At 50.3% G+C, this 69,950-nt stretch overlaps 3 protein-coding genes across 3 annotated transcripts in view; 1 reads left to right on the top strand and 2 right to left on the bottom strand.

The window, feature by feature from the left end:
• Positions 1–13,794: 13,794 nt before the first annotated feature.
• Positions 13,795–33,741, top strand: RAC1 (Rac family small GTPase 1). The gene is made up of 6 exons (XM_052635821.1): positions 13,795–13,910; positions 22,994–23,065; positions 26,163–26,280; positions 31,006–31,068; positions 31,752–31,911; positions 32,107–33,741. The coding sequence occupies exons 1-6, from the start codon at positions 13,876–13,878 to the stop codon at positions 32,235–32,237; spliced, it is 579 nt and encodes a 192-aa protein (XP_052491781.1). The 5' UTR covers positions 13,795–13,875; the 3' UTR covers positions 32,238–33,741.
• Positions 33,742–34,190: 449 nt separating this feature from the next.
• On the bottom strand, positions 34,191–57,843 carry DAGLB (diacylglycerol lipase beta). Its single transcript, XM_052635807.1, has 15 exons — positions 57,718–57,843; positions 55,676–55,827; positions 50,230–50,401; positions 48,842–49,100; positions 48,045–48,167; positions 46,564–46,691; positions 45,227–45,353; positions 44,072–44,155; positions 43,551–43,628; positions 40,445–40,525; positions 40,232–40,359; positions 37,717–37,785; positions 37,560–37,632; positions 36,924–37,165; positions 34,191–36,811 (listed from the first exon to the last, which is right to left on the bottom strand). The coding sequence occupies exons 1-15, from the start codon at positions 57,810–57,812 to the stop codon at positions 36,613–36,615; spliced, it is 2,010 nt and encodes a 669-aa protein (XP_052491767.1). The 5' UTR covers positions 57,813–57,843; the 3' UTR covers positions 34,191–36,612.
• A 5,024-nt stretch (positions 57,844–62,867) lies between these two features.
• The window catches only part of KDELR2 (KDEL endoplasmic reticulum protein retention receptor 2), a 14,132-nt gene continuing 7,049 nt past the window's right edge, over positions 62,868–69,950 (bottom strand). The window contains exons 2-5 of the mRNA XM_052635820.1: positions 68,535–68,635; positions 65,609–65,767; positions 64,404–64,656; positions 62,868–63,060 (exon numbers count right to left, since the gene is read on the bottom strand). Coding sequence (XP_052491780.1) covers positions 63,026–63,060; positions 64,404–64,656; positions 65,609–65,767; positions 68,535–68,635 — 548 coding nt within the window. The 3' untranslated portion in view covers positions 62,868–63,025. The remainder of the gene's footprint in view (positions 63,061–64,403; positions 64,657–65,608; positions 65,768–68,534; positions 68,636–69,950) is intronic.

The raw sequence follows: 69,950 nt of genomic DNA, 5'->3' as shown, positions 1-69,950 counted from the left end.
TGGGTTCCAAAAGCAAGCTTGCAGGAGGTCCCAGGCTGACCCACTTCTCGGGGAGGGCTCATTTATCAGTGGGAGCTGCGTCCCTGTCACTCTGTAGGAAGGGCCTTCGGGATAGATCTTTGGTGGCCAATTTGGAAAATATTATCTGCCACAACCGTGGAAACCCAATTGACACCTGTCCTTTTAGTTTTTAATTATTTTTTTTTCAAGGAATACAACTTTATTTGGAAAGGTAGGTGTCCTAGAAGATGGCAGACTAGTGCCCCAGCGTATCATCTTATCTGGGTCTGAATGCCAGTTTCTTTTATAGACAGAAGAGTAGGAGGTGAGGAAAGTGAAAGTGACATTGCTCAGTCCTGTCCGACTCTTTGCGACCCCATGGACTGTAGTCTACCAGGCTCCTCTATCCATGGGATTTTCCAGGCAAGTGTACTGGAGTGGGCTGCCATTTCTTTCTCCATAATTATTATTTTTTTAAGCCTTGTCACATGGCAAATGTGATCTTACTTTCCCAACCAGGCATCGAACCTGCACCGCTTCATTGGAAGCATGGAGTTTTAACCACTGGACCTCCAGGGAAGTCCGAACACCTGTCCTATTTTTTTTTTTTTTAAGTTTTAAAAACCATTTATTGTATTTGTTTGTTTTTGGCTGTCCTGGGTCTTCCTTGCTGCAAACTTCTCTAGTCTCCGACTGCAGGCTTGTCTTTGTGGTGGCTTCTCCTGTTTCGGAGCACAGGCTCTAGGGTATGCAGCTCCCCAGCTCTAGGGCACAGGCGCAGTAGTGGTGGTACACGGGCTTAGATGTCCTGGGGCATGTGGGATCTTCCTCTATCAGGGCTCGAACACGGTTTCCTGTATTGGCAGGCAAATTCTTTACCAGTGAGCCACTAGGGCCTTGCTATTCTGGAAGCTCCTTGAGGGCAGGAACCATATCTTTGAAAAGCTGGCTTAAAACTCAACATTCAAAAAACGAAGATCATGGCATCCAGTCCCATCACTTCATGGCAAATAAATGGGGAAACAATGGAAACAGTGACAGACTTTCTTCTCTTGGACTCCAAAATCACTGCAGATGGTGACTGCAGCCATGAAATTAAATGAGGCTTGCTGCTTGGAAGAAAAGCTATGGCAACCTATCTTTAAAATTTTATAATGAAAGAGTAAATACATAAAGTAGCTTTGTGTAGAGACTAGGGCAGCAGGCCCAGGCATCAGAGGACTTTGGTTCACAGCACCCTTTGCCAGAGATCTAATCCTGCATGTAAGTAAAATAAGCAGGGTGACAATATGCAGCCGTGACGTACTCCTTTCCCCATATGGAACCAGTCTGTTGTTCCACGTCCAGTTCTAACTGTTGCTTCTTGATCTGCATACAGATTTCTAAGGAGGCAGGTAAGGTGGTCTGGTATTCCCATCTCTTTAAGAATTTTCCAGTTTATTGTGATCCACACAGTCAAAGGCTTTGGCGCAGTCAATGAAGCAGATGTTTTTCTGAAATTCTCTGGCTTTTTCTATGATCCAATGGATGTTGGCAATTTGATCCGTTTCCTCTACCTTTTCTAAATCCAGTTTGAACATCTGGAAATTCTTGGTTCATGTACTGTTGAAGCCTAGCTTGGGAATTTTGAGCATTACTTTGCTAGCATGTGAGATGAGTGCAATTGTGCAGCAGTTTGAACACTCTTTGGCATTGCCTTTCTTTGGGATTGGAATGAAAACTGACCTTTTCCAGTCCTGTGGCCACTGCTGAGTTTTCCAAACTTGCTGACATATTGAGTGAAGCACTTTCACAGCATCATCTTTTAGGATTTGAAATAGCTCAACTGGAATTCCATCCCCTCCACTAGCTTTGTTCATAGTGATGCTTCCTAAGGCCCCCTTGACTTTGAACTCCAGCATGTCTGGCTGTAGGTGAGTGATCACACCATCATGGTTATCTGGGTCATGAAGATCTCTTTTGTACAGTTCTTCTGTGTATTCTTGCCACCTCTTCTTAATATCTTCTGCTTTTGTTAGGTCCAGACCATTTCTGTCCTTTATGGTGGCCATCTTTGCATGAAATGTTCCCTTGGTGTATCATATTTTCTTGAGATCGCTAGTCTTTTCTATTCTATTTTTTCCTCTACTTCTTTGCATTGATCACTGCAGAAGGCTTTCTTATCTCTCCTTGCTATTCTTTGGAACTCTGCGTTCAAATGGGTATATCTTTCCTTTTCACCTTTGCCTTTCGCTTCTCTTCTTTTCACAGCTATTTGTAAGGCCTCCTCAGACAGCCATTTTGCCTTTTTGCATTTCTTCTTCTTGGGGATGGTCTTGGTCACCGCCTCCTGTACAATGTCATGAGCCTCTGTCCATAGTTCTTCAGGCACTCTGTCTACCAGATCTAATCCCTTGAATCTATTTGTCATTTCCACTATATAATCATAAGGGATTTGACTTAGGTCATACCTGAATGGTCTGGTGATTTTCCCTACTTTCTTCAATTTAAGTCTGAATGTTGCAATAAGGAGTTCATGTTCTGAGCCATAGTCAGCTCCCGGTCTTGTTTTTGCTGACTGTATAGAGCTTTTCCTTCTTCGGCTGCAAAGAATATAATCAATTTGATTTTGATATGAACCATCTGGTGATGTCCATCTGTAGAGTCATTTCTTGTGTTATTGGAAGAGGGTGTTTGCTATGACCAGTGCGTTCTCTTGACACAACTCTGTTAGCCTTTGCCCTGCTTCATTCCATACTCCAGGGCCAATCTTGCCAGTTACTCCAGGTATCTCTTGACTTCCTACTTTTGCATTCCAGGCCCCTATGATGAAAAGGACATCTTTGTTTGGTGCTAGTTCTAGAAGGTCTTGCAAGTCTTCATAGAACCATTCAGCTTCAGCTTCTTCGACGTTAGTGGTTGGAGCACAGACTTAGATTACCGTTATGGTGAATGGTTTGCCTTGGAAACAGAGGTCATTCTGTCATTTTTGAGATTGCACCCAAGTACTGCATTTCAGACTTTTTGTTGACTGTGAGGGCTATTCCATTTCTTCTAAGGGATTCTTGCCCACAGTAGTAGATATAAATGGTCATCTGTAGTAGTAGATAAAATGGTCATAATAGTTTTTCTTATTATTAACTATAAATTTTTATTATTCACTATGATAATAACACGGGAATCCCTGATGGCTCAGTGATAAACAATCTGCCTGCAATGCAAGAGACTTGGGTTGAATCCCTGGGTGGGGAAGATCCCCTGGAGAAGGAAATGGCAACCAACCCACTCCAATATCCTTGCCTGGAGAATCCCATGGACAGAGGAGCCTATTGGGCTATAGTCTGTTGGGGTGGGGGGGAGGTGGCGGTCACAAAGAATCGAACATGACTTAGCGACTAAATTACCACCATGATAATAATACATGTCCCTCCATACTCCTTGGAAGAGGAAATGGCAACCCACTCCAGTATCCTTTCCTGGAGAATCCCGTGGACAGAGGAGCCTGGAGGGCTACAATCCATGGGGTTACACAGAGTCGGACATGACTTAGCATGCATGCCAGGGGGTTATCCTCATTGGATGAGTGACAAGTGTATCTGCCCATCTCCGTACTCATAGCAGTCAATGTTAATTTTATTAGTATATGTAGTCAACTTAACTAGACCATAAAGTGCCCAGGTATTTGGTTAAACATTATTCTGGGTGTGTCTGTGAGGAGGTTTCTGGGTGAGATTAACGTTTGAACGAGTAGATTGAGCAAAGCAGAATCCACTGGAGTAGAGAAGGCGTGGCAAGGGAGAATTTGCTGACTGTTCAAGCTGAGACATTGGTCTCCTACACCCAGACTGCACCAATGCTGCTGGTCCTCAGGCCTTTGGACTTGAACTGGAACTACCAGGTCTCCCGGGTTTCCAGCTGACGGCAGATCTGGGCACTTCTGAACCTCCATAGTTGCACAAGTCAATTTCTCATAATAAATCTCAGCCTCCTTCTCTCTCTACTCTCTCTCTGTCTGTCTCTCCATACTTCTCCTATTGATTCTCTTTCTCTGAAGAACCCTAAGACAATAAACACTTCTGCATTTGTATTCATAGCATCTATCGACATATTGGAAATTATATATAAAAACCAACACAAGAGGGACTCCCCTGACAGTCCAGTGATTAAGACTTCCCCTTCCAATGCAGGGGGTGCGGGTGCCATCCTTGGTCAGGGAGCCTGGCTTCCACCTGCCCCTCTGCCAAAAAAACAGAACAGAAACAATATTGTAACAAATTCAATAAAGGTTTTTTAAATGATCAGTAAAGAATCTGCCTGCAATGTGGGAGACCCAGGTTCAATCTCTGGGTCAGGAAGATCCCCTGGAGAAGGGAATGGCTACCCACTCCAGTATTCTTGCCTGGAGAATTCCATGGATGGAGGGGCCTGACAGGCTACAGTTCATGACTAGTCAGACTTTTTAGGGTGAAGTCCAATTTGTGGTGATAACTTGTTCAGTTCAGTTCAATTCAGAAGCTCAGTCGTGTCCAACTCTTTGTGACCCCATGAACTGCAGCACGCCAGGCTTCCCTGTCCATCACCAGCTCCCACTGCTTGCTCAAACTCCATCAGAACTGACTCAGGGATGCCAAGCGAGCTTCTAGTGCCTCGATCAGGGGGAGAGACAGTGAGATCCAGTCCTTCTGACATCCATCACCTTCTCCACTTGGACCAGATTGGGTCTCAGTGGCATCTCAAGGATCATTTCCAATGCTATTTTGTTTTAGTTCCGGAGCTTCTGAGGCAGGCCATTCTCTACCACCTCGCTTCTCCTTTGCTGCTGAAACCGGAGAATGGAGTTTTCTCTCTTCCAATCCTGCAGGAGGGTCAGATTGAGGCCAGTATATGAAAATCCCCTGCTGTTGTGGGAGAAGCTGTGAATGCACCGATAGGGTTCTTTTGGAAGGAAATGGGAGAGGAGACATGTTCTTTTTATTCATCAGTTTGTTGTAAGAGGGAATGAGAAGGGCTAGAGGTGAACACCCAGATGGAAGGGATGTGTAGGGCAAAGGTGCATGGGAAGGGGCCCGGAGCTTCCGTGTCCTCTCTGGGTGCACCACCCTCCCTCCCAGCACCTCCACGTGCTCACTAACCTCTCAGTTTCTTATAAATCTCACCAAACCTAGCCCATGGCCTGGCAATTCCACTCTCAGGTACTCACCCATGATATGTGAAAATGCACATCTCTAAAGACTTTTACAAGATGTTCTTAGCAGCTCTGGGACTTCCCTGGCAGTCTAGTGGTTAAGATTCTGTGCTGCCAATGCAGGGGGTGAGCTTTTGATCTCTGGTTGGGGACCTAAGACCCCACATGCTGCGTGTGTTAGTGTTAGTCGCCCAGTCATGTCCAACTCTTTGTGAACCCATGGACTGCAGCCCGCTGGGTTCCTCTGTCCATGAGATTTCTCAGGCAAGAACACTGGAGTGGGTAGCCAAGCCCTTCTCCAGGAGATCTTCCCAACCCAAGGACTGATCCCTGGTCTCCTATATTGCAGGCGGATTCTTTACCATCTGAGCCACCAGGGAACTGGGCTGTGCAGCCAAAAAGATTAAAAATAAATAAAGGAACACATTTCTGATGTACACAGAAACATGAATGAATTTCAAAAGCTGGTGCTGAGGGGAAGAATTCAAACGCAAAAGAGTACATACAGTATGATTCCTTTCAGATGACTTTTTTTAGAGCAGGCCAAAAGATCTCATTTCCCCTTTGAAAAAGATCTCAGTAGAGGTTGCCTTGGGGATTTTGGCCATTGATGACTGGGTTGAGGCATAAAGAGACTGCCTGGGGTGATGGGACTGTTTTATACATGGAGGGTAAACAAAATTTGTGAATTTCATTATATGTAATTTTTACTTAAAGAAAAGCAAACTATTGAGGATTTTCCTGGAGGGCCAGTGGTTAAGACTCCATGATTCCAATGTAGGGGGCCTGGGTTTGATCCCTTAGTCCAGAAACTAAGATCCCACATGCCACGGGGCATGGCCCCTCCCCCCAAAAAATAAAAAAACAAACTATAAACAAATGTAATTAATGATACACATGCTGAATTCCTTAAGGGTGAAATTTCTGTAACTTCTTTTGAAATGCCTAACATTAGATGAGTTGTTGAATAGATAAAAGACCAGATAGGTGATAAAGCAAGCTTAATAAAATGCTATCTGTAGAATGTAGTCAGATACATAGGTGTTCATTGTATATTCGTTTCAACTTTTCTCTGTGTTTGAAAATTTTTACAATAAAATATGGGAGGGAAAAAGAGAAAACCAGAAGCATGGGCAAGAATGCCCTTCTTGGATCAAGAAGGAGGTGCTTCTATTGTTTCATCGTTACTGACCGGTATCGCCCCCTTGCCCTGTCATCAGAGTTGCTGGTCAACACAGGCACTGTTTGTCCTTTCCTGTCCCCAGCTGTTCACCCCGGGGGAAGTGGCCAGGAATAGGACTGTGTGCGGTTTCTACTCACCAAGTTTCCTCGCTTCAAAGTGGGCTGATCATACTCAGCCATAAAAAGGAACAAAATGGGGTCATTTGTAGAGAGATGGTTGGACCTAGACTTTGTCATACTGAGTGGAGAAAGTCAGAAAGAGAAAAACAAATATTATATATTAATGCGTATATGTGACTCTAGAAAAATGGTATAGAGGGACCTTATCTGCAAATCAGAGACAGAGCCACAGACACGGAGAACAAAGGAATAAATGTATGGATGCGAAGGAGGGAAGGCGAGTGGTGGGATGAACTGGGAGATTGGGATTGACGTATATGTATTATTGATACTGTGTATAAAATAGCTTCCCTGGTGGCTCAGAAGGTAAAGAATCTGCAAGAAGGTAAAGAGTCTGTAGTGCGAGAGACTTGGGTTTGATCCCTGGGTCAGGAAGATCCACTGAAGAAGGGAATGGCAACCTGCTCCAGTATTCTTGCCTGGAGAATTCCATGGATAGAGGAGCCTGGTGAGCCACAGTCCATGGGGTTGCAAAGAGTCTAACACTTGACTTTATAAAACAGATAACTAATGAGAACCTACTGTATCGCATAGGGAGCTCTCCTCACTGTTCTGTGGTAACCTGACTGGGAAGGAAATCCAAAAAAACAGGAGATACATGTGTACGTAAAGCTGATTCCCTTTGCTGTACAGTAACAGCGAACCTAACATGGCAGAGCAACCATGCTGGTGTGTCCAACTCTTTGCGACCCCTCGGACTGAAGCCCACCAGACTCCTCTGTCCATGAGATTTTTCCAGGCAAGAATACTGGAGTGGGTTAACATTTCCTTCTCCAGGAGGATCTTCCCCACCCAGGGATTGAACCTGGGTCTCCTGCATTGCAGGCAAATTCTTTACCAACTGAGCCACCAGGGAAGGAGCAGCAACTATACTGTGATAAAAATTAATTTAAAAAACAAACACAAGAAACATCCCTAAGTGGGCTAATCATACAAAAGTCACTAAGCTCAGGAGTTAGGGGAGGTTGGGGCAGGGGTGAGGGGAGGGAGGTGAGAGTGGAGGGGGGCAGGGGGAGGGTCGTCCTCCCCCCTGCTGTCTCAGATCCCCCATTTCAGCCTCTCTCAGCTCCTGTATTTCCTCTACTGAAGGAACACATGTGCCAGTAACTTGCTGGGATAGGATAAGTGGGAGAGAAAACTTTCTTTGAAAACTTACTTGTCTGAAAATATTCCTATTTTACCAGCCCACCAGATCGATAGTTTGGCAATGAGCAGAATGTTTGGTGGAAAATCATTTTCTTCAGAATCTCGAAGGCGTGGCTCCGCCAGTGTAACTGTTGGGAAACCTGAAGTATTGTATTTCCTGTTTCCATTTGACTTGCGTTTTTCTGTTTGGAAGCTTCTAGGACCTTATCTGTGCTCTTTGTTCTGAAGTTTCTCAACCGCGTGCTCCGGGGTGGGGTGATGTTAATTCCCCTGGGCTGGCGCTTGCCCTCTGTAAAATTCCTGTCCCTTAGATCTGGGAAATTTCCTTCAGGTTTTTTCATGGACGTTTTCCTTCTCTGCCTGTTCTCTGCTCTTTCTTTTCTATTTTAGGATATTACTAGCGTGACTGGAGCGCTGGGCTTGTTCTCTAATATTCTCACCATTTCCTGCTTTCTCTCTCACCATGTGTTTTGGGTCTTCTGAGAGATTCACCTCAACTTGCTGTTCTAATCTTTGCTGTTTAGTTTCTTTTCTGCTAGTTTGCTTTTAATTTCTGAGAGGTTTTTGTTTTAATCATCTGAACGTTCCTTTTTCTTTATTATTATTATTTTGGCCATGCCGTGAAGCTTGTGGGGATGTTAGTTCTCTGACCAGGGAGGGATTGAATCCGTGCCCGTGCAAGCGAAAGCTCAGAACCCTATTAGGGAATTCCCTGAACATTCCTTTTTTTTTTTAAAGCACTCCCTTCTTATTCATGGATAAATTGTATTCTCTTAAGATATTGATAATTTTTTTAAAAAGTTTCCTTCTCCCTGGTCTGTTTTTGCCTTCTCCAAATTTACTTAAAAAAAAAATTAATTTCTTTTTTTATTGAAGGATAATTGCTTTACAGAATTTTGTTGTTTTCTGTCAAACCTCACCCTGAATCAGCCATAGTTATACATATATATCCCCTCCCTTTTGAAACTCCCTCCCCATTCCACCCCTAAAAAAGATGTACAACTTGAAAGTTGTGAGTTAAGTTTTATTTGGGGTGAAATGAGGACTGCAGCCCGGGAGGCAGCATCTCAGATAGCTCTGAGAGCCTGCTCCAAAGTGGCAGTGGGAGAAAGGCAATATATAAGGTTTTGGTGACCGGGGAGTTCAATATTATGAAGCACTCAACTTACAAAAGGCTTTTTGTCAGTCATGAGGGTCTGATGTCACCATGAAGGGATTTAGTGCTTCTCTGGATACGAGGAGATCAAGGACTGAGATCATAAAATCTGTTCCTAAAAACATCCAACCATCTAAAGACCTGTCCCATCAGATTCCCTGGAGCACAGGGTGCCTCCCTCCACCCTGAACTCCCTCTGGGGGTGCTAAAGGTCACCAGCTGCAGCAGCGCGGGGTTCAATCTCAGTAGAAAGTGAAGTCGCTCAGTCGTGTCCGACTCTTTGCGACCCCATGGACTGTAGCCTACCACTCTCCTCCGTCCATGGGATTTTCCAGGCAAGGGTACTGGAGTGGGGTGCCATTTCCTTCTCCAGAGGATCTTCCCGACGCAGGGATCGAACCCAGGTCTCCCACATTGTAGGCAGCCGCTTTACCATCTGAGCCACCAGGGAAGGTGCAATCTCAGTAGAGGCAGAGGGCAAATGCCTTGTCGTTCAGTCATTGGCAATGCTCTTGGGAAGCGGCAGTTTGTAGTTGACACTTCCATTCTGGAAGTTCCATAGCTGTCTGTTGCTTATCGACTTGCGAAGCTAGGAGTTAGTGGGAAGCTCTGCAGGAGTGGGAGGCTTCCTGGAGACCCTCTCCCGTGTTGACACCTATTTGGTCTTTCTTCCCAGGCTGGACAGGTTCCCCAGAGAAGAGCCCCCACCCTCCACCCTCCTACTCTGAAGTAACCTGCCAGCAGGAGCTGTAAAGAAAGGAGTTTGGAGGGCCAGGATTCAGTCTTGGCTCCTAAATCCTTTGGGTCTTGTGTTCCCAGGCATTATGCCTGGAGTTACTCCCCTTCCCCAATATCCCCTGCTTTATGCTCTCTAGAGAGGAACCTCCAGTCCTTCGTAGAGGAAGGCAGCCACCCAGCCTGGTGCACAACCAGAAGCCATTCGGAATGGCCAGGCCTGCTTCTCTGCTCTCATTCCCATCACCCCCAGCCCCAGAGGCGCCTGGGGCTACCAGTTCTCCCAACCCTTCGTCTTCTGCTCTGTTGAAAGCTTTTCCCACTGCTGGTCTAGCTGGGAAACCAGTCTGTCCTCTCCTTCCAGCTTGCGTCTTCTCCATACTTTCTGTTCTAGAATTACATGTCTGTTTGTTTTTAAATCCCTTCTCTAAAATTCTAGTGGGATTTTGGGTAGAAGGGACATCAGATACTTGCAACTAACCGTGTTCAACCTTCATGTGCCTATTAAACATCTTCCCCAGTGGACGGTAGGTTCCCTGATGGCGGGGATTCATTCCGCTCATTTCACACTTTCAACATCTGGACAGTGACCCAGGCCAGAATAAATGATGGACCTTGAATGAAGGACCTAATTTGGTATATGACTGCATACATAACGGGCACCTGAGAAATAACTATGTCGCACATTCAGAAAAACACATGTTCTAATAGATGCCCATTTAATTTTTAAAAAAGTATAGTTGATGTACAATGTTGTGTTAGTTTCATGAGTATGGCAAAGTGATTCTGATATATAAATATATAAAAATATATATTTACATATATGTCTTTTTTTTTTTTTTTTCAGATTTTGGTTTCTTTTTGCGTTTTGGCCACATCTTGTAGTATGCAGGATCTTACTTCTCAAACCAGGGATCCAACCCGCATCCCCTGCAGTGAAAGTACGGAGTCTTACCCACTGGATCACCACAGCAGGCCCATATTTCTTTTATTTAACTTTAACTTTTTGGGACCATCGGTTGCCATGTGGAACACTACAAATGGATACTTAAGGCCAAAGTTGGAGAACTTTTAAACTGGTTTAAACTAACTCAGTTTTCATTTAAAGCTGATTTTCATGTGTGTCTTGTACCTTATTTTCGTTATTTTATATATATTCTTATTTTATAGTCATGGTCAAACTTGTCTTATACAATGGATTTTCACTTTATCAGTCTAAAATTATCTCAACGTGGTTGTGTCACGTTTGCTTAAAAACTCATGTCTTATCGGAATAAAGTCCATGCTCTGCCTGTAATCCAGCCCACAATTACTTCCAGGATTCTCGACCTGGAGCAGCATAGATGCCTCTGTATTAGGACTGGAGATGGCCCTAAGCCTCTGATTTTGTGGGTTTAATTCTTTCAGTGGAAAACTCTTCTTATTCCATCAAGACCTATTCTATCCAGACCCATCTTTCAACTCTCATCTCTCTGAGGAATGTCTTTTTGTTATCGTGACAGCATGGCTATGGTTTTTTTGCCTTCTGATAAGCACCATACCTGTACCCTACTTCTGTAACCAAGCTATCCCAGAAGAGACCCACATCCATGCCCTCTACCTGCGTTTTATCTGTACAGAAACTTTAAAAAATAATTTTTTTAAAAAGAATAAGTTTAATCAGAGAAGTGAGAAAATGCAGAAAGAAAACAGTCAAGTAAGACAAAATGATACTTCAGCCTTTAAAAAAAGCCAAGGACCTTTAGCTCTTCCTCAAGGACTATAGATAACATTCTGAGCCATGTCCTTTGATCTGTTTGGCAGATACTGAAATCCCCACCAGATGGAAGAAGTTAAGTACATGCTGCCCACAAGCACGCAGACCCCAGACCAGTTGGAACCAGAAGGTTGATGATGCTGACTCTCCATGACGTCATCACCAACCAATCAGAAGAATGTCCATGAGCTGGTCGCCCTGCTCTTTGAACACTATGACTCCTCACTACCCGCTCCAGGGTGGCTCCCTTTGGCTTGCAAAGCAGTAAAAGCTGCACTTTCCCACTTCACCCAAAACGGGGGCCACGTTTCTATTTGGCAGTGGTGATCAGGGGCCATGTTTCTATTTGGCAGTGGTGATCAGGGGCCATGTTTCTATTTGGCAGTGGTGATCAGGGGCCAGGTTTCGGCCACATTCCGAATGCTGAGCACAAAGGGCCTGAAATCCTGTCTAATGTGTCCCTGGTTCATTTCTTATCGGTCCATTATGCAACAACAGCACTGAAATATTTGTTCAGTTCAGTTATTCACCTGAGGCTCCACCCTGTGACTTGCTCCTAGTCTAAAGATAAGAAGGTAATTACACTTAGTTGTTGAAGTTTGTCACAGATTCCCTGGATATTTCTATCAGCAAAGGGGCCACAGTCACTCAGTTGTCCTGGAAACCTCAACCCCTCTTCAAGAGGGAGCTTAATGAACAACGAAGAGATGCCCTTTGCTTGGGGAACATGTTTATTTTGATATAGCGCAAAACAAAAATGCTTCAAAAAAACTTGTATTGAAAAGGTCTGATGTCAGAAAAATTGTTGTAATACTGAACAACAGAATGAATTACAGTGAGAGAAGACCTACAAGATGGACATATCCTTGGAAGTAACTCCCTTGGAAGATCCATTATCAGAGGGTAAGAGGAGTGTGAACTGGTTATCATCTTGCAAGAGGACAAGGCAGCAACACATGTCAAAGCTTTAAAAAACATTCACCTGCGTCTTCCGGGGTGGCTATGACTCTGTACTCCCAATGCAGGGGGCCTGGGTTCGATCCCTGGTAGGGGAACTGGATCCCACAAGCCACAACTGTGACTCTGCAAGCTGCAACTAAGACTCAGCCCATCCAAATAAATAAATAAATAATTTTAAAAGATTAAAAAAAAAATTCACCTCTATTAGCCCAGTAATTCCATTTTTTCGGGAATGCTGTCTAAAGAAACGAAACAATAGAAAGTCTTGTATAAATGCCTTCATTGCACCATTCATTATCAATAGGGACAACAGGACTGTCCCATAGCAGACAAATTAGATAAATTAAGGCACAGGAAGGCGGAGGATTCTACTGAGAAGGAAACAACAACCCACTCCAGTATTCTTGCCTGGGAAATCCCATGGACTGAGGAGGCTGGTGGACTACTATCCATGGGGTCGAAAAAGTCAGGCATGATTTAGGGACTGAAGCAAATAGCCACAGGCACATGTGCATAAAGGAATGAAAAGTAAGCAGCCGTGAAAAATGTTCTAACAATGATTCAGTATGACTTTCCAATTCTGCTCAAAACATAATACCAAAATATTCGCACTTTAACAGTCTGCTAACAGGTCATTATCTCCAGAACTTGGTGCAAAGCCGTAGGAAATAGTAAACGCTCAAGGCATGAAAAGTAATTATTAGAAAATGTATATGCAAGGGAGGAAAGTTCAACATATTTTTGGCTTAATGAATTTAGTTATCTTTGACTAATGGCACGCTCCCAAATTTTCTAGGACCTTGTCATCACCTAAGTTACAGGGATCACATAATAAACGGATTTGATTCCCTGATGGCTCAGGTAATAAAGAATCTGCCTGCAATGCAGGAGCCCCGGGTTCGAGCCCCGGGTCGGGAAGATCCCCTGGAGAAGGGAATGGCTGCCCACTGCAGTATTCTTGCCTGGAGAATCCCATGGAAAGAGGAGCCTGGAAGGCTACTATCCATGGAGTCGCAAACAATCAGACACTGCTGAGCGACTAACACTTTCACCGGCCCTCAGACGGCCTCCCCAGGAGATGGTCAGGGGCCGGGGGAACCGGCCCGGGGGAGGCAGCGCCCTCCTGGGGCTAGAACCCGGGCAGGTGGCGCGGGGCGGGGCCAGGACCGCCACCCGAGCGCACAAAGATGGCGGCAGGCCCACCCCTGCGAGCCCCGCGGCCGGCGGCCGGGGCCGAGCGTCGCCGGACGTTCCCGAGCGTGCCCCGAAGCCCAGAGGAGCCCGGGAGCCGCGCGGGCGGCAGCGGCCCCGCCCCGGAGCCTGGGAGCGGCGGCGCCGGCGCGGGGGAGGGGAGGCCGGATGTGAGTGGAGCGGCCATTTCCTGTTTCTCTGCAGTTTTCCCCAGCTTTGGGTGGTGGCTGCCGCTGGGCTCCGGCGTTCCGTCGGCGGAGGGCGAGGCGGCGTGGACAGCGGCCCCGGCACCCCGCGCCCTGCCGCCCGCAGCCGCGCGCCCGCCCGCCCGCCTCTCCCCGAGCTCGCCGCCTTTCTCCGCAGCGCCCGGCCGCCGCCGCCGCCGCGGCCCAGCGAGCGGCCCAGATGCAGGCCATCAAGTGTGTGGTGGTGGGAGACGGGTGAGTGCGCGCGCCGGGCCGGGGGCGGGCGGGCGCCGCGGGTTCGCCGGGGGCCCGGCCGGGCCTCTCCCGGGCGCGGGGCGCCACCCTCCTCGGGACCCGGCGGCGCGGGCCTGGTTCCGGCTCGCTCGCGCTCTCTTTTCGGTGGGGGAGGGAGGGAATCGGCGATCGGCGGCGGGAGGGAAAGTGAACTCCACCCTCCCGCTTTCTCCCGGGCCGCTGACCGCCCGGCAGAACTCGCCCCGCGCCGCCACCCACCCTCATTTGCCTGAAGATTGGGTGGGTTCAGGGAGTTGCCTTTCTTTAAAAAAGAAAAGAAAAAACAGAATCCTCCCTTGGCTTTCCCATTAACCTCTCGAGCTGCATTGAGACCTTCCGTAGGTCCCGGCGGCCTCTGGTCGGTGGTATTGGAGGAGTCTGTGCACGCACGGGCTGGTGTGGGGACCCTCCACTGATTTACCAGGGGGTGCCTTCCGCTGATACTTAGACACTTTTCTGACTATTTAAAAAGTGACTGTTGCTATTAAGGTGGAGAAACTTTTAGGATTTCTAGCTGGGAGGAACTGGGTGTGATTAAGGCTGTTCCTTTCTCTGAACGTGATGGGATCATTAAAAAAAAAAAAAAATTGGTCTCTGCTTCATGCATTAGGTATGGGATGTCGTAGAACAGGCTCCCTGAGCCGGGCTGCCCTGTGACTCAAGGCATTTCTTTTCATTACTGTCTGTGGTGGATCCAGGCCCTCGAGGGAGACAAGACTTGTCTTATGCAGTGTTTTTTTCTCCCCTTGGAACAAGAATCTCAGTGTGATCCCAGAAAAACTGCGTCTCAGCATTGCTCGCGTAGAGGAGCGTTAACAAGGAGGCTCCAAGAGTTACGACCAGTTGCAACAAAGTCAGAATGCAACTGGCACCTATTTGGAGTCTTGTAAAGTTGGAGAGTCGTGGAATCCCTGTTCCCCAAACTTATCATTAGGGTCGATGGTGCTTTTACGCCTCTGGATGAATTTACGAGATCTCGGTTTCTGTTTCTTGAGAGCGTTGTAAATTAGACATTTGAACTTGTTTCTGTATCTAATTCAGATCCCTGAACACAATCAGACAACTGATTTTTTTTTTAAAAGATGCCCTCTGTATGGTTTGTCAGGCTCACAAATGTGAAAGATTATTAACACTTCATGCTTCTGTCAAGATAATCAGAAATTGTAAGTTTCTACGTAGAAATATGTATGGTGCTTGTTCTTTTTTTAACCCATTGAAAGAAAGCTTTAATTTTGCGGGGGTGGGGGTGGGGAGGATGTTCAGTTAATGGGTTTAAGGGTGAAATCACTAAATGCATTTAAGTGAAGTTTGGGTCCTTCTGCTCCTGAAGTGTAACATATGTCATTGTCTCAGGAACATTGTAAATGAACTGGATTTCCTTTAAAAGTTAAAAAATGCACGATCAGTAATTCATGCCGGTTTTTTAAAAAGTCAAATCGCTGATAGTCCATTATCTAACCCTAGAATATAATCTTTGAAAGATTTAAAAATACAAGAACTACAAACACAGGATATAGTCAGCTTACTGAATCACAGGTACAGATTGTGGGTCTCTGCTGTTTGCATCGGCCTGTTTATCTGGTCAGATACCTGTTGAATGCCTCCTGTGGGGTCACATCCCCACCTCACCACTTGGGGGGAAGCCCTGAGCAGATCACACATCCCCTAAGAGCGGTGCCTCGGGGAAATGTGAGGATTCAACAAGGTACTGGATCGTAAGTCAGTGCCTCACAGGTGCCTGGCCCCTCCCCAGTGCTCAGTGAGTGCCAGATGTCAGTATTTCTTGATTATTATTGCTGTTTTTATTACTCAGGTACTGCTATGCTCTGGGAAGAGAGTGTTAGGCATAAAACAGTGGCCTTGAGTTTTCTGTCAGTTTTTAAAAATTGCTTATTTTTGTTTGTGCTGGGTCTTCTGCTGCACTGAGGGCTATTCTCTAGTTTTGGGGGGAGCGCTCTCCAGTCGGGGTGCTCGGGCTTCAGTAGCGGCTCCTCGACTCCAGAGCGCAGGCTCAGTGGTTGTGGCGCCTGGGCTTAGCCTCTGCGCAGCATGCGGGATCTTCCCGGACCAGGGATCAAACCCTGTCCTCTGTGTCCGCAGGTGGATTCTTTACCACTGAGCTGCCAGGGAAACCCCTCTGCCAGTTTTTCAATACTGTGTTTGAACATTGATGTTGACATTAGAAGTGAAATGTACCTTCATGAAAAAAACAAACAAACAAACCTTGAGCTGTGTTATCAATACTTTAAATTATTGGTGAACACAGAGCAAATAATTGCTTCAGTGAACAATCTAGATAATACTTTTTCCACCAAAATTTTTTTTTCTGCCTTTGTCTGAATAAAATATATTCCTTGTAGGAATATTTTGTTTAAAAACTGTTAAAAGCTGTAAAGTGCAGATCTAAATTTTGTGAGGGAAGAAGTTGTTTAATGTTGTGGAATTTCAGGCAATTGGGGCAGTTTAAACAGGGAAGGCCAACTTGTTGAGGTTCCACAAATTGCAAGCTTCCTTATTTTAAAAATATTCTTGGGAATTATGGTTAAAGGCTGTGTCCTAACTGTATTATAATTATCACCAATTAGCCTATATTCTTCTAATGGATTATTTTCTGTACAGCAATTCAGCTGGTATTGAGTATAAAATGTGAGATAAGTTTTGATACTTTTTAATTCTGTTAATTGTTCCATGAAGCCTGAGTCTGTCCTTCTGAACACAGGTTTTGTGACTAATTTAGGGGAACCTCTGTCCCTCAATTTTCACTCAGCTTTACTTGGGTGAGAGAGCATCTCATATTCAAATATTTATGAATTTTTAATTGTGGGTTTTTTTGACTGTTTGATTTGGGGTTGGGGGTGAGTGACTTGACCCCTCCCCCCCGTTTTATTCCAGATGGCGCTAGAGGTCTATCCAGCCCAGTGTCTAATTTAGACATTGCTGTCCAGGAATTTTTTTAGTTGAGCTTGAGAAATGCCTTCCATGATGTCATCTTGATAGGAATGTGCACTCCTGGCTCCTGCCCACTTCATTGAACAGCAGCTGTGGCAGATCCAAGAGTTTGTTTCAGCTCTTCGTGAATTGCCTTTGTGTATTTTTATCCCAAATCTACGTTTAGTATTTGATCTTGGTTGGTATAATTATATTGTATTATAATCTTTCTTTTTAATTTCAGGTGATAATGCCAGCTAAATGTTTGGGGTTAGGTTCAGTGGAAGAGTGTCAGGAGTCTGTTTTGAGAAACCTTAAAGCCACTGTTTATATTGCCTTTTGCATTAGTCAGCTGTGTCTGTGTACTTTCTCACCTCTGCATCGACAGGAAGCGCTAACGAATAATTGTAGTCTCCTACAAAGGGGGTGCTTTACCAGGAATCCTGCTCCCAGGGCAGGTAGCACATATCACCAGATGGGACTGTTTCCTCCAACTTCTTAATATGAAAAAGGTCAAACATGGAAAAGTTGAAAGAATAATGCGTTGAACACTCACATACCCACTGCTTAGATTCTGTAACCGACAGTTTGCTCTATTCACTGTATCTCATGGGAAGTTGTTCCCATTTGGGGGCAATAGTTTAAGAGGATTTGATAACAGAAGTTGATTTGGGAAGAATGGGGGTAATCCGCAGATATGAATTCCTGATTTTGAACTCTGCATCCTTAGCCGACACATGTAATCAGCTACCCCAGGGTTAGGCTGGATGGTTCTAGGACATTCTCTAGTAATGGCCGCTTCGGATTCAAGCTCTGTGAGAGGTGACATCTTCAGCCTTGAGTGTTCTAGTAACTTCAGTGTTCAGCATCTGAACGTTTTGGAGTCTCCGTGGTGATAACGACTGGCTTTCTGTTAGTTGGTTGGGATGTCTCCTGTTGGTGGAAGGACGTCAGGGGCATTGCAGCTAGGGTTTTGTGTTTTGGTAGCACTAAATTGTTAAATTCATACAACTTCTGAGCTTACTCTTTGGGTAATGATACATTTAGGATTAGTGTTAAGAGTCCCCAAACCCCATTTCTCAGCATAAATAGAGGACTTTCATTCAAGGTCTTCTACTAATGCAATAAGTATTCAGTTCAGTTCAGTTCAGTTCAGTTCAGGTCAGTCGCTCAGTCGTGTCCGACTCTTTTCGACCCCATGAATCGCAGCACGCCAGGCCTCCCTGTCCGTCACCAACTCCCGGAGTTCACTCAGACTCAAGTCCATCGAGTCTGTGATGCCATCCAGCCATCTCATTCTCTGTCGTCCCCTTCTCCTCCTGCCCCCAATCACTCCCAGCATCAGAGTCTTTTCCATTGAGTCAACTCTTCGCATGAGGTGGCCAAAGTACTGGAGCTTCAGCTTTAGCATCATTTCATGATCCATCCTGTTCTGTTAATTTGTTCTTAAGATCCTAGGTATTCTTAGAGGTCGGGGGATTAGAAGGTGGTGAGAAGGAACAAACTTCCTGTTATAAATAAGTGCTAGGGATGAAATGTAGCAAATGATAATTAACACTGCTGTACCTTAATAGATGAAAGTTCTTGAGAGAATAAATCCTAAGAGTTTCCATCAAAAGGAAAAAATTTTCTATTTCTTTTATGCTGGGTCATTAAGAGATGATGGATGTTCACTAAACCTACTGTGGTAGTCATTTCCTGATGTATAGAAATTGAACACCTTAAACTTACGTAGTGCTGTGTGTCAGTTATGCCTCAATAAAACTGGGGGAAAAGATCTAGGTACTTTCAGGCAGCAATACAGGTTCCTTATTTAGGTTTACAGTAGTCACTGGAGAAATCTGGTTTTTCTGTCCTACGGAGAGACCAGTGGGTGTTTTGTTTTTTTTTTAAATGCGATGCAGAATCTTCTTGTTTTTGAGTTTCTTTTTGTTTTGTTTTGTTTTGTTTTGTTTGGCTGTTCCAGGCAGCATGTGAGGATCTTAGTTCCCGGATCAGGGATGGAACTTGTGCCACCCGGCAGTGGAAGCCAAGTCCTAACCACTGGGCCACCAGGGATAGTCCATCCCTATTTTAATGGGAGGAAATTGCCAGTGTTTCCAGATTTGTTGATTTCACATGCTTAAATGTGCTCAGTTCCCGTTAGATTAAAATGTTGTGGTGACTTGCTGTCACTTAGAACCTGGAGATAAGTATGTTCTATCTACTTTGTCAACTTTTTAGCCAGTAGAAGAGCTAGTAGCAGTTGTGATTATTTATCACAAATGAGTAAACTACTTAAATTTGAGAAGAGCGCTCATGTGAACATTCTCCTGGCAGACTCATGCTCCCGTTCTGGAGTCACAGCATTTTCTAAAGATTAAAAAGAAAAAAAAGGGGGGGAGGGGACTAAAAAGTGAGTGAACTGAGTGGTTATATGTATAAAATTGGAAGTTCCTAAGTAAATAGTAGCTTCCAGAAATCCCACAGCAGTGTCCAGTCAAAGGCTAACCAGGTGCTGCTCCCATTCTTCCTGCGGAAGAAGTGGGACTCTTATCTAGAGCCGCCGTTGACTGTGGCCTGTAGCTTGTAGCATTTATTTGTGGAGTGTGTTTAACAGGATTGAATAAACACTAATGGGAGGTAAATAACCCTTTTCTTTCTCTTTTTGTCTGTTTTTAAAATTAAGTAAACATTTAAATCAAAAATTTGACATGTACTTATTTAAAAGTCAGAACTTGATACTTTACTAATTTTCTTAGAGAATGCACGTTTATATCTAAAGGATGATTGGTAATAAAATCTCCAGTTACTATCAGGTGATACCAGTACCTTGGGGTCCTTTACTGTTGAGCCTTTCGAAAGATGAAGCTTCAGCTGAAGATCAAGTTTCAGGAAAAGGAATTTTGGCGTATTTAAAACAATTGGTGTTTGTAGTGATGGCTTTGTTCCTCATACATAACAGAGCCTTAGGAGGGATCTAGAAGTGAAACTGAATGCTTTTAATGCAGCATTTAAAACCTTCGGAGTTGCTTCCCTTTGACATTAAGAGGTGGTGACTATTAACATTTTTACACAACAGCACTTGCAGTTTTGAAAAGATACTCACTCTTCATAGCCTTAAAGTGCGCTCTCTTCCTCAGCTACCACTGCAGCCCCTGGCCGAGCTGTGTTTATCCTGCCTCCCGTCCTGGTAGCTCTCTGAACAGCCCGCTCCTCTGCACCCTAAAACCCCCGCCGTGGTCCAGGCCACAGCATCGGTTCCTGGAACACAGCGGCAGCTGCTTCCTTGTTTTCTGCCCCCAGTCTCAGCTTCTTGAGTCCTCTTCCCACACTGCCCAGAGAGGCTTCTTCTGAAAATGCAAATCTAATGATTTCTTGGCAACTAAAAATCTGTCACTTCCCAAGTAGGATCAAGTTCCAGGTCTCGAGAAGAAATGACAGCCTCCTCAGATTTCCCTCTGCTACTTCCCCCTTCGTTCTTCATCCTTCAGCTTTACTGGACTTCCTGCAGTCCGGGCCTCCCCACATGCTGTTGCTTTTACCTAGAATGTTCCTCCCTTCGTGCCCCACTCATCAGCCTGAGTGATTGTTGCAGCCTCCTCTGCCCCCAAGACAAGGTTGGATCCCTGCGCTGTACATTTCCAGAACATCTTTAACAACACTTATCACATCTAAAATGTTATGTAAGGAACACGTGTTTCATTTTTTAGCTTACTAAAACTGCCTAAGTCCCATGAGATCCTGTTCATGACACTATCTTTAGCACCTAGTATACTTCCTGGCATACCATGCGGTTGGTTTGTGTAGCTGAAATTGAATCAGTGCTCACAGTAGTTTTGGGCTGAGGTCGGTAGTTTTGCATCCATCTTACAGCTGAGGAAAGTGAAGTCGTGAAGTCGCTCAGTAGTGTCCGACTCTTTGCGACCCCATGGACTGTAGCCTACCACTCTCCTCCGTCCATGGGATTTTCCAGGCAAGGGTACTGGAGTGGGCTGCCATTTCCTTCTCCAGAGGATCTTCCCGACCCAGGGATCGAACCCAGGTTTCCCACATTGTAGGCAGACGCTTTACCATCTGAGCCACCAGCTGAGGAAACCAAGGCATAAGGAAGCTGAAACTTAAAAAATTCAGCCAGTAAGTGGTAGAGTTGCCTGTGGGTCACACATCCGGGCAGTGACTGTGAATCTCAGACTCCTACTCATTGGAGTTCTTTTTTATTTTTTTAACACTCTAAGCTTTTAACAAAATGTATGGCCAGTGAGTCATTTCTGTTTAGAAAGCCTTTAGGAGTTGGACAGAAGCCCCTGATGATGTCATGTTTGACTGTGAGGTCTTTGGGGTGGGGGAGTTCCAGCTTTTGTTTAGCCTTAGTAATGTTATGAGTAAAGCAAGTATTGGCAGGACCGCCTGGGCCTGTAATCTGCCCTTGTTGAGAGGTTTTTGCCTTAAGCTAAGAGTGTAAGGAAAAGAAGAAAGCACTTAACTTCCTTATGGTTGTCCTAATTGATACTAGTCGAGATTGAACAGCAAAGTCTTAGGACTCCTGCACGCCAGTGTATCTCGTGGCCTTGGTGAGCCACAGAGGAGCGCAGGGAGCCGGGCCTGTGAGAGCACTTGTTGGTGAGTGAGGCCCGGGACTCTGAGAAGCCTGCAAAGCCACCGTGGGAGTGTTGTACAGTTTGGAGACTGTGTGTCGGCCAGGTATCTGCAGTGGCTCAGTGGTTAAGAAGCCACCTGCAGTGCAGGAGCCGACGGGTTTGATCCCTGGGTCTGGAGGAGGGCATGGCCACCCACTCCAGTATCCTTGCCTGGAGAATCCCATGGATCGAGGAGCCTGGTGGGCTACAGTCCATGGGGGCACAAGAGTCGGACACGACTGAGCGACTTAGCAGGCACACACCTGCTGGCTAGTGGTGCGGCGATCAACTTAGCGTCCAGGTGATGTTGCTGTTCAGTTGCTACCACGTGTGCTACTCTTTTGCGACCTCCCCCCCCCCCCCCCGCCCCGTGGACTGTAGCCCGCCAGGCTCCTCTCTCCGTGGGATTTCCCAGGCAAGGTTACTGGAGTGGGGTGCCATTGCCTCCTTCAGAAGGTCTTCCCGACCAGGGCATTCCCCTTTCAAGTGGTCGGGAGGCCTTCCTCACAGCCCTGGGGCCCCGTGCGGGCTTGCAGTTGTGTGTGGGAGGCCCTCCTGTGTTCCTGCGCTTTTCTCTGCTAGATCTCTTCACAGCTGTTTGGGAGATTGACTCCACCGTCCCTGAGCCGTTCATTAATCTGTCTGGAGCATAGTGTATTGACTGCTTGCTCCGAAAGTTTATGGTGCGATTTGAGGGTGGGGGTGGGGAGGAGGCACAGGAATGCGGATGAATTAGCAGGCGGTGCTGTGGTGTGTGGTGTGGGTGAAGCGCTCTCCTTAGAGACCTGGCCTCTCGGATGGCCAGAGGGAAGGCTTGAGGTGGTGGGTTTGAGCCGCCCCTCAGAGGCAGCAGACAGTGGACGTTTGAGAGGACAGCTGTGTCTGCAAGTTAGTATTCATCGGATAACTTGAGGGTAGATTTGCAGATTCTTGATGAAAGCCTTCTAGAGGTGTTCGCAGAAGAGACCTGTTTATTTTTTATTTTTTCATTTTTTTTATTTTTGTATTGATTTATTTGGCTGCAGCAGGTCTTCGTTTCGGCACACAGCGTCTTCAGCTGTGGGATGTGGCAGCTGCAGCATCTGGGATCTAGTTCTCTGACCAAGGATCGAACCCGGGCCCTCTGCAGTGGCAGCTCGGAGTCTTAGCCACTGGACCACCAGGGAATTCCCAAGACTTCCCATTTAAAAATACCGTTCCTCTTGAACCTTGTGCTTTCCAACAACTTTTCTCAACCACCAGTGCAAATACCTGGAACTGAAAACAACGCGAAGCCTCCAGACTTGGCCTTTCTGAGTAGTTCCAGTTTGTTTGCTTTAAATTTCAGGATAAAAATAGTATTAAAGGTCTTAGAAACTGTTTTCTTTAATGCTTTAATATTTGATGTATACTTCCTGATTTTTCTGTAAGTTATTTTCACTGAATAATGAAAGCTGAGATTGCACTTATCTTGACTAAGGAACTTACATCATTTTTTTTCCCCCCCTGTCTCTACAGAGCTGTGGGTAAGACTTGCCTCCTGATCAGTTACACTACCAATGCATTTCCTGGAGAATATATCCCCACTGTGTAAGTATCCTGAGTTAACCTGGGATTAACTCGTCCGTGATAATGTGTTTGTTTTTTTTTTTAATTATTCCATTGACCTTTCCTCTGCTCTGCCTTTCTGAATCCTTAAGTGAAGTGGTTAATTTCCCCCTCAGTCACTGAGGTCTAATTATAAGATATTTGGACTTTAAAAAAATAACTTTTTCTTTTTTTATATAGTTTCTGCATGATGACAAAGCACACAGCTTTTCTAATTGATTTTTAGATATTTAGGAAATGAAAGTTAAACCACCTTTGAAGTTCAGAGACTGGATAGTGTAAGAGTTTCGGATAAGTGGCTTTCTGTGTAAAGGGTCAAGGAACTGGAACAAAAGGTCCATTATGGTTTAATTGGCCTTTTCTGGCGAGCAGTCCAAACGGTTACATGTCATTGTTGACTTTTGGGCTTTGGAATTGAAACCAGGGCGTGTGGGGCTGTGTGTGTGGGGTGTGGCTGTATGTGGGGGGTGTGGCTGTGTGTGGTGGGTGTAGGCTGCGGGGGCGGATGGGAGGACCAGCTGCTGAGCTTCTGGGTCCCTTTTTGGCAGCAGACTCGAGTGGGGACAGAAAAGGGCCTCTCTGCTGATGGTCACCAGGGAGCTTCCGAGGCTGCGCCTGGGCTGGAGCCAGGGTCCTCACTGCCCGCTGGGGCGGAGGTGCTCTATTCCCGCGGCACTTACCTCCGTAGCACCGCACTCGGCCTAAGCGTCCCGTGTGTGTGTGTGTGTGTGTGTGTGTGTGTGTGTGTGTGTGTGTGTGTGTGTGTGTGTGTGTGTGTGTGTGTGTGTGTGTGTGTGTGTGTGTGTGTGTGTGTGTGTGTGTGTGTGTGTGTGTGTGTGTGTGTGTGTGTGTGTGTGTGTGTGTGTGTGTGTGCGCGCGCGCGCGCGCACACTCGGCCTAAGCGTCCCGTGTGTGTGTGTGTGCGTGTGTGTGCGCACTCGGCCTAAGCGTCCCGTGTGTGTGTGTGTGTCTGTGTGTCTGTGTGTGTGTGCGCGCACTCGGCCTAAGCGTCCCGTGTGTGTGCGTGCGTGTGCGCGCGTGCGTTCGTGCGTATGTGCACTCGGCCTAAGCGTCCCGTGTATGTGTGTGTGTGCGTGCACTCGGCCTAAGCGTCCCGTGTATGTGTGTGTGTGTGTGCACTCGGCCTAAGCGTCCCGTGTATGTGTGTGCGTGCGTGCACTCGGCCTAAGCGTCCCGTGTGTGTGTGTGTGTGCGTGCGTGTGCGCGCGTGCGTTCGTGCGTATGTGCACTCGGCCTAAGCGTCCCGTGTATGTGTGTGTGTGCGTGCACTCGGCCTAAGCGTCCTGTGTGTGTGTGTGTGTGTGTGCGTGCGTGTGCGCGCGTGCGTTCGTGCGTATGTGCACTCGGCCTAAGCGTCCCGTGTATGTGTGTGTGTGCGTGCACTCGGCCTAAGCGTCCCGTGTGTGTGTGTGTGCGAGCGCGTGCGTGCATGCGTGTGTGCACTCGGCCTAAGCATCCTGTGTGTGTGTGCACGTGTGCGTGTGTGTGTGCGTGCGTGCAAGTGGCATCACACTGTCCAGAATTTGTGGTGGGGACTTCCCTCGTCTGCACGTGTAGGTGGAGCTGCCGATGACTCTGAGGTCCTGTGGTGGGCCCGACTCTGGCCACTTGCAAACAGTGCTGTGCAAACATGACTGCACGCGTCTTTGTGCACACGTGATGGCTTGTTGGAGGAACTGTGGCAAATCAGAAGGAATGGGATGTTTTCAGTTTCAGTAGATGCCACACGGTTGCTATTCCAGATGCTGTCACTTTGAGCAGCGGTGACGGAAACAGCCCTTTCCTACCTACTGTGGTGAACATGGGCTGAAAACAGTGACCGCGTTATTTGCATTTCTGGTCACCGGTGAGGTTGAAACCTTGTTGTTTCCTGTCCATGCGTAATCTTCTGTGAGTTGCCTGTCCAGATCTCTTGCTTGTTTTCCCACTGGAAATTCTCTGTACTGATGGAACTTCTGTGTATGAAAAATACTCATCCCTGTCTCTCACTTGTCTTAGAACTCAGTATTCTCTGCGTTTTTATATAAATATGCCATTCTCCCTCTTCCCTGAGTTTAATGTCTTATGAAAAAATACTCCCTCGTTTCCCCTCCCCCCAAGGTTTTTATCGCTCTAGTTTTTATCTTTCATTCACTTGGAATTTATTTTTTGGTATGTATGGTAAGAGGCAAGCACCTGATTCTTTTTTGCAGATTCTTTTACCATTTTTGTACCACTTATTGAATAATGGTTCATCTTCTCACTGAAGTAGAAGTATAGCATATGAGACCTTTTCTGTATGAAAGCTGGTTTGGTCGTGAACTTGTATAAATCACATTGAAACCTACTCAGACCATGACTTTGCTGTCACAGTGTAGTAAGATCCTAAGTTTTAGTCTTAAGTGTGTGAAAATCAATTCTGGGACTTGACTTTAAAGGCTAACATATTGCATTCTGCTTGGCACGTGCCCCGGTTTACCTTGCAATGCCAGGTGTCAGTGAACTCATGGCACTCAGCATAATTTTTTAATGTCCTCCTTATTTCTCCCTGTCAGCGTATAGGCTTTCTGGGCCTCCTCCTATTATAGGTAATTCATTTGTGTGTAGCAGCCTTAAATTAATTTAAACCCATGTGTGTACCCAACAGCTTCTCGGATCTGACCCTCCACACAGGTCATAGGGTGGATTACCAAGGCTCAGCTGGGGACCAGCCTCCACCCAGGTCAGGGGTGCAGGAGGTGTTCTGGAAACAGGGCCAGTGCAGCCCTGCTGGGTGCCCCTGACTGAGGGCGACTTGCGTGTGCACAGAACACCCAGCCCGTGGGGTTTGGATACTTCAGCTTCTTCCTGGGGAGAGACCTCAGCATTTTCTTCATCATGGGCAGGCAGGTTTCTGATGCCAACAGAGAGAGACCTGTCCTGGTTGAATTCAGTAGCTCGTGCCCTCACACCCCAGCTCCCATTTCCCTCCCCTGCGTACCTGCTGGTGGGGCCGGGCATCCTGGCCGTCTGGCGCTGCTGTGTCCCAGGGGTGCCTGGCTCCTGGCTGGAGGTTAACTGTTTTCCCTCTGTTCCGCAGCTTTGACAACTACTCTGCCAATGTCATGGTGGATGGAAAACCCGTGAATCTGGGCTTGTGGGACACAGCCGGACAAGAAGATTATGACCGATTACGCCCCCTGTCCTACCCGCAGACAGTAAGGAGCCTGACTGATTGTAGAGTGTCCTTTAAACGTCCTGACGGTTTCATTAATTCATACCACTTCTCGATTTGCTTATATTGCCATCTTTTGGGTATGCCGAGTAGTAACAAATAACATTGAATTGCTTCAGTAGTATCTGCCTGGATACAAATCGGGGCTTTGCCTGCTTGTCTGTGCGCTTTTAGTGTCCTTAGTATTGACTCTGGTGGTGTGCAGTGTATGTTCTTCCGTGTCGTTTTGGCACAGCCATGCAAAATAGGTGCTGTTTTGTTTTGGCAAAACTGTTTTAAGAACAGTTAGCTTCCCGATTAGTTTGCTTTGTGACAGTTTTGTACCACAGAATCAAATTAAGCAGTGAAGATGAAGGCTTTTTTAGATCAAGTTAGTAAGTAACCCTATCGATTTAATACTGTTTTTCTATAAAATATATTTTTGCAGCTTTAGAACCTAAATCTTCTTAAGTGGAAGTTGCAGTTTTATAACGTGTCCGGCCTGACAGCTGTTAGCTTGGCCTTGCCTGCACATCAGCTAACTAGCTGGTCTCTATTACCGGGCTGCTCACAGTTAGGCCAGTAAGCTGGTGGACGTGTGGTCTGAAGCCAGTTTTCTCTAAATAAGCAGTTGTCTTGTGCTATTTCCAGCTTGTTACATGTCTCGCCTTTGTGTTAAAAGTGCTTTTTAAGACAACTTTGTGGCTACCTGGTTGGGGCAGTTTGCACAGAGGCAGTTCAGCAAATTCCTGGGTTTCAGACCCTGCCCTCTGCCCCCTCCGCCTGTGTTGGGGCGGGTGTCTCCACCTCGAACCCCACCCTGTTCCCTCGCAGGCTTGGGTGAGGTGCAGGTGGAGCCCTTGGGATGGTCCTGGGCGTGTGTCTCTGCCGTTGGGTTCCTCTCTGTGCTTGTGCAGCTGGGCTGGTGGAGCCGGAGGCCCCCTTGGTTCCCAGGTGTGTCCGGATGAGGGAAGCTGCAACACGCAGTCTTCCGAGGGCTCAGGGTCAGGGAGACGTCCCTCAGAGGGCCGGCCTCCGCCTCAAGACTGATTTAAGTATCCCTTTGTTCTGAGGAGTGAGTGTGAGTGAAAAGAATGAATTCATTCTAATCTACCCAAAGCTTGTTTTTTTGTGTTTGAAATATGGCTGTTTCCAAGCAGAAGTCATTGTCTTTTCCACTTGCTTTTCTGCTAGAGGAATCGTCAAGGACAGTTTCTTCGACCTATAGATTTTTGCTGATTGTCCTTTCTTTGAGTTCTGCGAACAGTGGTCAGCAAAGATCAAAACCATAAACTGGGCGGCTTGAACTGGCTGGCTTTTCAGATAATCTGTGGGTAAAAGTGAACTGTGATTATCTGTTAAAAATGAGCCAGTAATCACCAAAAAAGTTTGAATTCTTCAGTACATTTAGCGAACTACTCTATACCAAGTGGCTCCTTGCTGAGTCCAGATTTCAGTGGGATTTGCAGTGAGTGGTAGAGTAAGCTGCTTGGCTGGTTTAGTTGCTGAGTCATGTCTGACTCTTGCGACCACACAAACTACATAGCCTGCCAGACTCCTCCGTCCATGGAGTGGTTGCCATTTCCTTCTCCAGGGGTAGAGTAGGAACCTCAATCAACTGGATCCATCTGGAAGGTGGCAGGTCACTTCTGAGAAAGGAGAATTGCCTCCTGTGACTCAGGAGGTCCAGGGACGGGTGTGGCCTCTTTCTCGGAGGCAGCCACTCGCAGTGAGTCCAGGGTGATCTGGCAAGATTCGCACTGTGTGTGCTGAGCACACTAGGTCAGTGACCAATGGGATCAAGCTTTAGCGAGTGGGGCCTGAAATCCAAGTGGGTGTTGTCCTCCTGGGGCCTGGACTTGGACCTCCCACGTCCGCCTCAGGAGGGCGGTGGACCACTTCCTAAGGATGCCTGCACCGCAGTGTGTGACCTGCCCGCTTAGGCGCCCGGGGGCGAGCCCCCAGCTCGTTTTTACAGCTCGTTTTACAGCTCGGCCTGCCTGACTCCTCGGAGGATGAGTGGGTTGTGTTGGTTACTGGGGGAGCCGCTGAAAAGTCTCCTTCCTTTGGGCTGGGTGTCCTGCCAGGGGGAGCTGGCCCTGGAAGTGGCAGCCTGGCACTGGATTTTGTCTTGGCAAAGAGAAACCTCTGAACTTGGTATAAACGACACCCGGTCTCTGGTTTGGCTGTTCGTCTTGTAGGCCTGTCTCTGGCTCATCCTCGACTCTGCTCTGACCCACTCGGAAGGGCCAGCGGGACGCTTGAGCCTTAGTTGTCTGAAGCGCTGGGCTTTCTTCCAGCCGTGTTTGGGCTGCAGGCAGAAAAAGGAAGGAGGAAGGAGCAGGCGGATGGCATCCTGTTAACTAATGTAGGACGGAAGGCATCTCTCCTCCATCAGAAAGATGTTCTGAAGAGTGGGAGAGGGTAGGGCAGATGTGGCAGAGGGTGTTTTGACACCGAGTGTTGGGGGCCGACCTCGTGAGTCCCCGCGTCATTGCGAAGCTTTGGCATCACGTCCAGGCTTTGCGAAGACCAGGCTTCCGAAAGAGCCCATAGAGTAAATCAGGATAGTGAGAGAAACTGACGTTCACTCTAGATGGTAAATCAGAGAAGCCGAGGGGAGATGAAATGACAATAGTTGTCTCAGCTACCTTTCTTTTGATTCAAGAATTCCAGGTTCTTTGCTGGAGAGCAAGTCTTTCCGTTTTTACGGGAACAGAGGAGTGAGTTGAAAGCTGGTGACAAACACTGGCAGCACGGTCACTTCCGGGCGGGCCCGCCACGTGCTTGGGACAGAAGAGCTGTTCTTTGAGCAGAGCAGGTCCCTGGGTTTGAGCTGCACCGTGCGAGGTTGCGTCCCTCAGATCCAGCCACCTTCTGGGATAGTGTCCTGGCCGGGAGGCCTCCTGTGCAGATGGGTGCCTCTCCTGCTGGCTTCAGCTGGGCTCGTGTCTGAGAACCTGGCCTGGGAGCTTGGAGGGTGTGCGGTCGCCCACGGGCGCCCTTGTTGAGGGAAGGATGCCCCTTTCACACTGAGCAGAAGCCAGGGCTTGGTGGGCACCTCTCTGTGTGTCCCCCCCGCCCAGGATTTCCTGCCCTGGGTCTCCCCCGTCTCTGACCTTCCTGAGCACCTCCTTGTGCCCCGTGGGCCAGGGCGATGGAGTGATTCAGCAGCGCCTGGCGTCACGGGTGCGCTGGATCAACATGTGCTTTAGGTCCCTTGGGAGGGTCGAGACAGGATTCGATGAAGAATAGGTAGTGGGTTATATTGGCTTTCTTCTCGCTTTTTACTAAACTCAAACAAAGTTCTCGTGCATTACTAGGTTGGAGAAACGTATGGTAAGGAAATACCTTCCAGGGGCAAAGACAAGCCGATTGCCGTATGTAAAACTTTGGATCGACTTCAGCCTCAAGCTTTGCCTGTTCTCTCGGGTCACTTAGTTTTCCCAGGATTTCCTGTTGAGCCTCACATTCCTTGAGTGCTTTGTTTGATCTACTCAAGGTGGGGGGTTTGCAGGACAGCCTGCCTTCTGGCTGCAGTCCAGCAGTCCGGGAACTGCCTCCTGCCCCTCCCGAGGGCCAGGCGGGGTGTCGTGCAGGGCACCCCTGCGGCTCACCCAGCCTCAGTGCTTGGCAGGAGCACGACTCACCCACGGCGGGCGCTCCTTCCTTCCTCCCACTTTGGTGTCCGGTGCGGGGCCTGTGGGGCGCGGCTGCGTGCTGGGGAGCTCACCTGTCCCTGCTTGGGGGTGTCGTGATCAGCCCGGGTGTTGGTGATTCTCGGACACGCTGGTGCATGCGCTGGCCTTTCAGTGTCATTGATGAGAAGCTGCTGTGGGATGCTCTTCCTTCCCTTCAGGTGCAAGAGGTCAACTGGATGAGAAGGAGGCGTTAGCATGGGGACTGTCCATTCACCACGTAGCATAGCTTTCCAGGGAAATGTCTCATAAACCCGCCGTTGTTAGAAACTCTTAGGCATTTAGGTAGATACTTAAATTTCACTTTTTGGGGAGCCATGCGACATGCGGGGTCTTCGTTCCCTGACCAGGGATCAGACCTGCGCCCCCCACAGTGGGAGTGTGGAGTGCTGAGCACTGGAGCGCCAGGATCGTCCCAAGTTTTGGCCCTTCCACGATTCACTCCAGGTTCTCCAGAGGCCGTGCTTGGCCTCAGGAGCTCTGACCGCCAGCGAGACGCCGCCTCCGCCCCAGACTGTCCTCCTCCCCGAGGGGCGCCTGGCTTTGGTGCCAGGGCGGACGGCAGTTTGTAAGAAGCAGTTTAACTGGAACCCTGTGACCTTGTGAACATTCTGGTAGGGAGCTTAGTGAAAAGCGTGCCATTTGTAGCTAATGTTTTTAATAGAAATATTGGTGTAGGACCCTGCCACTTGACCTTGTCCCTGTGTAGTAACTGAGCGCCTTGTTAATTCCCTTGGGAGTGGGGAGGGTGGGGCAGAGCCTCCTGGAGTCTGGATCGGATGTCGCTGTGTAGCGTAACTGGGGAACTGAGCGTATTCCATCCCCGCTCCCCTTCTCCCTGTGACAGCCGCTTCACGTGCTGGTTCTGGTCCGGGGGGCTGGCCACACTAGGGGGTGTCGGGGGCAGGGTCCCGGCCACTGTGTGCCACCTGTGCCCTGGGCTCGTGGTCCGCCCCCAGCTGCACTGAGAAACAAAGCGCCTTGCTCGCTGTGGACTCTTCCCAACAGCTCCTTGTGTTTTCTTTTTATAGGATGTATTCTTAATTTGCTTTTCTCTTGTGAGTCCTGCATCATTTGAAAATGTTCGTGCAAAGGTAAGTGGGATTTTTTAGGAAAATATTCAGTTACATAATGTCAGTCTTGGGAAGAAATATTAAAAAGTATAGAAACTTTCAGTTACTTAATTCTACTGCTTAGGCAGATTTTGATATAGGTAATAGGCTTTTTAGGTGTATGCCTTGAGCACGCTGTGTGCTGAAGATTCAGGGTCTGATTCAGAAGTGCTGTGCTCCTTGTGAGAATAATGAAGCACTTTGGAGTTGGTGTAGTAAAAATGTCCATACTTCATACGCTGGCATGTTTCATGAGCTGAGTGAAGCTGGGGGGTGTGAGGCCCTTCAGGTGGGCCCAGGGGCGTGTCTGGTGGGGGATCTCAGCAGCAGAGCTGAGGCCTGGGTTGGGATATCTGTGTGCTCATCGTTTGAATGCGAGGGGGATTTTGCGATGACTTAGGAACTCCGGTCGTCTTACTGGAAACCAGGTGGCTGGGGGCGGTCCTCCCTGCTCTCACTGAGTAGAGCTGTCCAGGGGGGTCGTGGGTCCCGAGGCCCAGGCTGCTCGTCACGCCACAGCCAGGCGGTGATTCTGGAGCGGTGAGCCGGGTGGAGGGGATGCAGTGATGGAGCGGGTAGTGGGCACAGGTGGGCCCTGTGCGGTGTAGTTCAGACGAGGGGGTTCCTGAAGGAGAGTGGTGACTCGCTCCTGTCTCGGCACCTAGTGGTACCCTGAAGTGCGACACCACTGTCCCAACACACCCATCATCCTGGTGGGGACGAAACTTGACCTGAGGGACGATAAAGATACGATCGAGAAGCTGAAGGAGAAGAAGCTGACGCCCATCACCTACCCGCAGGGCTTGGCCATGGCCAAGGAGATTGGTATGAGACCCCATTGTCACGCACGCTTCCCCCGTTTTTATTTTCGTGGTGGAGGCTGGAGTTCCACCTGGGCAGTGGCCCCAGGGTCTGGCCTGCCTTCGGGGATCAACCGGGCCAAGCAGGGCCCTCGGTGCACAGGGTGGGGAGGGGGAGCCACCGCGCCCCGATCCCAGGGTGAGGCTGTGTTTCCCACAGGTGCCGTCAAATACCTGGAGTGCTCGGCGCTCACGCAGCGGGGCCTCAAGACAGTGTTTGATGAGGCGATCCGGGCGGTTCTCTGCCCGCCCCCCGTCAAGAAGCGGAAGAGGAAGTGCCTGCTCTTGTGAACGTCCGCCCCCCCCCCCCCCGCCCGCCCCCAGGACCCTTTGTTTGCTTTGCTCAAACGGTGGAGCCTTCGCACTCAATGCCAAGTTTTTGTTACAGATTAGTTTTTCCATAAAACCGTTTTGAACCAATCAGTAATTTCTAGGTTTTGTTTGTTTAAAGTGTAAGAGTTCAAACTTTCACATTCTATTAAAGTTCAGCCCTAAAATGACAAGCTTCCTTAAAGCCTTATTTTTCAAAGCCCCTATTCTTGCTCAGAGTTGCCAAAATACCTTGTGAACTAAGTTGCATTGTTGGGCTAAGAACGCTGAGCGCCAAGCTGTGGGAAGACCTTTGTCTGGAAGAGACTGTAGCTTTGGAGGCGGGAGGTGCAGACCCTCGCTGACGAGTTTCAGGCGAGAAGAGCGCGCACAGCCTCCTTCCTGAAACGCTGCACGTAACGAGTCCCGGCAGCTGCCCCCGTTCACTCCCTAACACTGTACTGTACGTCAGAGCGCACGAGCCAGCAGCTCACTCTTCGGATCAGTCTTTTTGATTTTGTAGTGAGATTTTTTAAAACGAGTTAGTGTTTTAGCTTTTGTGAGATTCTGAACAGAACTCTCATCCCGTGCTCCCTGTGATGGAGTGTTCTGCTCTGTCCGTGGGTGCCCTGGGGTGGAGTGTGTGGAACACTTGTGATCAAAGAATGGAGACAGTATTTTGACAAAATGTGGAGATTAATTTACACTACATTGTACACGTAATCATTAAAACTATTAAAAGCATCACGGGTAAAAGTTTTAAAAGGTTAATTTCTGTCAAATGCGGTAGATGAAGAAGAAAGGTCGGTATTATCAGTGAGTGTTTTCTTAAGCTTTTCCTTTTCCTTAAACCTGCCCACCCCTTCTGAAATTGGGCATTTAATCCATCTTTGACCTGGTCATCCTCATAGTTGCTAACTTAGTAAGTGCTTTTCTTATAGAACCCATTCTTAATGAGCAATATGCCTCCTTGTATTATAAAATCTTTCTGAATATGCATTAGAAAATTTTTTTGTAGGTTAGTAAAAGTGCACTCCTGTTTTCATGTTGCTTTATTCAAAGCTAACAAGTGCTTTCCTTAGTTTTCTAGTAACTAGGTATAAAAACCATGTGTTGCAGCGTTATGGTTTTCAAGATAGTTCAGATATTCCTCAACTGTGAGCCTCAGCGTCCCTGGCCAGATGACTGACACTGCCCCGTGAGTAACAACACTGACCCCTCTCGCCTCACCGCGTGCACACGCTTCCTCTCCTTGCCCTAACGATGTTCCTTGGGGTCTGTGAGGTTCCGCCAACCCCGTGCTCGTGCTAACGAAGTTCTGTACAACTTACTCACTGGCAAGAATACGAGCTTGGACCTTTCAACCACTAGAACAAAATTTTTTAAATTGACAGTTGCAGAATTGTGGAGTGTTTTTACATTGACCTTTTGCTAACGCGATTAGCAGTATGTTTGCATGTATGACTTAATAAACCCTTGAATCATATGACCGGTAATACTGGAGTTTTTGAGTGTGGGGAACCACCCTCTGGTGTCTGTCTGCCTGCCTCACTGTAAAACGCTGGGTTGTTGGAGACGGTCGTGTTTTCATGCTGGGGGGACGGAGTGGTCCCTCCACGGGGAGAAGATGGAGGAGCCAGCAGACAAGGGCTGTTGAGGGATGTTCGGTTTCGGAGCTGGTGCAGGCGGGCAAGACTCGGGTGACGTCCACACGGGGATGCGGGTGGTGGCGTCTCGGGCCAGAGCTCTGGGCTGAAGATGCTGGTGGTGAAACCAGCTTGCAGCTGGGTAAGGTGGACACTGACGGACTGTCAGATCCTTCCTGGAGCCTGAACTTAGATGGACACTATCAACAGTGCATGTTAGAAGTGATTTTTAAAATTTTCTTTATTCTTTTTTTAATCAAAGATAAATAATGTAGTTTGAAGACCACATCTAAAGGTTTGCTACAAAAACAGTATAGTCTTTCCTTTTCACACCCTCCCCAGAGGGGTCTATTTTGAGTTCTTTTAAGTAATTCTTGTTACTTCAGACTCCACAGTATGTCTACATCATATGCTTCTCTCTCACCAGGTGACTAGTTTATCATAAAAGGTTGTAACTTGGGAACAGCCAGATGGAAGAGGCCTTAGAGGGGCAGGTGCGGGGAAAGGGCAGAGTATGTGCCCTCCCCACAGCTCCACAGGCTCACGGACGGGAGTGCTCCAGAACCAGCCCCTTGGGGTCTTCTGGAGGCTTCAGTTCACTCCCTGGCCGCTGCTGATTGATGGCACCTCCATCTCTCCCCTCCCCAAGGCTCAGGTTAACCCGCGTGCTCTTATTCCTTGTATTTTTGGCTCTAGCCATCACCCGTGACATTCCCACCCTCAACACACCTTTCCCACTCCTTCGACACAGTCCTGCTGGCTGGCGCTGGTACCTGGTGTCTTCGTTGCCCCGGCCACGGAGACGCGCAGCCGTGTGGTGACAGAACCTGCCTTTGCTGCAGTCTGTGGCTTCTTAGGGATGGTAGTTGGTTTGCCCCGTTTCCTGTGTACCTGATAATCTAACGATCTCTCCATCGGTTATCTGGATCTCTCCAGAAGCTCCATCAGTTTTCATTGCCCTAGAGGCATGGAGCCCTCTGACCACCGCTTCTCTTCCTATTCTTTTATTTTCTGTATCTTGACTAAGGAGTCATTCCTAATTTACTTTCTCATCTTGATGGATTTTCTAGGAGCTTCTTGAGAGATATGTAGGTTGTCTATATTTTTTGAGCTCTTATATCTTTAAAAAAAACTTCACTGTACCTGGATACTTTCTGGTTGAATCTACAATTCCAGGATGAAAGTAACATCTCTTTGGCTTTCTTAAACTCATTTATTTGGCTGTGCCGGGTTAGCTGTAGACTGCAGGACATCCTCCTTGCAGCGTGGAACTCTTAGTTGCGGCCTGTGTGAACTAGTTCCCTCACCAGGGATTGAGCCTGGGCCCTGCACCGGGAGCACGGGGTCTTAGCTTAGCTGCTGGATCACTAGGGAAGCCCATCTTCTGACTCTTTTAAAGCACACCCCCCTCCCCCTGGTCACCTCTGGCCTTCGCTCTGGAGGGCGAGGTACTGTGTGTGTCTCCGTGTCTCACGGGGTCTGCCTGTGTCTTTGCGTCTGGGTGGGCCTCTATCTCCTGACCCTGTGCTTGGGGGGCTCCTCTGTCTGGAAGCCCATCTCTCCTCGTTCAGGCGTTCCATCTTTCGTGCTCTTCCTGTCCAGGAGGTGTTTTTCACTTTCCAGCTTGTGGATCAGTTTTGTGGTTGCAGCATTTTTCCTGTTCCCAGGCTGTAGCCAGGAGGGTTTGAAGCTTCGCCCAGGTTGGTTTCCCTCGGTCCTTTGTTCCCCAGGCGGCTGGGCAGTCCCCAGCTCGAGCTTGGACAGTGAAAGCTGTCAGCGGATCTGACACCGAGCACGCAGGTGGCTCAGGCCCAGGATCGCTTTCCTTCCTGCCACTGGGAGTGTGCAGAGATTACACTTAGAAATGAAAGTTATGTGGCATTTTAGTCGAAGTTTTCCACGTGAGTTTTCACATGTTTTCAAAAGCCAGAGTGGTATGCCTCTGACAGCTGCCTGGCCTGAGGGTGCGGGCATCCCTGGAGGTCTGCAGGTTCTGGGAGCCGAGTGGGAGGCGCTGAGGAGCGCTGACCCAGGGCCCCCGACCGCGCAACGGGCCAGCGAGCTTCTCCTGCTGTCCCTCTGGCCGGCCCCCACCGTCCGCTCCGCCCCAGGCAGAGGTGGTCTTTGTAGACAGGTTGGTTCCGTCTTTCCCACTTCACCCAGAAGTCCCTTTACCTCCGGCCATCTCCTTGTTCTGTCCCCTGTCCTTGTGGGTGTGTGCTTTCTTAAGAAGTCCGCTTACTGCCACTTCATGGAGTTTGCATCGGGGGTGGGGGTACAGTCAGATGCCCACGCCATGTAGAGCTCCAAGAAAACTGGAGGCTTTATTTGTGGTGTTGATAGTGGACAGAAAAACACGTTCAAAACGTGACTGGTAAAACTACCCACAGGCTGATCTACCCAGTCGTAAGGCAGGACCCAGTCTCCGAAAAGGTGGCCCAAAGGGCAGGCGCTTACAGATCCATTAGGGTCTTAAACCTGATTCCCAGAATCGGCAGGCCTATGGGCAAGGGTGTCCTGCAGCTCTCTGCACACCTGCCCATTACCTCAGCGCTCTCCTAGCTCCTGAGTCTGCAAATACTGTGAGCAAAAGTACTTCTCAAATTAGTCATGGAGGAGACCCTCGACCTCTGATCGATAGGAATCCACCTACTGGCCTCGTAGGAACCCCAGCGGAGTCCACAGTCCCAAGCAGCTCCCAGTCTCCCTGGTCATGCCTGGTCCACACTGGAGCCTCCCTGGGCTGGGCAGGAAACACAGGCAGTCCTGTCGGACACCACGTGGTCCAGGACTCTCATCAGGATATCTGGCATGTGGTCTGTGAGCATCTTGGGGCCGATGAGTATTCTGCTGAATTCTGACTCGTGGGCCCACCTCATGGTGTATCGGGCAGCAGGGGAGCAGGAGCAGCTGGAGGAGGAGAGGCGACCCCATGAGCGCCGCCTCACACGCCAGCCACCCCACAGGCCGCCTCTTGCCACAGGCGGTTGACGACCGCAGGGGTGGGGGTGCCCACACTCACCTCCCCGAGGCGCCTTCTTCCTCCAGGTGGATGATCCTGCCAGGAGGGTAGAGCGGCGGGTACTTGGTGGGTGACTCGAGCGGGGACTCGCTGGAGAAGCTGTAGGTCGGGGACCCGTGCACCAGCAGGCTGTGCTCCCCGAGGAGGGGCTGCGTCAGGTCGCCCCCGTCCAGGTCGGTGGGAAGGTCCTCGGGGCTCCCTCCAAACAGCTCGTACCAGCACCCGCGCAGCAGGATCTTGTACTGTGGGGAGATGGGGGGCGGCCCGCGTGACTCCAGAGACCCCCTGGGACTTGGGAGGACAGCCCAGAGCACAGCAGGACCAGCGCCTCTTAAACTCTGGCAGCCGAGCTGTGGGACTAAAGGCATCAGAATGCTGTCAGGACAGGACTAAAGATGACAGAGAGCAAATGACTCAGCCAAACAGGGATGGTTCTGTCGAAAATTTAATCTGTGCTTGCTTTGCCATCTGCCTTCCGGGCATGTCTGTGGTCTGTGAGGGGAGTGGAGGAGTTTCTAGCAGCATCAAGAGCCCTGGGCTGGAAGGCTCTGAATTAGCAACATCCTCTGGAGGCCAGCAACATCCTCTGGAAGCCCCGGACAGCCGGGTGGGGAGGCCCCAGGGCCCCTGAGTTACCTTGGGCTTGTTGCAGTGGGCGATCACTCGCAGGATCCTCCTCTTCAGGTCTTCCAAGTTGGTCACACTCAACCTGTTGAGCAGAAGGCCAGACTGAGGCTTGGCACTTGGCCTTCCCTGCCAGCCCAAGCCCAGCTGGGGCGGCCAGCACGCTCACCTGGGAATCACGTCCTTGCCCAGGACAAGGGACACGATGAAGGTCTTGGAGTATTCATAAAGGGATTTGCTGAAATAAAAAAGGTGCTTCAGGGAGGCTTCCAAGAGAAACTGAGTTAACTGCCAAGCCAGGGAGCGGTCAGTGTCCCCAGAACTCAACTCTGTTCTCCATCCTCTAAAGGAGGAGAAAAACGAGAGACTGCAGTTACAGCAACTTGCTGAGAGTCCTAGGTGTCAGCACTGGGCAGATAAATAAGGTCTTTAACCCAGCGTGGTGTCAACAGTCAGGAGCCGGGGAAGGGTGGACGCGGACCCTCCTACGGGCAGGAATGGCACTGCGCGTCAGCAACAGGGAAGGATGGGCTCTTGGTGAGACCGTGCTGAGATGCTGCGCTTGCTGCGAGGGGAGGAAATGAAACTGAATCACACTATACACAAAACCACCGAATTGAGCAGATCACAGACCTAAATAAAGGTGAAAGGCCAGACTAGAAGGCTTTTAAAAGATAGGACAGGAGGCGAGCCCTACATGCTTAGCACAGATTTCTTAAATGAGAAAGACCCCAAAATCACAAAGGAATGACAGCTCAGTATTAAGAACATAAGCTGAAGACAAAGTAAACAGACGCCAGTGTGCGAGACTGCATTTATAACACACACTCGCAACCGACGAGCAGCCGATGCACTGGATCCGTGCACAATGCAAAAATAAGGTACATCGAGAAATGGACAAAAGGAACTTCACGAGAGTGGAGACGATAAGTATATGGAAAGACGCAGCTTCGTCATGGAAGGGTCAACTAAACAATGGAACGCCATTGTGCACCCATCAGGCTGGGAAAAAGGCTTACATCTGACACTGAAGTGTTGGTGAGGATGTGGAGAGTGGTGCACACTGGTGAGGGTGTGAACAGGAGCAGCCGCTACACAGAGCTGGCACATACTCCAGGGCCCAGCACGGCCCAGTGTCCGTCGCCAGCAGAACAGACGGATGGTTTGTGATGCATGATGAAACGTAACGAGCATTTACACATTTTACAGGCATCAAGTATGTGAAATAAAAGAAGTAACAAAAAAGTGTAATTCCATTCCTCTAAATTTCAAAATCATGCAAATTCAAACGATTATATAGAGACACGTATACAGGTGCTAAAGCTGTTTTTTAAAGCATGGGAAAGGACTTCCCTGGTGGTCCAGGGGCTAAGACTCCACGCTCCCAATGTGAGGGGCCCAGGTTCAATCCCTGGTCAGCAAACTAGATCCCACGTGCCACAGCTAACACCCAGTGCAGCCAAATAAATGAATACATTTTAAAAAAACCCAGGAAATAATGAGCACTGCCCAGGATGTGGAGGAAAGGGTATGACTGCATGACGTTGGCGGGCATCTAAGTTGGTGCAGCCACTACGGAAAGCAGTTTGGAGGTTTCTCAAAAACTGACCCAGCAATTCTACCTCAAGGTATTTATCCAAAGAAAACAAGGACACTTGAAAGATACCTGCATTCACTGTAGCATTGTTTATAGTAGCTGAGACATGGGAACAACCAAATTACCCCCTAATGGATGACTGCATAAAACAGATAAGCTGTGTGTGTGTGCGCGTGCGCGTGTACAAAATGGAATACTATTCAGCCAAAAAAAAGTGAAACCCTTCACTGATGTACAGCAGAAACCAGCACAGCACTGTAAAGCAATTATCCTCCCATTAAAAATTAACAAAAGCAAAAAATCGCTGCTTTTGTTCAAAATCAACAGGCCTGTTACTGTAAGCAACTTTCGTGTGTATTTAAAACCAGTAATGCTTATCATAAACATGTGGCACTTTGTCTTAACCTAAAACAAGAACAAAATCTTGCCATTTGTGGACAACATGTTTGGACCTTGAGGACAGTATGCTCCGTGAAATAAGTCAGAGAGAGAAAGACAAACACTGTATGATCTCACTTATGTGTGAAAACTGGAAACACGAACCAAGCTCAGGCATACACAGGAGACTGCTGCTTGTCAGGCTGAGAGGCACAGCAGAGGGAGGGAGCTGAGAGGTGGGTGAGATGGGCGAAATGAGGTACTGCTGGCTATAAAATTTAACCAAGTCCCTGGGAGGGAAGGCGCAGCCCGGCTACTACAGTTAACAATACCATCCTGCATATTTGAAAGCTGCTAAGAAAGTAAATCTTAAGTTCTCCTTACAGGGAAGAAAAGATTCTGTAACTATTTACGAGGACAGATGTTAACCAGACTGACTGTGGTCAGTTCACAATACATAAACATCTGATTGTGTTGCACACCCATACATAACTAATATCATGTATGCCAGTTACAGCTCAGTTTTGAAAATGGGTCTCACACTGCACCATCTAGGAGATTAAAGCTGTGGTCCAAGAGGCCCATGAAAGGCTGGCCCGTCTTTTTTCAACCAACAATGCTTTGACACAAACTCCTCCTGAGGATGAGAAATTGTAACTAAATTGCAGACAAAGTATCAGTTTGACCGTTTATCAAGGAAAAGGAGTACCTGAGCAGCCCCCTGGGCGGGGAGAAGGCGTAGCACCTGACCTGTGGGTACGAGCTCTTGAGCATGAGAGCCAGCAGTGCCGCGGCACCCGCACCCAGGCTGTGCCCCACGACGACCAGCCGGTACTCCTGGGGGCGAGAGCAGAGTGGGTAACGGCCGAGAGAGCAGACAGCAGGGAAGGCCCAAGGAAGGAAGGAAGAACTGAAACCTCACAGGGGCGACGCTGAACGCTTGACTCAGAATCCCGTCGTTGACGAGTCGGCGGTAGACGTATCTGGCGGCCTGAGAGATGCCCTGAAAGTGCAGACACGGAGCTGCTGGCTGTCGGGCGTGGCAGGACTACACGGGCCCCACTCTGTGACTCTCCCCCCAGACAGGACGGGCCACCCTGGGACCAGCAGCCTCATCGACCACCCACTGCTGTGTTCCTGGCAGCTGGTGCGGAGCCTGGAGCGAAGCAGGGGCTCAAGAGGTATTTCCATCAACCAAGAGGTGACCTCATGAACACCTTTCCGTGTCAGTGGATGTCTATGGCTTTTCCTGGAGCTGCACAGCATTTTGCTGTATGGACGTCCCACAATTTACTGTCGCCAAGTTCCCAGGGTTGGTCAGGTTTAGATTATAAATGACTGATCTTTTAAGATGATGGCAAAAAAAATTCTGAAATCACAGACAGTGACGAAGCAGCCACTATTCCGGCAAAAGCTGCGCTGAAACCACTGGAAGGGAGTTCTAGGGAGGTCAGTCTTTCATTTCCAAAAATAAAGTACAACTTCCTAACAAATACAGCTGTTCACGAAACAGACTTCTTGAAAATTAAGTAGTTCCAATCGAGGAAGGACAACCTTGTAAACCAAAAACGTTTTCGGGATGCTTCCTACCTGAGAGCACAGGGCTCCAGGCCCGGCAGGCTGATCTCCGACAGGGTGAAGCGGGGGAAATACCACACGAGATGGGACTCTTCTGCTGGGGCCTAAACCTACTGCAAATTCCCGAGTCCGTGACTCTGTAGCCCTGTGAGCACAACGCGGACCCTGGCATCACCTATGAGAAGCCAGGCGGTCTGGGCCACCGGACCCTGCCTGCCTCCCTTTCCTCCCCTGCCTGCCATGCGGTGAGGTCAACTTCCGCCAGCGAGGCACCCACCAGCTGTCTGTCCAGGGCAGCCAGAGTCACATGGCGTCTGGACCACAACTTGGCTGGCGGTGGGTCTCCCTGGCACAGGTGTTATGGGTGACACGCCAAGAGGGTGTTCAGCCACACAGCCTGGACAGCGTCAGAGCCAGAACCCGGTGCCCAGGCCAAGAGCAGGGAACCTCAGGTCTCACCCTCAGCCCCTGAGCAGCTGTGCTCCCGGCCGGAGGGCACGAGCTATCGCTGGGTGAAAAGGTGGAGGCGGCCTCGGCTGAGAGCCGGTGAGGCCTCAGTGTCACAGCACAAAGCCTGGGTCTGTGGCTCAAACACTTGGAAGAACAGAGGCAAGACACCAAGCCTGCCGGGCTCTGAGGGCAGTTGGCTAGTTGATGGGTCTCTATAATAAATATTAAATTTCTTGTTTTCCTTCACGCACATTTAGTAATAATCAAACTGGACTTTCCTGTGAACTTCAGGGGCAAAAAGACAACTAAGGGTTAAAGGGAGAGAATTCGCATTTCCAGGACCGCCAAGCTCCTAACTGGCGGCAGAACCAAAAGCCTCCGCCACCTGGGTCTTCTCTGGAGTGTCCCAGCACACGCACAAGCCCCCCCCAGAAACCTCAAAACAACAGTAAGAACAACAGAAAACGCTGGGAGGCAAAAGGCTGTCCAGACAGGACCCTGGGGCTCAACTACCAGCAGCCGCACTCTGGCAGTAACATACTTTTATAAAAACTAAGCGTTCTATTTAAAAAATGGTTACTACAGGAGCAATTCATTTTGGTTAAAAATCACACACCAGCATAGAAGAACAGCGCGAGCCCAGCGCCCTCCACCGGTTCCTCAGGGGTGCCCTTTCGGGAACCACTCGGGGCCATGCAGTCCCTCCATCTGCAGCCTCGTCAGTCATCAGGCAAAAGCAGCGAAACCACAGTGACACCACCTCGCCCCACGAGGGCGGCTCCATCAAAAAAGTCTCGGCGAGGACGTGGGGAGACGGGAACCCACGTTAGTTTGCTGGCGGGGATGTGACATGGTGCAGCTGTGCTAGACGACAGCTTCCTCGAAACCTTCAGTGGAGAAACAGCAGGAGGCCCAGCCACCCGGCCTCCGGGCAGACCCCCCAGCACAGAGAGCAGGGACTCAAGCCGCTAGCTGCACGGCCGCGTTCACAGCCGTGTCCCTCACGACAGCCAAAGGGAATTGCGACACGCTACCGCGTGGGTGAAGCTCGAGGATCCTGTGCTCAGTGAAGTAAGACGGTCACGAAGGACAAATATAATTCCACTTACGTGAGGAACGTAAAGCGAGCAGATTTGCAGACAGTAAAATGGTGGTTCCAGGGGCTGGCGGCTCCCATGTCCCACCCCACCCCAGAGCGCACAGTCACAGTGAAACAAGAAGTGGGTATTGTGACATCGCAAACTGTGGAAGGAGCTGCAGGAAGTGGTGAGGCTGGCGGGGCGGTGGTCTGCCTCTTGGGAGGGGCTGTCTTCCTCTCAGGAGGGTTGGCGGGAGTCTGCCTCTCAGGAGGGTTGGGGGGGTCTTCCTCTCAGGAGGGTTGGGGGGTCTTCCTCTCAGGAGGGTTGGGGGGGTCTTCCTCTCAGGAGAGTTGGCGGGAGTCTGCCTCTCAGGAGGGTTGGGGGGTCTTCCTCTCAGGAGGGTTGGGGGGTCTTCCTCTCAGGAGGGTTGGGGGGTCTTCCTCTCAGGAGGGTTGGGGGGGTCTTCCTCTCAGGAGGGTTGGGGGGAGTCTGCCTCTCAGGAGGGTTGGGGGGGTCTTCCTCTCAGGAGGGTTGGCGGGAGTCTGCCTCTCAGGAGGGTTGGGGGGTCTTCCTCTCGGGAGGGGCTGTGGGGGGCCTGCCTGCACTGCGCTGCCCTGATGCTTTCTTCACCCCGAGCAAGGACTGCCTCAGTTACAGGGGAAGAAGCACTCAGATGCCCACTCTGACGCTTGTTCCAGTAAGTGTGTGGCTGCTGGCAAGTCACTCAGTCGCTGTGAACCTGCTTCTTTGTCTTAAAAATCAAAAGGAACCCCCTGGGGCTTCAGGGAGGTGGCTCGGCACGGCACTGGGCACCAGCAGCCTCGGCTGCACGGAAGCGTTCAGAGAGACTTGGAGGGGAAACCGCCCCACGCCTTGAGTGCCCGCGACGGGAGGCTCCAGACCACACGCCCCCGGCCCTACCTTGTGTGCCCAGCAGTCCTGCACCTCACACTCGAGGTCGAGGGGCTCACTCTCCGCAGACAGGTCCGTGAGGATGTCCTGAAACAGCGTGCGGGGAGAGGCCGTCGGCCGGGGCGTGGCGTGCCAGGCGGCAGGACGCGCCTGAGGGACCCGCGGGCGGTCGAGCCTGGGGGCGACACGGGGTCGGCAAGCGGACACCCAGAGCGCGGGGTGACTTTCGACTGCATGACTTCACTTAGGATTCTTTCCGGCTTTGGGCGCAGAAAATTCAAGGGGAGGGTCACCTGGTCAGGGGCCTGGGGAGTCCAGCGGGCACTCCCCTGGAGCGGCGGCTCCAGCCTGCCGGTGTTAACTTTCCACATTTCTCGGTGAGAAGGAAAAGGCTTCACCTGCTTTTCCAAGGGCCCGCTTCACACCCTGGGCGCGCCTCCCTGGGGCGAGTGCTGTCTCGGAGGCTTCCCATCTCCCGGCTCTGGGCCCCGCCCGCGCCCCTCTCCCCGGCGGGCGGGCGGGCTCCATACCTGCAGAGACATGGTCCCTCTGACGGCCACCACCACCGACTCCTTCCTGTGGTCCAGGGCCACCAAGAAGGGGAGCTCATACACCTGGGGGCGGAGAGGACGGGCGTCAGCACAGCCGGCCCCTCGTCCGCCTGAGTGCCCGCTCCTCCCGCTGGCGCGGGGACAGGCAGACGCCCGCAGGCGGTTGGCGCTGGGGACACCAGGGGATGGGGCCTGTGCCCGGGGAGCAGGCGTGCATTGGAGCCCGGTGACCTCACCTCCCCAGATTCCCCCGAGAGGGACTCTACGTGTGGCAGTGTGGAGGCGTCTTGAAAGAGCCCCCAGAGCAGACAGAGCCTTCTGTGGAAGATCGCCGTCTTTAAGCCCATCGGCCCTTTCATCGGTGATCACTGAGCAGTGGTGATCAGGGAGCGGTGGTCACCACCAGGGCTCCGGGCGCCACGCCGAGCTGGGCAGCAGACTCACCGGTGACGTGAGAACACGCCCCCGGGCGCTCTGACCTCAGCAGCATGGTGTGAGATGTTCCCACGCCCCAGGTGAGTCTACGGTGCAGGGGTGTGGGAGCCCACGGGCTCAAGCGCAGTACACAGGGGTCCCCCAAACTGTCTGTGTGCTGCCATTGCGGGGGCTCCTCCTGAGCTGGGCTCCCACAGCATGGCTGTGGCTTGGGCTCCAGAGATGTGAACGCTCCCCAGGAGAGTCTCCTGAACAGCAGACATGAGCCGCTGTGCTCCCCGAGGGTCTGGGCTCTCGGCGCCGCTGCAGAACAGGCAGGGAGCCATGAAGCAGCACGGGACAGCCCCTGGCACCACATGGACCGGCCCCTGTGGGCTCGCTAACCTGCCTGGCGAGTGGGAGGCCCGCTGCCCGGCATGAACAGCACGGAGCCAGAACCAGAGACGTGAGTGACTAAGCCCCGGCGCCCGTGTGGGGCTCCCGCCAAGTGCAGCTCACGGTTCTTCAGTAGAAGCTGTCTGCCCCATCACGCCAACCCTGGGTGGGTGCCACGGGCGCCCGTGAACCTGACGAAGCAGCACGTGAGATTCAGGGGTGGGCGCGTGTCTGTGTCCGTGTCTCCGACATTTTCCCAGGGGACTCGTGTGGAACCTGCACCAGAACCTCAGAGGACCCAGAGGACAGCGCGGGCCGCTCTACCTTGTCGTGGAAGCTGACGTGGATGAAGTCTCGGTGCTGCAGCCCCGTCGTCTGCAGGATGGAGCTGAAGTGGCAGTTGAGCTGATCGCCTCCGACCAAGTCGTAGTCGGCGGTGCTACGTCTGCAGCTGGAATGGGGGCAGAGGCGTCACGGCCGCGCCTGGGAGACCCAGCCCGCCGGCCCATCCCCAGCAAACGCGAGGACTCTGCGGACAGTATTCACACTCCTTCTGGCTAACCTCTAACGGCATTCTGAAGACATTTACTCATTTATTTGGCTGCACTGGGCCTTAGCTGTCATGAGGGACCTTTCGCTGGGATGCACGGACTCTGGCTGTGGCACTGGGGCCTGGCTGCCCCACAGCACGTGGGATCCTAGTTCCCTCACCAGGGATTGAACTTGCATCCCACACATCGAAAGGCAGATTCTCAACCTCTGGACCAGCAGGGAAGTCCCTTTAACGGCCTTTAAACGGTATTTATTGTGTACGCTTCTTACTAGAGTCTGGAACCACGGTAATACTTCCCGTGTTCAAAAAATAAACCAACAAGGATGGAAAGAGACCCTAACCTCATCAGAAACGGACAAGCCAGCATCATCGCCTGATACGAGGTACTGAGAAGGACACACGCTCTGCACGGAGCATTCCTGCCAAAAACGTGTAACCTGAACCGTTCGTGAAGAAACCATGAGACAGAGGCAGAGTGAACGCCATCTTACGACACACGGGACTGTCCTTTTCAAAATGTCGGTATCACGAAAGATACGAAAAAACGACTGAGGAGTTGCTCTAAACTGGAGGAGGCTAAGGAGACGTGACAGCCCAGTGCAGCACACGCTCCTGGATCCCGGTGCAGCACACACTCCTGGATCCCGGTGCAGCACACGCTCCTGGATCGAGAGAAACCGTGCTACAGAGGGGACTACTGGGACAGTTAGGAAGACTGCAGCAGCTGATGGTGAACTTCCTGGATCTCACACTTGTCCGGGAATTTACGTCAGAGAGAGACCTCGTTCTTAAGAAACACAAGCTGAAGTAACTGGGGGGGCAGGGGGCATGATGTCCAGAACCCAGCCTCTGATGGTTTTCTTCGTGGGGGAGGGGGGTGCATATGTTTATGGAGAGGCAGTGACACAGCACACGGGACGAGAGCGAGCTGCAACCGGGGCTCTAGATACAGCACGCGGGCGTGTCAGGACTGCGCGTGCGGTTTCTGAGATATTTCACAATAGGAAGAAGCTTTTAGCAAAGGGGAACGTGATTATCTTTAGAAAATAAAGGGCGGACACCGCACCAAGCGACCTCGGCAGGGAGGTGGAGACCTCGCACGACCTACCAGTCGCCACCGACCCGGCAGAGCCCCGTGAAGGGGTTCCTGTAGATGTAGAGGGGCCACCCGTAGGCGGCGGCTGCAAACTGCATGTAGTGGTGGCAGTTCTCCAACTCTGCGTCCAGATCGGCCTCCTGCGGGCAGAGCAACAGCCTCCTGTTAGGGAAGCCCGTACGGAGAGGGCCGGCGCCCTGTCCGCCCTGGACTCTCGTTTCATGGTGGAGCCTGTATGGAGAGGGCCGGCGCCCGGTCCGCCCTGGACTCTCGTTTCACAGTGGAGCGTGGCTGGGTTACACTGCTGTGTCAGTCTCAGGTGTATAGCAAAGTGACTCCGTTACACGCACGCACACACACACACACACACACACACACACACACACACACTACTCTTTTTCAGATTCCTTCCCCACATCGGGTGTTACAGGACTTTGAGGCGAGCCCCCTGTGCTACACAGGAGGGCCTCGCTGATTGATCTCTGGCAGAACATGCTACGATCTTAAACCTGAACTCAAATTCCCGATTCTTCCCTTTCTTTCTTCAGGGAATAGACACCTTGGAGGACTTCTATTGGAAAAACTGATCCCTGAATACAGACAGACGGAACCCCCTCATTTTTTGGCTGTGCTATGTGGGCCTCCCTGGTGGTGCAGAGGTTAAAGCGTCTGCCTGCAATGTGGGAGACCAGGGTTCAGTCCCTGTGTCGGGAAGATCCCCTGGAGAAGGAAATGGCAACCCACTCCAGTACTCTTGCCTGGAGAATCCCATGGACGGAGTAGCTTGGTGGGCTACAGTCCATGGGTCGCAAAGAGTGGGACACGACTGAGCGACTTCACTCACTTTGATGTGGTATGTGGGATTCTAGTTCCCCAACGAGGACTGAACCCACGGCACCTGCGCTGGGAGGACGGAGTGTTACCTGCTGGACCGCCAGGAAGTCCAGACCCCTCACCTAGAAGGATGCACGAGTTAGCAGCAAGCATCCCTAGTGACTCTGCAACTCCACAGCCTGCTGGATGCACACGTGCAGCAACAGGGGCTGCTGGGAGCCAGGGGCTCGAACGAGCGGCTCAGACAGACAAATGAGCCTCGGGCAATTTTCTCTTTCAAAAGCACAGAAATCTGTGGCGGGAAAGCAACCACCAGAGCTGAACTGCTCCCCAGGCTCAGAAAAGAGTGCATGCGCTCTGGCAGAACCTGGTTCCATCCGAGAAGGAAGTTTTGATGTGCAGACAACAGCCAATTTCCTAAAAGAGAATGCTTGGGGGTAAGGAAACACGACGGGCGGTGGACTGGCCAGGAGCCGGCTCCCACCACCTCAAGGCCAGGGGATGCGGAGGGGCCTCGCCTGACAGGTGCCAAACCACAACCGGCAGATCCACACATCAAGATGCCCATCAACAGTTCCCGAAACTGGTTTTTTTTTTTTTAAATTTACAAATAGGTATAAATGTCAAAAGGGCACAACCCAACAGAAACGTGGGCTTACCTGGAAGGGCCCGGGGGAGTGGGTGACTACCTCGGTGGGCTCCGGGGGGCTCCGTGCGTGGTCCTGCTGCTGATGGAGGAGGGCGAGGCCGGCCGCGATGTCGCTGGGCACCAGGTCCGTGTCCTGGACGGGAAACCACTGTGGCTCAGTGCCCACCCGGCGGCAGTGGCCACAAGTCCCCGAGGGCCTGGGTGTACGCAGCTCACACGCGCACACACACGCACACACATAGTCACAGGTGAACGGGTGTTTTTGGAAATCCTTCCCTCTCAGGACGCCTGCACATGAACCTGGTGTTTCTTCCTCTCCTGCCCTCAGACTAAGCCCACTCGAGGACATAATCATATCACTGATTCCGATTCTCAGATGTCACTTAAGTGACTCAGCTATTTTTAATCTATGACACATGCCCATCAAGCGGGCAAACGTGCCCTGTTTGTAGTAACAAACGATGCTAGTCCCGTTTACACCCTTGCTGCTCGAGATGCTGAGGTCTTGTTGAGAAGGGCCCACGGCAGAGGCTGACGAGCTTGGGCTCACACTCGCCAGGCAGGGCCAATCTAAAAAGACCCCCAGACTCGGAAAGCCCCAGAGTCAGTCTGCGGGGCCTGATCTGACCCTCTCCTCCCAGGGTGGGGACAGGGAGCCCCCCACCCGCCCCCCACCCCCAGAGGACTTGCCCTCGGGAGCTACGTTCTGTCGACAGGGAGATGGGCTTGGGACGCGGAGAACTCATCTGCCCCAAAGAAGCGTTCACACAACAGGAGGAGGAGACGGAGCAGACCCCAGTGGCTTACTGAAAAGTAGGTTGAGAAAAGTTCTGCCGTACTCGAAAAGGCGACGCGAGTGTGGTCGTCCCGGCCGACGCAGCAGCACAGCAGCCTGACTCGCGTCTCCCACACGCTGGTCGCCGCCGTCTTGAGGCCACTCAGCAGCTGGTTGGACTCGCGGCTGTCTAGGGGCTGGGGGCCCAGGGGGGCGCCTGGGGCCGCCTTGCCCCCCAGAGGGTCGAAGACGATGAGGATGGTGAGCATGGTGGAGGCGATGATGAGCCAGCTGCAGGGCGGTGGGGGGGCGGGCTGAAACCCAGGTCCTGCAGCCCCTCAGCTACGTGGGGCTGGGGCACCCTCCCGGGGGAGCACCTCCTGCCTCGGGACAGCTGGGGCTCCAACTACTGAGAAAGATGGGGAGCTGCCTGGGGCGGGCAACTCAGTTCCTCGAGAAAGTTCCTTTTGAGCCCACAGGCAACCGAGGCCTGGCGAAGACGGAGCCCCCAGAGCCACGAAAGGAAAAGGGGGCTGCATGGTTGACAGAGCCGCGGCCAGGTTCAAAAGCCCCTGCCCTTGACCGGGGTTATTCCCCGGGGCCCCAGGGCTCTGCTCAGCAAAACCAGACCAAGCTTCTTGCACTCGGGCCATGCTTGAATGGCTTTCATCCACGCACTGCACTCAGTCGTTGCAGTCGTGTCCAACTCTTTGGGACTCCACGGATTGCGGCCCACTGGGCTCCTCTGTTAATGGGATTCTCCAGGCAAGAATACTGGAGTGGGTTGCCATTTCCTCCTCCAGGGGATCTTCCCAATCCAGGGATCAAACCTGTGTCTCTTGAGTTTCCTACATTGGCAGGCAGATTCTTTACCACTAGCGCCACCTGGGAACCCCTTTCATCCGTACGTTTCAATGCTTCCAGGCTGCCCGCGATGCACAGGGCGCCGTGGGTGCAGGAGCGTGTGTGCTCCAGGAAGGTGACCCGGGAAGGGCCGCCTGCGGCCTCGGGTGCAAGGCTCGGGACTGTGCCGGGAGCCCCCACCCTGATTCACAGCCCGTGGGGCAGGACTGGATCGTCTGTACGATTTTCAGCTGGAAAAGGCAAAAGCCTCACTCCAGGGGATTGTGCTCTGCAGCAGTTCCGCTGCAGAAGAGACCGTGCGTCTTCTTGGCCCGCTTGTCGCTGGTGCCCTGCTCTGGTCTCAGGCTTCTTCCCTCTTGTGAGGGGCCGGAGGGCATGCAGAAAAGCGGGAGCTGGCAAGGAAGGGAACTACAGCCGGAAGTGTGTGCTGGGCCATGAACTGTTCCCCCCGCGTGTCTAACTACTTCCGGAAGCCTGCACACCACCAGGGCACCTGCAGGGACCGCACCTCGAGCGCACCTTGGACAAGAGCCCGCAGGAGGAGACGGGACCTCACCTGACCACAACGGTCGCGATGATGCCATTGCCCACAGTCCGGTTACACTGAACGCCGTCCGCGATCCAGGCGGCCCCCAGGGACGCCCAGACCATCTCTGGCAGGAAGAGCGCCAGGCGCACATAGAGCAGCTTGGACATGGATTTCCGCGGTCCCGGGTTACAGATGGTCCCTGGAATACAGAGCACATCCACGCTGCAGGCTGGCTTCCAGGGGATGGGGCGGCTTCTTTCGGCAGAAACACAGCAGCCGCAGCACAGGTATGCAGGCTGCTCCCTACCAGCGGCGTTTCTACTCGTAATGGGGAACCACTGCTCGCCTCTGAGAGCGAGAGGCAAAGCGAGGGATGGGAGGCGTGACAAAAGCCTCAGAATTATTTCTTAGACTCACTGGGGCTTAAAAACACTTCTGGGAGGACTTCCCTGGTGTCCAGTGGTTAAGAATCTGCCTTTCAATATCGGGGACATGGGTTCGATCCCTGGTCAGGGAACTAAGACCCCACATGCCCAGGAGCAAGTAAGCTCACATACCGCAAGAAAAGATTGTGCTTTCAGCAACCAAGACCCAACACAGCCAAAAATAAATAAATATTGAAAAAAAAATACACTTCTGGGTTTTCTAACTACACTGACCATAAAATCATGTTCCACATCGGATACTTCTGAGAGCAAAATGAGGCTCTATTAACAATTATGCCAGGACAAGCAACGTGAAACAGAGCTGTCACAGGCGAGCAGGGCTAGGCGGTCACCCAGGTCTCACAGCCAGGAAAGTCCAGGACCACCTGTCACACCGCCCACCTGAAACACCTCCATCCTCTGGACGACTGCAACGCAGTCACCACCCCACTTCACAGATGAGGAAGCGGAGGCTCACAGAGCTCAGCAAGCACTTTCTAAAGCCAGGTCTGCACGACCCAGGCTCTCTGCCTCGCCAGCGAGCGCCCCGTGGGCATCACTCTTGGGAAGCAAACAAGTGTGACCTGGAGACCACTTGTGGATGCCCACCACCGAGACACAACATTTAAAACTGCGTTTGTAATATAAACCCAAGTATCATTAACTCTTAATGTAAAACATCAGCTTTCCCCCTTCAGAAGTTGTGATAAGCACCAATTTCAACATCAAAACCACCATACGATTCAAACAAAAGCAGTAACTGAAAAAAAAAACAACCCTAAGATCTGAAAAATAATTTGATAAGAAAACAGCTTTTAAATTCCCAAAGCTACCTTCCACTAGAATGAATCACTGAGGGTCACGTTTTAGAACACTGGACACCATCAGGCCTCACTGAGGCCACAAAGTCAGAAAGTCCTAAGATAATTGACATGGCTGCCTCTCTCCCTGAGGGGCAAGGAATGAAGGTCTGCAGAAATCTGCCCTGTCTCTGGAGAGAATTATCCTATAACAACAGCCAACCACCAGAGAGAAACAGGAAGGAGGATCTGCTCACAGCCCGGCCCAGAGGCCGAGGATCCCGAGGAAGGGGCTGCTCGGATGCTGCGCGCCCGGACCCAGGACCCCAGCCCCTGGCACTGCCTGAGTGCAGAGACGGAGGCGAGGAGGCAGGAGACACGAGTTCCCGCAAGGTGTCCAGAAAAAACAGGAGACGCGGAAAAAGCCTCTTATGTGCATGCTTGCCTAGGAAAACATCTTGCTTTTATGTCAACCTTTATTTTCCCCTCGGGGCAGTCAGCCGCCAGCTGGACCTGTAGTGGGCTGTAGTGGGCATCATGAAGCCAATGCCCAGAATGGATGGTGTGACTGCATCCCCGAACGCAATGGCCTCGATGCGGTCTCAGGAGGTAACCCCGCTGCCCCTCCCGAGGCAGGGCCACGGACGCGCAAGCCGCAGAGGGCAGGCCTGGGTCCCAGAGGGCGAGAGGAAGACTTCCTCAAGCTCAAGCCAGATGTGGCCAAGGGCAGACCTTGACCTTGAGGGCCTTCTGTCAAAACATGGTATTCATGAGGGTGGAGGTTGTTTAGTCTCTACGCCATGTCCAACTTTTTTGTGACCCCATGGACTGTCGCCACCAGGCTCCCCTGTCCGTGGGATTCTCCAGGAAGAACACTGGAGTGGGTTGTCATTTCCTTCTCCAGGGGATCTTCCCGACCCAGGGATTGAACCCGCAGCTCCTGCACTGGCAGCTTCCTTATCACTGAGCCACCTGGGAAGCTCATGAGGGTGGATCTTCCCTAATTAAACCGCCCACATGGTTGAAACTAGAGGGTTTCATCAGGGAGCTTTTCAAATCAAAACTAGAAACCTTATAGTTTCTACTAAGGTAATGAGCTGAAATTACACCCCCACGTTGCTAAGAGAAATTCTGACTTCATCCAGATGGCTCATCTAACTGAAAGCCTTCAGTCGTCATGTCTGTTGGCAGGATGGTTACTCCACTTATCTGACTTGAATCATCCCCATTTCCCTTTTTTTTTTCCCCCCTTAACTTTACGGTATTGGTCACTGAAATTTATGTAACACTGTTAATAAAGCATACAATGTTATTTATTGGCAATTAAACTAACATGTTTTTATAAAATCTCATCTTTGGTTCAGCTGTGGTATCTTTATCTACAAGCATCAGAAACTCGAACTCAGGCTGGTTTAAAAACCAGCAGGACCTGTCCTGACTCAGAGGACTGGAAAAGCAGGGCAGGGCTGGCACGGGCGCCCTCCTAGCCCCGAGGGGAGGTGGCAGCTCATTCCTGCATCTCCCCAAGGACAACACCACGCTGCTTCTGGATCTTTCCCAGGCGAGCAGGGGAGGATGTCCTGGAACTTCCCAGGGAACTCCCCGAATTTCACAGGCCCGATCCAGGTCGCACGTCCAGTCCTGAACCAACCACCAACCCCCGAGGATCATTCCAGTGTGGGGCAGAGGGTGGGCGTCTGACACTATGTGAGGAGTCAGTTGGGGGCGGTCCTGAGTAAAACTGGTTCTGTTTGGAGGAGGCTGCCAGTGGGAAAAGCGATCCACCCGTAACACCCCGCACCCAGCAGAAGCTTGCCGAGCCCTAACAGATGAGCTGGGTCCAGTTTGGCCAGGGCACGAGGTCATCCATCCCTCATGCGGTGTGAACGTGCCCTGACACCACCAAACATCTCTGAAGGAAAACGTTTAAGGGGGGAAAAAAAAAAAAAAAAAAGAAAAGCGTATCCTTAACCCACTGCGGGGCTTCCCTGTGGCTCAGCTGGTAAAGAATCTGCCTGCAATGAGGGAAACCTGGGTTCGATCCCTGGGTTGGAAGATCCCCTGGAGGAGGGAAAGGCCACCCACTCCAGTCTTGTGGCCTGGAGAAGTGCATGGACTGTGGTCCATGGGGTCGCAGTGAGCCGGACACAACTGGGAAACCTTCACCTTCACTCACCCACCGTTACAGCCACCGCCCCGGCGCACTGAGCAGACTGCCGCGAGCAGACAGGACAGCCAGATGGCACAGCCTGTTCCACAAGGACACAGCCTGCACGCTCCATCTTTCAGAAGATCCGACCGCACTCAGAACCTCCAAGCACGGAAGCCACGTCGCACACGTCCCAGCTCCCACCTCTCCTTCAGCCTCAGCACTGGTGCCAATCTGCACCAGGGGTCCAACTGGGGCCGCCTTCAATCCAGACCCCAGGTGCCCATGTTCTCAGAGCTAAGTGAAAATACACAGAGCGCTCCAGTCTACACGTTACTGCAGGACACGCCACGTGCCGTGCTTCCAGCTCATCTGGACCCTACAGTCTTGTTCTCCTGAAACACTCCACCGCTACCATTTCTCTCTGTATCTCCCACCATCTTTTAAGTTTCAGTCTATGGTTCGAAAACGTCGAGACCTAGATTCCGTCACTGGGTGTATTGGCTACTTTCTCCCTCCCAGTTCTATCACCATCATCCACGCTTGTTGGCATTTCTCCTACACTCAGGCAGTGAACACACCCTAAAGCACGCCAGATGGCAGCCTGCCAGGCAGCCCTGCCTCTGACTGATAAGCTCTTATTTACTGATGCATTTCTTTAGCAGCCAGCAGAGTGCTCAGCTCATCCTGCAAACCACAGTAAGAGACAGGGAGGCTTTGGAACGTTTTCAGGCATTCTCAGCTAAGTGACTGTCTGCAGAAAACGGTATCAGAAGAAGTTATTAAGAAGAGATGTAACTCTGGGGACTTCCCTAGTGGCCCAGGGGTAAAGAATCCACAGGCCAGTGCAGGAGACACAGGTTCCATCCCGGGTCTGGGAAGCCCCCGCAAGCCACAGAGCAACGAACCCACGCCCCACGACCGCTGCGCCTGTGCTCTGGGGCCCAGGAAACGCAACGACCGAGCCACGCGCTGCAGCTACTGAAGCCCGCGAGCCCATGCTCTGCAGCGAGAGAAGCCCCCGCGACGAGAAGCCCGTGCACCGCAACTCGAGTTGTGGTGACACGAGAAAAGCCCGCACAGCGGCAAAGACCCCGCAAAGCCGCAAAAAATACACTGTCGCACACAGGAAAGAGCAGAGATGTAACGCTTACAGCTCATTAATAAAAGGACAAAGAACCCGATTTAAAATCGGGCAAAGGATCAGAACAGACGTTTCTCCAAAAATGATATGCAAATGGCTACCAAGCATATGAAAAGAGGCTCAACATCATTAGTCATCAAGGAAAAGGGACTCCAGACCACAGCGAGGTACCACTTCACATCCACCAGGACGGCTGTCCTCAAACGGCCAGATAATAAGTGTTGAGGAAGATGCAGAGAAACGAACCCTCGGGAAGTGCTGGCGGGAAAGAAAAATGGGGCAGCTGCTTGGAAAACAGGCTGCCAGTCCCTCAGAAAGTTAAACAGTTACCGTATGATCTAGCAGTCACCCCCCCAGGTACACATCCAAGAGAGATAAAACATAATGGGTATGTCAAGACAAGATGCGACTGTTCAAAGCAGCACTGTTTGTAACAGCCAAAACGTGGAGACAACCCAAACGCCTACCAGCTGGCGAACGGTTGGGTAAACCGTGGTATATCCATTCAGTGCAGCGTCATTCAGCCATAAAAGGAGTGAAGGGGACTTCCTGGTGGCCCAGTGGCTAAGACTCCGCGCTCCCACTGCAGGGGGCTCTGGGTTCCATCCCTGGTCAGGGAACTAGATCCCACATGGGACAACTAAGGCTCTTAGAGTGCCACAACTGAGACCCAGCACAGCCAAATTACACAAATATTTTTAAAAAGAAAGTGAAAGTCGCTCAGTCATGTCCGACTCTTTGCGACCCCATGGACTGTACTGTCCCTGGAATTCTCCAGGCTAGAATACTGGAGTGGGTAGCTTTTCCCTTCTCCAGGGGATCTTCCCAACCCAGGGATGGAACCCAGGTCCTCCCGCATTGCAGGCGGATTCTTTACCAGCTGAGCCACCAGGGAAAGCTCTGCTTTAAAAAAAAAAGAAAGAAAAAGTGTCCAATAGAAAAGCCTCATCCTTACCTTTCATGCTGACACACACGATGGCCGACACGGTGCCTATGATAACCGCCAGGAGGACAAGGAGCACAATCAGGTAGCTGCTGAGCAGGACACCCCCCGGGCAGTCCAGCTTCCCTCTGTGCATGAGGTACAGCATCAGGATGCCAACCCACCTGTCGAGACACGGGCAGGCTCAGAAATGGAACCCAGGGAGCCACTTTGCAAAACATGATGGAAGAAAGTAAAAGGAGTTAGTATTTTCCCAAACAGGGCCAGGTTCACTTTGGAATCTCAGTTGGTCAGGAATATGCCTGCAACGCAGGAGACCGGGGTTCAATTTCTGGGTGCGAAAGATCCCCTGGAGAAGGAAATGGCAACCCACTCCAGTATTCTTGCCGGGAGAATCCCACGGACAGAGGAGCCTGGCGGGCTACAGTCCACAGGGTCGCAGAAGCCGGACACGACTGAGAGACTAAACCACCACCAGTAAAAGATTTACTAAATCAACTAAAGAGTACAGCTCTTTTTCCTTTTTTAAATGAATTTCATACTTTGCTGACGGCATTGTTTTTACTCTATGCCTGCTGTAATACATTTGTTACTTCATTTATCTGGCTTTGCCAAAAATTCTGGCATGTAGGATCTTTGCTCCCCAACCAGGGACTGAACCTCTGAGCCTACAAGGGAAGCTTGCAGGCTTAACACCTGGCTCACCAGGGAAGTCCCTGTAACACAGTTAAAGCCATAAGCAAGCAATTTCAATGCAAACTCCTGGGAAAAGCCCCCATTGCGACTCTGAGCTAAAACAACAAAGTATATGCTTGTTCAGTTATCAGCACAAGTTTTACTTCTGTGTATTAACATGTAATTGACAAAAACACATCCTAAGGGGCTGTGTGTAATCCAAAAACAAGAGGTTGGGAAACAAGCTAGGAAAGAGTCTCCGTGGTGACCACGATCAACTTGAAAGGACCAGGACTGTGGGCTCCTGGGTGTATTTTGCAATTCCGTGCAGAGCAATGAAAGATAGCAGCAATCAAGCCAAGACCACGGTGACTCACCACTGGAGTTATTTCAGAATCAGGAAGACAGCATCATTGGGCAAGAACCTAGTTTTAGGGGGTTCAAGGCCAGAAGGGGAACTGGACTAGATAACTGTGTGCTTTCGTCAGTTTTGTAACATTATGACTCCTTGTCGAGAAAAAAAAAACGAAATGATCTCGATAAGATGGGCTCTGAAAACTACAAACGGACTAAGCAGCAGCTCATAATATTTCACGTTAAGTTTCTTTCCCCTAAAGAATCTAAATACTTTTTTTTTTTAAATGTATCAGATATCTTGATATATATTTTGGCTGCGCTGGGTCTTCCCAGCTGCGTGGGCTTTCTCTAGTTACAGCTAGAGCGGGCTTGTCACTGCGATGGCTTCTCGAAGGCGGAGCACTGGGCTCCAGGGCGTACAGCCTTTAGGAGACGCAGCTTCTGGGCTCAAGAGTTGTGGTGCCTGGGCTCAGTTGCTCCGGACATGTGCGATCTTTCACGACCAGGGACTGAACCCGCTGTCTCCTGCATTACTCTTTGCGCAGACCCTTTGGGGACAGACTTCAGGCGCCCGATTCCACAGACTGGAGAGTAAGTACCAGTCCCCCGCGGTCCTGGGATTCAGCCGCGCCCGGCTCAGGAACCGCGCACGAAGGGTACTGTTGCCAACCTCGCGTCCCGCAAACACGGGATGCCGTGCGTTTCCGTGCAGGGCGCTGGAGAGCTGCAGGCGGCAGCGCCCGGCTCCGGGGGAGGACATCCCGCGGCCACCGCCTCGGCGGCCAGCGCGCCCCGGCGGCTCCGGGCAGGGCGCCCCAGCCCCACAGCGCCGGCGTCCTGGCGGCGGGCCCGCCCCGTGACCCTGGGCACGGCCCGCCCGCCTGTAAACCGGGACAACAGCGGCACCCACGTCCCCGGGCGGCGGAGGAGGCCAGGGACGCGAGCGCGGGGCAGACGACACCCTCCCCGCCCGCGGCCGGCCCGGGCCCGCTCCCTGCCGCGCGCCGAGCCCGCGTCCTCACCACAGCACTCGCACCAGCAGCTCGAAGACCCCCGGGAAGACCAAGTCGTCGCTGGCGATGGCCCAGCGCCGGCCGAACAGCACCATCCCCGGCATGGCGGACGGAATCCCAGCGGCCGGCGCCGCCTGCAGCCGCCCGCAGCCCGGAGCCCTGGCGACTCTGCCGCCTGCCCGCGACTCCGCGCAGGCGCACACGGGGGCCGGGCCCGGCGCACGCGCACGGGCGCACGCGCGCTGAGCCCCGCGCGGTCGCCGCTGGGCCTCTGCGCCTGCACAGATGCGCGGCCCGGGGCGCAGGTGCACTTCATAGGCTCGTTGCATGTGTTAGGTCCCTTCTGTTGTTTTCTTTTCGTAAGTAGAAGCTCCAGTACTCTGGCCACCTCATGCGGAGAGTTGACTCATTGGAAAAGACTGATGCTGGGAGGGATTGGGGGCAGGAGGAGAAGGGGACAACAGAGGATGAGATGGCTGGATGGCATCACGGACTCGATGGACGTGAGTCTGAGTGAACTCCGGGAGTTGGTGATGGACAGGGAGGCCTGGCGTGCTGCGATTCATGGGGTCGCAAAGAGTCGGACACGACTGAGCGACTGAACCGAACTGAAGCACGGCGCCAGCCCCGAGGGCTTTGTCAGCCCAGAGACACCCCGCAGTTAGTGGCGGATCTGGGGCTCAGCTCATATACACGTCTGTGTGGGCTGCGAGGCTGTGACAAAGTTGCCCGCCCCCCGCAAGGGCTGCTGCTGCCGCCGCCAAGTCGCTTCAGTCGTATCCGACTCTCTGCGACCCCATAGACCGCAGCCCACCAGGCTCCTCCGTCCCTGGGATTTTCCAGGCAAGAATACTGGAGTGGGTTGCCATTTCCTTCTTCACCCCGCAAGGGCAGGGGTTAGGAGTTCCTCGTTAGGACCTTCCCTGGTTCAGAGCCTGAAGCCACTCGCCCGCTTGGTGCTGGTGAGTGGGGAGTAGCCTGATCTGCCTGCCTTCCTTCCTCCGAGCTGGTCGTAGGTTCTGACCACTTCTCGGCCTCTCCGCTCCCCTCCGCCCGGGTCCGAGCCCCCCTCATCGCGTACCTTACCGGGTCTCCCCACTGCTCTCCCCAACTCTGCCCTGTTTCCCCTCCTCCTCTTCGGTGCATTGCCCTTACAGTAGCTCGAGTGACGACGAACGGTCAGACCAGGGCCATCAGCTTAGAATTTTGCAAGCCTACACTTTGTGCATCCAACCAGTCCATCCTAAAGGAAATTCGTCCTGAATATTCATTGGAAGGACTGATGCTGAGGCTCCAATACTTTGGCCACCTGATTCAAAGCACTGACTCATTGGGAAAGACCCTGATGCTGGGGAAGATTGAAGGCGGAAGGGGACGACAGAGGATGAGGTGGTTGGATGATATCACCGACTAGATGGACATGAGTTTGAGCAAGCTTCTGAGTTGCTGATGGACTGGGAGGCCTGGCGTGCTGCAGCCCACGGGGTTGCAAAGAGTTGACACAACTGAGTGACTGAACACTTTGTGCATAAGATGGACTCCAACCTCTTGCAGAGTCTTTTCCCCGGGAGTCACACATCGCAGGTTTGCAAATGCATGGTTGTCTCCCCAAGTTAGGGCTACTTTCTCCCTTCCTCACTCACCTTGCCTGCTGCTTCCCCCTCCACCCCCAAAATATACCAAGCTCATTCTCGCCCCAGGGCTTTTACGGTCTCTGTTTCCTCGGCCAGAGTCTGCCCCTCCTGCAGGTATTTCCCTGTCACTGTCTCATTCCATTCGGGCCTCAGCTGTAACATGGTCTCTAGAGCTTTTCCTGAAAATGAAGTCAAGTAGATAGCGTATGCCTGAAGACTCACTTTTTAAGTGCCCAGTGCCAAACTAGGTCAGAAATCTGCAGTGTTATGTTCTAATAGTATAAAAAAATGACAATCCTTGTCATTGTTTGAAAGGATTAGTGCTATATTACAGGCTTCCCAGATGGGTGTTGTAAAGAATCGGTCTGCCAATGCTGGAGAGGTGAGTTCGATCCCTGAATCGGGATGATCCCTTGGAGAAGGAAATAGCTATCCACTCCAGTATTCTTGCCTGGGAAATCCCACGGACAGAGCACCTTGGCACGCTACAGTTCATGAAGTCGCCAAGCCCGACGTGACTAAACACGCACTCGGTAACAGTCTTGCAGTAAAAATGCTGTATATTACACTGCAAGTTACTTTTAGGTTGAAAGGATAAAAGAGGGAACTGTTTCAGAACTGGAGGAGACCCTACCACCACCTCAGCACCTGCACAGCTCATAAGACCGCACACTTCAAAAGCTAACCCAGGTCAGGTTTGGGGGACCTGGTGGGATGGCACAGTGATTACTGAGCAAAGTGCACGGTCCTTGGAATCTACCTTCGGCCACTAGAGGGCGAAGCACATAGGCGAAAGATACACACGGAGCCCCAATTCAATCAGCCTTCACTCAGATGCGTGGTTTTGCAACGTACTAGGGAGTCAGGGTCTGAAGATAATGCAGGCTAACAAGGGCAAAACTACCAATGCGGTCAAATGCATCAGAGGAGCTCCTGCTGAATTAGTTCCAGCCAGCTTTCAAGGAAGCTGTCCCAAGCTGAGCACAAAGGGAGGGGAAAGAGGGTCCCTGAGGTCCCCAGCACTTGATGTGCACCAGTCTCGGCTGTGAGCTTCAGGACAGGGCTCCTTAACACCTCATGGAAATCCTACGGTGGAGTCTCTGCTGGTAACAGAGCAGCCACACGGCTCACTTTAACTCCAAGGTCAGGGCTAGACTGTGAGGGGCCAAGACTCCACACATCTGACCCCAAAGCCTGTGCTTTTCCTAGCGTTCCCACGGATCACTCATGATTTCTGTTGAAACCAAATCTTTGCTCGACCATTCCAGCAAGCCATCTGACTTACTGGTATCTCTGGGCTGGATCTTCCCTAGCAAGGCTTTCTACCTGCAACTTTTTCTCTACCCGTTTCTCTTTGACAGGCTGTAAGGAAGCAGGAAACCTTGATTTTTTGGCTGCACTGAACAGCTTGCAGGATCTTGGTTCCCCGACCAGGGATTGAACCTGGGCTACTGCAGTGAAAGCACTGAGGGCTAACCAGTGGCCTGCCAGAGAATTCCCTGGGAAACCTTCAAACCCCGTGATTGGACTAGACAGTGTTGGATTGGTGTCTGTAAGCAGCCAACACCCAGCATCTTTTCAGAGTTACTTAGTGGGCAAATCTGTTAATTTTGCTTTATTTTTCTTTATGTTTAAAGAAAAAACACAAATTCACACAAATAAAACAGCTTGATAAAAAGTATGAATTACCTGATAACCTTTATTCAGGAAGTGAGAGTAATTCAGAAACAGTGCTTCGTGAGGTGCGTCAGACAATGCCTTTGTTCCCACGTGCGCCAGGCCGCTGCCCTGGTCCCACGCCCCCCAAGTACCTGTGGAGACATCACCCTGGTGGACTACAGGATGGTGGCGGCATCTCAGCCAGCTTTATTTTTCCTGGGGCAGATGGCTGGCGGAGGCGTTGACACTCCATGCTTCCGCAAGTCCCAGATCCTTGCTCTATGCTCTATGCTCGCCGAAGAAGGAGCCCAGCTCGTGTTCGATTTACATGCACAAAAACAGACTCCCCCGGCCACCAGTTTGGGAACGCTGGGGTCTGCTCCACGTAGGCCAGGATTTCCCACCCTTCCTCCTCGCCATTAGAATCTTCCAAAAAGGATGAAAACAGAAACTAAACTAGAATGCCTGAAAGAAAGATACTCTGATACACAAAAGCAAAGACACAAGGTGGGGGTAGGGGGGGCGGGGTGAGAGCGATAAGGACAGGAGGTTAAACTGCAGCTACACTGCCTGTTTAGAAAGATGTCTGGAGACACAGTAGATAAAAGTGATCCATCCAGTTCCCTTCCTTCACAAGGTAATTTAATGCCGTAAACAAGACTGCGACGTCCCCTTTGTTGTAAGCACTGTTAGTATTCAATACTTCAACGTTCATGATGCATCACAAAAAAACCCAAAATTGTATGTTTTTGCGTAAGTCAAGGAAAAAATGCAACAAATCAATACAATGGCAAAATCAGGAAAAACTGCAATTGAAAAAAAAAAGAGGTTTTAGATTAAGGGAAGAACAAATGTTTGTGGCCCTATATAGAGCTTCTGTTGCCAACTGAAAAACAAAGAATAAAACCCATCCTGACATAGGGTGTTCCAAAACCCTAATTCAGAAAAAAAGACAATTTATTCTAGGTTTAATAAAATGTTTATTTAGGATGGTAACAAGATAAATCATGCAAGAGTTCAGTAAAAACAAAACAAAAAGAGTAAGAGGAATGGCAATTGGTGCTGCCAATTAAAAAAAAAAAGAGTCAATCATTCTGCTATCCAAAAGGGATATGAAAAACCACTTCAATCTGAGAACAGACATGGTTGTAGTAATCTTCTGGAATTGTAAATTAAAGTGATAGGTAACCACTTGTGTTCCATTCCTCAGAGGAGCCCTAAGTCCAAACTAATGTTTCTTGCGCGTCACACTGAAGACGGCAAGCAGCCCAGAGCCCCCTCGCCCCCACAGCAAGCTTTTCGACACCCTCGGACAGTCCCAAACTGACACTTCTTAGTAGGGGAGCAGGGCAGGCACCTTTGGTGACTCTTAAACGAGGCTCCACCTACATTCAGAATCTTCAAATTTTGGTAATGAAAACCTTCCGACTTGCAAGTCATCCTTACCAGTCTTATGTAGTGTTTGACGTCTAGGGAAGGAGTTCCACATCACTGGGAAGCAATCTGAACGGATGTACCAAACTGCACATAGTGTCTGATTTCAAACAAACATACCTCTTTTGGCAAAAAAAAACAAACAAATAAATATAGTGGAATGCAAGTTTGATAGATGGAGGAATATATTATCTATTGACTGTCAAGGAGTACGATTTCATTGCAGACACAAAGAATCAACAATTTCAAAGAATTAAAAAAAACCCAAAACAGTTTGCACTTATTCCTCACAAAATCTTCACTTTTGGAACTACCCCCAATTGAAGCTACACACTGACTTTATTAATACAGCATTAAGTTTCTTTGTGTAAAAAAATCTTTGTACATAGTAATAAAAAAAGGTAAGGCAAGATGCATTAAACAGAAACCTTCTGGTTCTTTCCCTCTGGGTTCTTACAGAGCCACTGATGACTATCCACAACAGAAGAGCTGAGTTTCCAATTTTCCGCATCAAGCATCTTGAGCCTTTGCTGTGGTAAGAATTCTGTCCGAGCACCCTGAGGACAGATGCTGCTGGTGGTCTTTGGCACTTACGCAGGCAGACTGAGCTTCTTTCCCTTGAGAACTACAAGTTTAAAGACAGGGATGAAAACAAAAGGTTACTCATCCTGATGTGCTTCAGCTTCCTCCTTCCCACTCCTAGAAGTTTATCATACAAGACACCACAGAGCAAGGTCCAAGGAAATGAGCTTCTGATAAGCACCAGGGATCTGACTTGGGTGTCAATAAACAGAGTCCTGAAGTAAGAGAATGTCATATACACAGATTGGAATCTTCTTAATGTATCCGGATGCCATAGCAACTGATTTTAAAAATACTAGTTCAATTGAAATTGTCTTTTAATTCCTGGCAGCTTTTTGTCATCGTGACTTAATCCCCTAATTACATATATTGACACATAACAGTTATGAAAATTTTGGATGTTAAAAAAAAAAAAGTTAAGATACATATGCCCTTGTATCTAGCAATTCCACCATTATAAATTTTACTGTATAGGCAGGATTCTTACTGGCTATAGAGTAAGCTATTCTTTACTGTACAGCCAGGATTCCTTAGCTGGGAGGTGTGAGGAGAAGGGGCTGACAGAGGATGGGACGCTTGGATGGCATCATCAACTCAATGGACATGAGTTTGAGTAAACTCCGGGAGTTGGTGATGGACATGGAAGCCTGGCGTGCTGCAGTCCATGGGGCCGCAAAGAGTCGGACACGACTGAGCAACTGAAGTGAGCTGAGGATTCTTAGCCTGGGATTTTTAGTTGGGTCTCAGGGCCCCTGAACTCCCTAAAACTATAAGCTCATGTTTGTGTGAATACACGTAACTGTGCATTTTTCTCTGAGCAAGGACCATGGCTTTCATCAGATTTTTGTCAAGTTCACATGTACTCTATTCATACAAAGGCTAATACATATATATACAAGGACACTGCGTTAAACACTGGATTTTTAAGCCCAAACACCCATGAACAGGGGGCTGAATAAATAAACTATTTATTTATTTATAATAAATAATAAACATAAGATTCCACTGCTATTAAAAGTCATGCAGATGTCCAGGAAAAAGAACAAATTATAGAACAGCATGTTGAGTTTAAATCATGTATCATTAAACCATTATGTTTACTGAAATATTAACGATGATTATTTTTGAGTGATAGGATTCTGGCTGATTGTTTTCAGAATTATTCATTCTGACTGGTTTTACAATGAAAACGTGTCATTGTAGAAAAACAATAAAATTATAGCAAAAAAAGAAAAAAAAGACTGAAAATCCTGACCAAGAATTCTACCTGACAGTCACTGAGATGTGCTCTGAAGCCAGTTCGCCTTCTGAGCAAGTGTCAGATCAGAGGCACGGCGCCCACGGGAGCCCTGGAGGGGGAAGCGGGCCGCACGGGGCCTGGCGCACCTTTCGTGATGTACAAGTAGAAGAAGTCGCAGTACAGGATGGTCTGGACGACGCCGGCCACCACGGCGATGAGGTCGAAGAAGCCCTCGAAGTAGAAGCGCCAGATCCAGTTGACGAGGTACAGGGCGCGGTAGAGGCCCAGGAAGAACAGGTAGTGCGTGGTGATGGTCTCCGCCTCCCCGGTCTTGCTGATCATGAAGAGCTGCGGCAGGATGGCCACTGACTCCAGGTAGATGGAGAAGGTCCACAAGATCTGAGGGGAAGCCGCAGCCCCGTCAGCGCCCGGCGCCTGCTGCGGGCTCACGGCGCCACTCCTGCCTCACCGCGGAGCAGCATAAAGGGAGCGGGTCTGGGCATCAGCGCCCAGGACAGAGCAGCTTTGCACTTTAATAAACCACAGAAACTTAAGCCACATATAAAGGCGCAGACCCCCGGGACAAGCGAGGTTCCCAGACACCTGCACCTCCTTGGATCTCCCTCCCCGGTCTCGCCAGCGCTGCACTCTTCCCTGGGCAACTGCCTGACTCCTCCAACGTGATGCTTCTCCCGCTCCGGATCCGGGGCCCTGAACCAGCCCCGCTCCCTCCCAGGGCGACAGGACTGGGCACTGGGTCCCTTCACCCCCTCACTGCCGTTCCTCCTTTCCAGATGACATAAATCATTTCACTCTTTTCTTACTCTTCAGGCTTTTTGTGGCATGGTTAAATCAAAGAGCTAAGAAGTCAGAGTCATAATCACGCAAGCTCTCTTCCCAACCCAGCACTTCATTCACGCCTACAGAGGAAGGGTCTGGGAGGAGTCCCTGGAGGGTTTACACCCAGGCGCCGCTGCCACCAGGGGACAACCACGGCCTCACTCCGGGACGCTTGGGGCTGGATGGAGCACTGGGGAGCAGGCCACCTCACCACATGGCATGGCGCTGGGCACCAGGCAGGCTGCACTTCCTCAAGACAAGGAGTGCAGCAGCTCGGTGTCACAGAAGCCAAGCTTATGTTCTAAAGGAGAGTCAGCAGACAGACGTTCAAGTGGGTGTCTGACCTGGGGGCTTAATTCTTGCCCAGGATTCATTTACATCAAACTACGGTTGCTTGCTAACCCACTCCCCATCCACGCCCCCAAAACACAAAATAGAACTCCATTAACTGCAAACAGGTCTATTTCCTTAGGGAACCACGCATGACTACCTAAGTAACCTCTTAACTAACCTCCAGAGGAGAGAAGTCATGATTGACTAGAAATGAGAGGCCGCCCACAGGGACCACCAGAAACTCCACTCGGAAAGTATCGTGATTTCCATCGTAGGTCGCCTTAAATTTCATGTAGATCAGGTACACTGTGGCATAGGAGCAGGCGATGTAGATGAGCTGAAAAGATAAAAAAAAAAAAGACGCTGTGTCATCAACGTGTTACAACTGCTCCAGTTCCCCGGGCTTTCTACATCAGCCACAGATACAGATATCAAATTTAAATATAGTAAAATCCACTTTTCGGGGGGTATACAGTTCCATATGTCATAAAACCACCACCATAGTCAAGACACAGACCAGTCCTAACCCCCCCACCCCAATTCCCTCCTGCCGCCCTAAAGAGTCATGCCTTTCCCCCAGGCCTAACCTCTGGCAAGTGCCAGTGTGTTCTCAGTCCCTGCACCTTTGGCCTTTTCTAGAATTCCATTCCATAAATGGAACTGCAACAGTATGTCACCTATCAGACCAGTTTTTTTCAGTCAACATAACCACCTGAGATCTAGCCGTGTTGTCTGTCGTGTGTATTAAGAACTGGTCCTCTTGTGTCTTTACGAAGAGGCAGCCAGAGGTTCATCCACCCACCAGTCAGAGGACAGGTGGGCTGTCTACAGCTTGTGGGGTGGGGGAGGGAGCCGCTGTGGACATCTGTGCCCAGGCTTCTGGGTGAGCATGAGCCTTCATTTCTCCTGGGTAAAGACCCAGGAGGGGGACTGCTGGATCAGATGTTAAGCGCAAGTTTCACTTTATGAGAGACTGCCAAGAAATGGATTTTTAATCTCTTTGTAAATTATTAGATAGTTGCCTTAGAAAAGAAAGTGAATGGCCAGTTCAATACAGTTCAAAATCAAGGCACTTCCTTACAGCATGAAGATATTTCTGAGCTAGCACTTTTCAAAAGATAATATAGACAATGTTACTCATGTTACACTTTGCAATGACAGTTTTAACTCATGGTACTTTAACACTGAACATTCAGGTTGTTGCTATGAAATTTCGTCTGGTAACAACAAAAGCAAAACCAAAAGTAAGTGATAACTGTACAATGCATAGCTATTCAAGGGCTTACAATTAGGTTATATGGTGTTTCATATTCAAAAGGAAAAACACTATATACTCCTCTGAACCCAAGAAAAAGTCTGACATTCTGAGATCACACCAATTTTCAGACTGCAGAATTTTAGGCTCAAGAACCTATAAACACAGGCAGCTGGAGTATCAGCCACATGACCTGGTCCTACTTCGCTCTAGCCAAGGCGACTTGCAAAATTTGATTCGGAAAACACTGGGGTCAATCGACGTAAGAGGAAAATGAGAGCAATCATCAAGTCCTCATATACTTCAAAACAAAGACCTGAACCGTCCCAGGCATCATGAAGTTATATTCGCAAATAGTTAACAAAATACCAAACTGCCGACTATACCCATAATACTGAAGAGGCCACACACACACCCCTTCTCAATGCGAAGTCAAGGAAGACTGACACCCTATACTGTCAGAGGCGCTCTCTCCACACAAAAATACGTGTATATATGCTTGTGAATAAACACATAATCCATATGTATACACAAAACACACACACATCTACCTACAGTTTCCCCTGCCCTGCCCCCAGCAGAACATCCAGTGGAGGCACAAGCTGGCCAGGGGGTCGCTCCCCAGCCCCCCCAACAACCAGCCCCAATGCATCCACCAAGGCTTAGCAGCCACTGAACAAAGCAGCTCTTTTTCTTCTCTCACCCATGCTTGCCATTTAAAGTAAGAAGCCATGAGCACATAAAACCCGGCTCTCATGCCCCTGATTTTCAGGATTATGTTTGGAAGCAACAATTAAGCAAGTAAGGATTCCTGAAAGCTGGGCATCCTGAGAGGGAGAGGAGGGGAGGGGATTCCTGCTCACATACCTCTGAAAGCTACAGTTTTAACTTGCCTGGACAATAAGCAAGGACACGGCCATTTCTAAGGAAGCGAATTCCTGATAATTCCCATCACTTAGTAACGAAGAATGGAACGACTCTAGGTAACCCGAATGTGCGGTCACAGCAGCAATCGCAAGCTAGTCATCTGCCCAGGGCTGCCTGCCATCTGCTCCCCTGCCAGAACCAGGGGTGCTGCCTGCCGTCTGCAGCCCTCAGTGTGCCCTGGGGGTGCTCACCACGTGCAAGTTCAACGCCGGCAGAGCGGACCCAGACTGCGCGAAGTGCGGCATGTGTACTGCCCAAAGTGCGGCATGTGTACTGCCCACGGCGCACAAGAGGCTAGGCGTATGCAATTACGGTGCATTTTGAGAGCCACACATTTGTCTTCCTGTGAGTTAGGGAAACTGACACCAAGGGTGGCATGGATACTAGCACTTGGGATGAGTTAAAGGCTTAGAAACCATGTTAAGTGAACTACGGTGTAGACGTGGCTTAAGCACGGCAAAGGCGACACGCGGACGCACGCCCAGGCCCCACAGAGAGGCGGGAGCAGGCGGGGCAGCCAGAGCCTGCCTGCTCCTCCTTGTCCTGAACCAACCTGCTGGCCTTTCCCAGGGACCCTGTCATTTCCCACTGCTTGAAAACATAACAGTCACTCTTCTTTCTTTGAGGGTTTTCCAGAGCTTCAGAAGTTTATCACAGTTGAGGAACTTAAGACCAAGAAATCTCTAAGTGCAAAGTGCTTTAATTAAATAGATACTGCTTTGATACAGGAAAAAATATGCTTAATGATAACTATTCCAAGCTTTACGTACTAGGTGGTCTCAAAAGGCTTACATAAACAACAGCACATCTAGACACTATTCTTGAAGATGCTTAATTAAGTGCAGAGGTGACATAAATTTAACAGTTTCCACAGGTCTGTGAATTATGGACCAAACACACTCCATTGGGTGCCACACCATACCTTCATAGACGTATTATATAATGAAATAAATGAAGTAAAAAGATCCAGGTAACGAGTTGTGAAGACCAGTGCAAACAGAAGCTGGCTTTTCCCAGAAATACCTGAAGAAACAAAAGCAAAGTGTTAGAAATACACCAAGACCTCCGTGATTCTTGAAGTCGATACCGTGAAGGGACTGCAGGGACGCGGGGCACCAGGCGCCAAAGCCACGGGCTGGGATGACCCCAAACGCAGGAGAGCAGTTTCAACCTTCCTTTCCCTCAACATCCGAACAGACAAGGCAATGAGGAACCAAGTGGGGGCCCTGCTTCAAGGAAAAGTCTGAGCAGTAATCCCCCTGGCTTGGCCTCCTACGGTGACTTCTGGGAGGCAGCTTTACTTGGAGGAGATAAAAACTTAAAAAAAAAAATTATCTTAGATGAACCACACAACCAAACTCAGACTCACACAAACATGCTCCTGGATGCCATGGCAACAAGAGGGTGGGCACCTACTAGCCTTCCAAAGCAGCACCCTTTACTGTTTTAACATCTTGAAACTTTCTCCCTCCAGAGCCCATTTGGAGCGCAGGGACACTCAGTCGAGATGATGAGGTCACCTGCCAGGTCACCTGCCGTCTGGATTTGGCCAAATAGTTATGTGACAACAGCTGTGCATCACGGGTTTCAGATGGTGAAGAGCGACTTTTTGAGGACAGCGAATCTCACTAGGTGTCAGGACCCATCCACCCTCACCTACATTGTAAACTTCACATCATTAGACAGTTAAGCAAAGTTTATACTTAGTGGAAATGTCACTGCACCCAAATCATTAGCAATATTCTTCCAGAAGGTGCAAATCACATTGTTTTATTAAATGATATTTTACAAACAACACTACTGTCCAACACTACTTTACAGCTTGTTGAAGCAAAAAGCCTAGCTCTGAGAACGTTATTTTTGTGGAGGAATAATTGCAGTTCCACCCTATTCACAAAAATAAACTAAGAGAAACTGAAGAAACAGCAGTCTCTGTCTCTCTGGATCCATCAGTAGTGGCCAATTTCAAGGGCCAAAGGCGGAGATACAGATAGAGAGAGTAAGTGTGCCCTAAAAGTCTTTTCCTCAGTGGCAGGGAAGTTTCTTATTTTCTTATCACAGATCAATGTTCCAAAGGAGAACTGATGAGACTGCTGTTGACACGGGAACATGCGAGAGAAGACAAGACGGGGAAGAGGACCGGGAGCACGCACTTCACGTCGGACGACTGTGGAGCCTTGCGAAAGTCCCAGCTTATTTTCTGTGTGGTTCTTTCCCATATTTTAAGTTAAAAAATGACAGAATACATATAGGCAAGTTTTGTCGTAAAGGGTTTATTCTCCTGAAAATTTGGAAGCCAGGTAAACTGAAATTTGCCCGTTTTCAGAATTCCTAGACT

This window comes from Budorcas taxicolor, chromosome 2 (genome assembly GCF_023091745.1).
Source record: "Budorcas taxicolor isolate Tak-1 chromosome 2, Takin1.1, whole genome shotgun sequence".
Taxonomy (NCBI): domain Eukaryota; kingdom Metazoa; phylum Chordata; class Mammalia; order Artiodactyla; family Bovidae; genus Budorcas; species Budorcas taxicolor.
This window is presented reverse-complemented; position numbering and strand designations above follow the sequence as displayed.

Excerpts from the sequence above, each read along its gene's own strand:
- RAC1 (XM_052635821.1), top strand. The coding sequence starts at position 13,876 with ATGCAGGCCATCAAGTGTGTGGTGGTGGGAGACGG. Across the intron at positions 13,911-22,993 it reads TGTGTGGTGGTGGGAGACGG|AGCTGTGGGTAAGACTTGCC; the intron begins GTGAGTGCGCGC and ends CTGTCTCTACAG. Across the intron at positions 23,066-26,162 it reads GGAGAATATATCCCCACTGT|CTTTGACAACTACTCTGCCA; the intron begins GTAAGTATCCTG and ends TCTGTTCCGCAG.
- DAGLB (XM_052635807.1), bottom strand. The coding sequence starts at position 57,812 with ATGCCGGGGATGGTGCTGTTCGGCCGGCGCTGGGCCATCGCCAGCGAC. Across the intron at positions 44,156-45,226 it reads ACGTCAGCTTCCACGACAAG|GTGTATGAGCTCCCCTTCTT; the intron begins GTAGAGCGGCCC and ends CTCCGCCCCCAG. Across the intron at positions 37,633-37,716 it reads GGCAAGGACGTGATTCCCAG|GTTGAGTGTGACCAACTTGG; the intron begins GTGAGCGTGCTG and ends TCTGCTCAACAG.